The sequence below is a fragment of the Haliotis asinina genome, chromosome 11, assembly GCF_037392515.1.
Source record: "Haliotis asinina isolate JCU_RB_2024 chromosome 11, JCU_Hal_asi_v2, whole genome shotgun sequence".
Classification (NCBI taxonomy): Eukaryota; Metazoa; Mollusca; class Gastropoda; order Lepetellida; family Haliotidae; genus Haliotis; species Haliotis asinina.
Window position 1 is genome coordinate 49,308,061 of NC_090290.1, and position 72,089 is coordinate 49,380,149.

General features: G+C 39.1%; 1 protein-coding gene across 2 annotated transcripts; it reads left to right on the forward strand.

Moving 5' to 3' along the window:
* Positions 1-3,208: 3,208 nt before the first annotated feature.
* Positions 3,209-30,667, forward strand: LOC137255965 (sodium- and chloride-dependent glycine transporter 2-like). 2 transcript variants are annotated; one of them, XM_067793584.1, is made up of 14 exons: positions 3,209-3,260; positions 14,821-14,937; positions 17,272-17,403; positions 18,310-18,592; positions 19,508-19,640; positions 19,839-19,973; positions 22,459-22,562; positions 22,958-23,082; positions 23,754-23,866; positions 24,157-24,285; positions 25,347-25,446; positions 25,962-26,062; positions 27,403-27,573; positions 29,390-30,667. In XM_067793584.1, exons 1-14 carry the CDS (start codon positions 3,212-3,214, stop codon positions 29,585-29,587), a joined length of 1,890 nt encoding a protein of 629 aa, XP_067649685.1. In that variant the 5' UTR covers positions 3,209-3,211; the 3' UTR covers positions 29,588-30,667. The 2 variants fall into 2 exon arrangements, with proteins under 2 accessions (XP_067649685.1, XP_067649686.1); XM_067793585.1 differs by lacking the exon at positions 3,209-3,260 and adding an exon at positions 14,016-14,072.
* The last annotated feature ends 41,422 nt before the right edge of the window (positions 30,668-72,089 follow it).

Here is a 72,089-nt window from a genome sequence, read left to right on the forward strand (position 1 = left end):
TGACATTAAAATGAAAAGAATATTTGACTAATCAAGATATGTTTCTTTGCAGTAACATTGATAGTCTTTCCAATAACAAAATAGCTGTTACAGAAAAGACTTATATTGTAAAAGTATAAATTGTAAAAGCAAATTCAGAAGATAATTAATAACTAGTCCCTTTTCCATGTCAGACAATATTCTTGTGTTGTAATTATGGTTCCAAATGCAGAGAGAAACACTTATTTTTGGAAATTGTTGGTTTATTTTGTTAATTGATGTTAATTTAGAGACACCGATGCAAAATACTCGCTAATGTTTACCTTTTCAACATTTCAACATTTTGTCTTGAACTTAACACCACATGTTTATCACTCTGAACCAGAAGTTGTTAATGAGTATGATAGGGAGTTCCACGTTCACAGGATGAGAGAGCATTAATTATTTCATGTTTTTTGGGAACTGTTACAGGAAAGACATTTTTCTTGCATACATGAGAAAAAGGGGTGTTTTTCGCTTCAAAATTCAGCTTGAAAATCACAAACATCTACCAGGAATGTGAAAAAGGCCTATTCTTTTCAACTATTCCAGAAACAATATCTTCTTAAATGAAATTTAGTGCACAGCAGACACCTGATGTTAGGGTTTTGCACCCTGATACATGAAAGAATGCACATCTCTTGTTACAAAAAGGAATAAAATAAAAGTATTTGGTCCTTTTGTTTGTAATAAAAAATTCCCAAACTAGATTAGATATTGCCAGTGACGGAGGTGTCAGATTTTTAATACATTGATAAAATTTGACGTTTACAGTGAAGGTTTAATCCTGATACGTCAAAAAGCTGCATCGTTTGAGAATGACTCAGCTACGTCGTTTCCTCAAACCTATTTCGCCCTAAAACCGGAACATTCATTACTCACCATTAGTTGTCCAAGGGCTTATAGGTTATTATATTTTACAGGGCGCAGTTGTTACCAATGCATCTGACAGGTTGATAGGGAAATCATTCAAAGGGTTAATATTTATGCATTTAATATTTCTTAAATTTGATTCGTACCATGCAGTTGCAACAATGTAATTACTGGATTGAACTGAACACAAATGCACATGCTACGTTTCGTGACGTCATCAGAGGCTTCATTATGGGCACGTGCAACACTTCTGCTCATGTGCTTCTCGAAAACCTTTGTGGAAGACATAAATTTTAAAACCTGATGTCGGTTTATTTGTTTGAGAGATTAATCAGTTTCAGTGTTATTGTTTTGTTGTTGGCAATTCCGCATTCGCAACGCCATGGCCAAAGCCTGACATTCCTACAAGAAAATATATATAACCACAGATCTTATTATGTACTCTGTGCCTTGCTCTTCTCGCCGCTCTTGGTATAATATCTGTTACTGATAGTGAATTTGTGACAATGTTGTTTGCTGATGATGAAGCATGTACAATTATCTATAATCTATGTACTAAGTGCATGCCATGTGCAAAATGAATGCCCTAACGATTACATTACGCTTCATGAGGCTGTGAAAACGGTTCTAGTTTTAATGTCACTTAAACATGCACGAAAGCACAACGATGGCAACTCCCATCAGAAAATTATTGACAACCATGTGTAAATTTGGTTAAACTATGATCTGCATACAACAATGTACACATTTGCATATGAGACGTGCGCATGTTGGCAGTGACTTTGATTCCCGAAGGAGTGAAAGGACTAGCTGCTAGAAGCAAGCACAGAGAAAGGTGAGTAGCTATGTGTTATGTTGTGTCTGTATAGACATATTTGCTTCAGTTGACGATAATTTGATATGTAGCAATATTATTTCTTGTGTTAAAATGTTCCGAGTGTAATACGTTTTACATGAGGACGTTTGTTACTAGAGGAAGCACTATCAAAGAAGAGTGCTAAATGAATACTTTGCTGTACAAACTATTATCTGTACGGATCTTCTCTGGGTGTGGGTGTGGGGGTTGGGGGCAGCTATCCCCTGTCCCCCTTGTCTACCTACAGTCCTGGATGGGACAACATAGTGCTATATTTGAAAATTACACGAGACTTAAATGTAAGTTTAAGTTTGCTTGAAATTATATGTAACGAATCACAAGTTGAGAGATCACGTGGCAGCGAGTTTCCCCTAACAACAAAGGGTGGGTGACAGCTATTGCATCTTGGGTGGACACGTGATCCCTCTATTATATTTCAACCAATCACATCTTTGTACGTGATCCGTTGCAAATCCGATGATAACATAATATTTGTAAAATCATTTAACCGTTTCATTGTTGTTTGATAAAGGTTTCAACGTGAACGGTCTTAAAAGAAGACATTTCAAAAGGTTGTAAAACTGCCTTCGGATCTGCACTAGGTGAATCCGCTTGTAAAGATGACAGTTTTGAAATTTGGAATTTCTCATGAAAATGTTACATTATATTCTATGCCACCCATTTTAAGCTGATAACGTGATATGACAATGCGTAGAATTTACAGACTTGCTGACAAACGTGTATCTGTTTTTATGATGACGTCATTGGTTACGATTGTAACCAGCAGCGGAAATAGCTGCAACAGCTAATATTTACCAGACATCTGTGATCACGAACAGCTTTGGCGTGCACATGTGAGTATGCTTACACCTTATGCATTTGCCAAATTTTATGTTATTTTCAAATGATCCGGGAGAGTTAGGGGTACAATGTGTGAAGCCCATTTCTGGTGTCTCCCGCCGTGATGTTTCTGGATATTGCTAAAAGCGGCTTAAAACTATACTCAATCACTCGTATGATCCGGGTTAGAACTGGACTTCAGCAACCCATAATAATAAAAATGTTGGGTTTTACACCACTTTCAGACAAATTCCAGAAAGTGGCCTTGCACATTGCATCCATGTGGGGAATCGAAGTCAGGTCTTCGACATGACGAGCGAACTCTTTGATCCACTGCGCCACCCACAGATCCATATTGAATGTGTATCATCACGCTATTTATTGGTACAAATTTGTAAATGGGTGAATTTTAGAATACAGTTGTTAATTATATCACATGCCTTTGTTGTTTGTTGGTTTCACGCCGAATTTGTTTGCTCATTAATTTCTGTATAGCATTTAGTTTCAGCATGGAAAGCAGTTTGTAGCAATGTTTCTTTATGGAATAACCCGAGTCACATTATTTATGCGCATTCTGCAATATGCATCCCCATTTGTAAGCGAATGTAAGTAATTGTGTTTGTTATGCCTTACAGTGTGTGTCATCAGTATAGTGACGAGCAAGCAGAGAGAGGTGAGTTTGTGTTTCCTATTGTGGTGCATACATATGTATGTACTTGTCATTGTCCTCCAGGGGTGGTGGGGTGAAAGCGTTCGCTCATCACGCCGAAGACCCAGGCTCAATATCCCACATGGGTACAGTGTGTGAAGTCCATTAATCATGTCCCTCGCCGTGATATTCTCGGAATATTGCTAAAAGCGGTGTAAAACTAAACTCATTCACTCTGATCCTTATGTTTGTTCCTGTCAGTTTGATAACCATAAGCAGACGAGGAATAATTTCTAAGTAGCAAATACTTTGGCTGAAAAAGATAATTAGGGGCACCAATCGAGGCTCATTCCAATTGTTAATTAAAAATAAAATATGGTTGGTATTTGATATGCCTTTGTGGGCCGCACAGGTCTTTGCCAAACGATGAATACTTCTGGAATGATGTAAATGTGCATTGTTTAGTGTTGTACCGTGTTTTAATGCCAAACCGAAACTAACATTCATGATTTGCGGTGTGTTGGTTTTAATCACTGTTTAACTGTTTGACGGGATTGTATCGAAATCTGTATGAGTTGACACGAGACATCGTGACCGCCCTCTATATTATGCAGAGATAATTTTTCTGTTAGTATATATATACAGTAGTGTAATGGGGACCCGTGAAGATCCGGATTAGAATTGGTCTTAAGCAACCCATGTTTTGTCGTAAGAGGCGACTAATGGGATCAGGCGGTCAGGATCGCTGACTTGCTAAACAAATATCGTCGTAACACAGTTGCGTAGATCGATGCTCATGCTGTTGATCCCTGGATTGTCTGGTCCAGACTGGATTATGTACGGACCACTGTAATGGTGGAGAGAAATGTTAAGTATTCATTCGACTTCATGTATAATGATTAGGAAGCGCTCATAAAAATCTTCATCGTTACTTTCCCCGTCAGTAGTGTCACCTTGGTGTATTTATGATAGTCCTGAAAAAGGGGTTTAGAACATGGGGTTTATTTGTAACTGTAAAGGAAATTCATGCATTTCAAACCTGATCACCGTGGTCTGTGGCAATTCAGTTTTAGAAGGGCAATTTTCAAGTTACCATTATGTTGTTAGTTCTTCAGTTATAACTTGACAAAACCCATAAACTTCTATAATATTCAGATGTGTGCCAATGATGATATAGACACACTAAACTGTCTATCTTACTTATGCCACGTGGTTCGAACAGTATGCGTGAACGCATAAGGGAGGTAACTGCAATAGGCTTTTGCGCACATTTACTCATTTACTATGGAGGTGCTGGGTACCAAATTCAGGATGTGGAGGGTATAATCGCATAGCAGTAAAAATATGAAAAACGGTGATTTCGTCACATAATGGATATCAGCACAGTTAATAATATCAATGATAGTAATAGTCCGCTTACATGTCATAGTACCTGCTCATGGCGCTACATGCATCACTGTCCCCTATCATAGGATACTATCGTATTTTATGATACTTTTTCAACTCCATGGGGATCATACAGCCAAGCTGCCTGTTAGGCGCAGTGAAGTAACTACCAGCACATCCTCACCGGTACCTATATTAAAGCTGGGTGAACGGAGACAATGTGGATCTTAGCATCTTGTCCTCGAATATTACGCAGATGTGCTGGGAACCCGAACCTAGGTGCCTCCAGCGGAGTCGAACCCTTCGGTGTAGAGAAGATGTCTTCTCTACGTAAACTCAAATTTATATTACCGGGCTGTGTATTGAATAGAATTTATACAATGTACATAAGACCCCATTCCGAATATGCGTGTGAAGTATGTGCTCAATACCGAGCACATAGATTAGAACAACTGCAATTAGAAGCGGCAAGAATTGTAACAGGTTTACCCAAATATACTCATCATGAACATCTGTATTATGAAACTGGTTGGGAATCTTTAGCAGAGCGTAGGAGAAAGCGAAAACTTTGTCTTTTTCACAAAATACATCATAATATGGCACCATCGTACCTTAATGATCTTGTTCCTGGGAAGGTAGCGTCTAAACGTAACTATAATCTCCGTAACTCTGACGATATCTCGCTTCCCTTCTCCCGATTAAAGTTTTTGTATAATTCGTATTTTCCATCGACAATTAGAATGTGGAATGAATTTTCAGTTGAAGTGAGAAGAAGCGTGTCCCTGAATTCATTTATATCAAATATTTACACAGCTCCCAAATACTTTGATTTTGGACCGAGAATCACTAATATCACCTTTACAAAACTACGTTACATGTGTAGTCAACTGAATTACGATCTGTTCCGTGCTGGTATAATAGATAATCCAAAATGTTCTTCTGGATATGTTTGTGAAAATTCTTATCATTACCTATTGGACTGTTAACTATATACAGAGATCTACCATGATGGCTAATTTACGCAGTATTACCAATGTTACTAGTATGTTTGGTTTGCTACGTGGCAGAAGGTGGTCTAAGTTGTATAACTTGTACCCAATCCTTTTCTCATGAATATAACATGTTTAAAACAAAACAACCCTTCGTCGTGATAGGCATAATATTTAAGTGTATATATACCAGCCATTATTAATGCTCAACTAAACACCCTTTATATTCAAAGGAATTTTAGGGCATGATTTTGTATGACACATCAAACTGAACATTAAAGCTGGTTTGTAACCCTTATTTTCATTGGTCTTTAAGACCTTGTAGAGCAACCAATGAAACAGGCCAATGGAAATTTGTCATTGCAAGAACCACGGGAATGTTTTCAAGGTTCGAGTAGGTTTACCTAACGGTACATTGGTGATGTAGAGGATGTAGGTTTTCCTTGTATTTGGATGAAACTCGATGTGAGAATTGATCGGAGTCAACTTGCGGTTGAATGCCATACAAAAACAATAAATTTGGTGTAACTTGAGAAAGAATTACCATGTTGAAGGTAAGTAACAAAGTAAATATACTACATCAGTTGAGATAGAGTCAATATTTCAGATTCACAAACTTAAGGATATAGACACCAGCATCAAGACTAGCACTGCATCATTTGTTATTTCTCTGCATATATTAGCATCTGATATATATATTCACCACTGTTTTGCCTTTTTAGTCCGATGAAATCTATTACGGTGTGTAATAGAACCTGATCGCTCTCTGGTCTTGACGTTTTATACACAGACGATCGACTCGGTCTTCTATTATTCCAACTCCTTTCAACGTGCAAATATATTATCCAATCAGAGACTCACTCTACTAATCGGTGCGGGGCTGTTGCCTTAGATTTATTTACTTCCAGGCATATGTCCTGACTTCATACGAGAGTGGCTGGTAAAATTATTGAAAGCTTTTAATGGAAATAAAAAGACAGGTTAGTGATCTTTACAAAGGTCAACAGGGTAAAAATCTTGCAGTTTTGTTTGGTCCGTTTGCCCGTTGTCCGAACCCTAGCCGAGGCGAGCCGGGCCGCAATTTTGTTTCGATTTACTGTCACACCTTCCCACTTGTTATGTATATAGGTTATACTTATAAATGCAACAGAGTCGAGCGCCTGTGGTTTTGTATTTGTTTCTCTTTGTTCTGATTAAATAAAAAAATGCAAAGTATTGTTTTCATATCTCGCTGCAGAAATCCCCAAATCTTCAATCTACATTAACCTTATTCATGTGATCAGCATACCCACTTGAACCTAGTGTTGTTTAAATGTATCGCTGATGGTGTCTCATATACTACTCTATCGGAACCTTATTGAAAGTCCCACTTAAGACACAGTTTCATTTCATTTAACGTTAAACTTTTCCTGTCAGTAATCATGGCAGAGTGTTTTCCTTTTGTTTGTTGTCTTAGGTCGCACTCATATTCCATGTACAGTTCCCATCAAAAGGTTAGACACACCAGTGTATATATATCTGCTTACTTCATGCAAATGGTCTAAACAATATTTCGTGAAAAGTTCCACACTGTTAAGGTGCTGTCTGCATATGAATATGAATCAGTGAAAATTGGTGAAATCTTAACCAAAATCTACACCAAAACGCATCGGCTCACGTACACGATATTTGCACATGCTCCTTAGCAAGTGGATGCATGATCCCCGTGCAATTCATCTGTATTCACCAGTTGGTTCTCTCAAGTTTGTGGAGAATCAATCTTCGATGTAACCATATACATTGCATATAGTGAGTATTTTGAGTGAGTCTAAACTGTTGAAGGGATGTATATTCGACGGAGATTCGACGGAGAAATAATTGAGAATCGAGACCAGAGAATCAAGTGATCAACAGCAAGAGCATCGTAAGATAAAGCAATCCTGTAATTAATAGTATGAACACCTGGTTTGGGTATGACGACAACCAATCAACCACCTAGACGCGATGGACTCATTAAGCACGCTGATGAGTATGAACACTGTTCAGGGTAGATGTCAAGCAATCACCTTCGGTGACCTTGGAGCTGACGTGTCATGGTGACAGGGTTGTTTATTTAACCCATCGCATGTCTCAAACGTGTCTGGGTTTTGAATTGCATGAAACCCTCATTTTATAAACATTATAAAGTAGCTGTATTCAGCTGAAAACTCCATTAAGCATAATTTACTTCAAACGACGTCAGTCATAAACTAGATTTTCATTTAAATGCAGTTATTAAAATGACATGAACACCTGGCAGATTTCTAATCATATATTAGAGTCCGGAGGTTAGGAGTTTAAGCACGTGTCGTGTGATTGTGACCCAATTTTATATATTCTATTATCACCACTACAAGACCATGGTTTATTTTAAACGTAGCTGAGTCATTCTCGAAAGCTGCAGCTATTTGGTGTACAAAAAACAACGTAATTCAGATACAAAATAATCAGTCTCTGTTTTCACAAATGGCAAGCTACATTGTTAAGGTTCACATATCAATAATATTTGAGACTTAATTATTTTCAATATTGTTATGAAGACTAATTAAACTAAGTAGGTCGAAATCACAATGTCTTTCTTGTAACAACAGTAATATTTGTATTTTCCTTAAAGATACATTGATACTTAAAGAATATTTTGATATTTCTGATTGATTTCTGCCAATGTCTTACTCTTTAGACCATAAACCATTTACTTTCTAGTCCTGTTATACGAAAGACAGTATCGTTATGCCAAAGACACTTTATGTTATTGGAAAGAAAATATATCAAATAAATTTGAAAAACTATGTGATTGTAACAAAAATCTTTGATCTATCTTTAATGACAGAAAGGGTTCTTTGCCTGATACCCTCAGAAGTATAGTAAGTGTTACATGTTGTATCCTTATGTCCAAATAAGGTGACTGACAATGACTCTGTTACAGAGAAGACAATTCAGTCTTATATTTGAATTAGGACAAGCATGCGCCAGTGGCATTGATGATAAGCTAGGTTCATATCAATCAATTTCCAAAGTATTGAAGTGTTTAATATATAGTCTATATTTTAGAACTTTGCCGATTTGTTATAATAAAGGCATGTCAGCGTTACTGGAAAGACATTTCAGAAGAAGCTGATGGAAGACAAAGAAGAATTTATTTCTGATTTAAATGCAATGATAGACATTGCGCTTTAAATACACAACAATTAAAGTTGCAGTTACCATTTTGAAATTTGTTTCGTTTAGGATCTCAGAAAAAAATAACCAGAAGTGACAGTAAAAGTCAAATTTATCAAACTGTCAAACAGGTGTACAACTAACAAAAGTATCCAAGTTGGGATTACCATCCTCAAACTGTCAAACAGGTTTACAACTAACAAAAGTATCCAAGTTGGGATTACCATCCTCAAACTATCAAATAGGATTACAACTAACGTAAGAATCCAACTTTGGATCATCTGCCTCAAACTGTTAAACAGGCTTGCTACTAACAAAAGTATCAAAGTTTTGATCATCTTCCTCAAGTTGTCAAAGTAAAAAATAAATGAAAAATTTAATCTCTGTATTTGTCATACCCATCTTGCCAGTTCTGAAAAAGATACATAAACGACTGCTTCATGTTTCACAGATGTTTTGTATTAGATTATCATCCATTAACTTTATCTAGGAAACTAGATGTTGAACACTTTGGGGGTTTTGCAGACTGATTATTACGCTGTCATTTTTAGTTTCGTCAGTCGCATGCTGTCTTTCAAATAACAGTCTTTGAAATGGACATAAGCATTCAAAATTCAAGAACAGATTTCTTTGTTAAACATAAGATAATTTCATCTCATATATTAATGCTCATCCGAATCAATCAGGAAAGAAAAACAGATAAATAATTTGTATTAAACTGTCTTTGCAGTAACAACATAAGTCCTTTAAGTAACAGCTATTGTTGAAATATATGACACATACAAATTGTTAAGGAAATATCAGTTGTTACTTCAAATGTAAACTCAATGGTTCTAATATGAGCGCATAGCAAATCTAGATGAACAAAGACCTACCAGATATATTGGGTATTTTTACATTTGTATTGAATTGTCTTTGCAGTTACATAATTTGTCTTTCCAATAACACCCTTTTACAAAAATAGTATAGCTGCATTCAGAAGAGAAAGTGTAAAACATGTTTCAGTTTCAGCATATATATACCTAAGATCTTTATCACAATTCAATTGTTAATGATACTGACATTAAAATGAAAAGAATATTTGACTAATCAAGATATGTTTCTTTGCAGTAACATTGATAGTCTTTCCAATAACAAAATAGCTGTTACAGAAAAGACTTATATTGTAAAAGTATAAATTGTAAAAGCAAATTCAGAAGATAATTAATAACTAGTCCCTTTTCCATGTCAGACAATATTCTTGTGTTGTAATTATGGTTCCAAATGCAGAGAGAAACACTTATTTTTGGAAATTGTTGGTTTATTTTGTTAATTGATGTTAATTTAGAGACACCGATGCAAAATACTCGCTAATGTTTACCTTTTCAACATTTCAACATTTTGTCTTGAACTTAACACCACATGTTTATCACTCTGAACCAGAAGTTGTTAATGAGTATGATAGGGAGTTCCACGTTCACAGGATGAGAGAGCATTAATTATTTCATGTTTTTTTGGAACTGTTACAGGAAAGACATTTTTCTTGCATACATGAGAAAAAGGGGTGTTTTTCGCTTCAAAATTCAGCTTGAAAATCACAAACATCTACCAGGAATGGGAAAAAGGCCTATTCTTTTCAACTATTCCAGAAACAATATCTTCTTAAATGAAATTTAGTGCACAGCAGACACCTGATGTTAGGGTTTTGCACCCTGATACATGAAAGAATGCACATCTCTTGTTACAAAAAGGAATAAAATAAAAGTATTTGGTCCTTTTGTTTGTAATAAAAAATTCCCAAACTAGATTAGATATTGCCAGTGACGGATGTGTCAGATTTTTAATACATTGATAAAATTTGACGTTTACAGTGAAGGTTTAATCCTGATACGTCAAAAAGCTGCATCGTTTGAGAATGACTCAGCTACGTCGTTTCCTCAAACATATTTCGCCCTAAAACCGGAACATTCATTACTCACCATTAGTTGTCCAAGGGCTTATAGGTTATTATATTTTACAGGGCGCAGTTGTTACCAATGCATCTGACAGGTTGATAGGGAAATCATTCAAAGGGTTAATATTTATGCATTTAATATTTCTTAAATTTGATTCGTACCATGCAGTTGCAACAATGTAATTACTGGATTGAACTGAACACAAATGCACATGCTACGTTTCGTGACGTCATCAGAGGCTTCATTATGGGCACGTGCAACACTTCTGCTCATGTGCTTCTCGAAAACCTTTGTGGAAGACATAAATTTTAAAACCTGATGTCGGTTTATTTGTTTGAGAGATTAATCAGTTTCAGTGTTATTGTTTTGTTGTTGGCAATTCCGCATTCGCAACGCCATGGCCAAAGCCTGACATTCCTACAAGAAAATATATATAACCACAGATCTTATTATGTACTCTGTGCCTTGCTCTTCTCGCCGCTCTTGGTATAATATCTGTTACTGATAGTGAATTTGTGACAATGTTGTTTGCTGATGATGAAGCATGTACAATTATCTATAATCTATGTACTAAGTGCATGCCATGTGCAAAATGAATGCCCTAACGATTACATTACGCTTCATGAGGCTGTGAAAACGGTTCTAGTTTTAATGTCACTTAAACATGCACGAAAGCACAACGATGGCAACTCCCATCAGAAAATTATTGACAACCATGTGTAAATTTGGTTAAACTATGATCTGCATACAACAATGTACACATTTGCATATGAGACGTGCGCATGTTGGTAGTGACTTTGATTCCCGAAGGAGTGAAAGGACTAGCTGCTAGAAGCAAGCACAGAGAAAGGTGAGTAGCTATGTGTTATGTTGTGTCTGTATAGACATATTTGCTTCAGTTGACGATAATTTGATATGTAGCAATATTATTTCTTGTGTTAAAATGTTCCGAGTGTAATACGTTTTACATGAGGACGTTTGTTACTAGAGGAAGCACTATCAAAGAAGAGTGCTAAATGAATACTTTGCTGTACAAACTATTATCTGTACGGATCTTCTCTGGGTGTGGGTGTGGGGGTTGGGGGCAGCTATCCCCTGTCCCCCTTGTCTACCTACAGTCCTGGATGGGACAACATAGTGCTATATTTGAAAATTACACGAGACTTAAATGTAAGTTTAAGTTTGCTTGAAATTATATGTAACGAATCACAAGTTGAGAGATCACGTGGCAGCGAGTTTCCCCTAACAACAAAGGGTGGGTGACAGCTATTGCATCTTGGGTGGACACGTGATCCCTCTATTATATTTCAACCAATCACATCTTTGTACGTGATCACGTGAGACGTTGAAAGTGCTCAACCAGGGTTTCAATCCAGCAAGTAGGAGACAACTACAGAGTTTCAAAAAAGGTTTTGATGTCAGAGCATAATTTGTGCATACACAAAATCTCCTGGAAATAAACATATAATAAACACAAATAAACATATATATTACGTATACAGTCTATCTCTGTAATCAGTCATTTTGTGTAATGACTAAATGAATCATATCGTGAAGAGACTGTGAACACTTGGCAATACGTGTAATGACTGAAAAGTCCCTTTATTACATGAAATGACTAAAACTAATGGTCAGGCATTACACGAAATGACTACAACTAATGGTGAGGCATTACATGAAATGACTAAATCTAATGGTCAAGCATCACGTTAAATGACTAAAAATAATGGTCAGGCATTACGTGAAATGACTAAAACTAATGGTGAGGCATTACATGAAATGACTAAAACTAATGGTGAGGCATTACATGAAATGACTAAAACTAATGGTCAGACATTGCGTGAAATGACTAAATCTAATGGTCAAGCATCACGTTAAATGACTAAAAATAATGGTCAGGCATTACGTGAAATGACTAAAACTAATGGTGAGGCATTACGTGAAATGACTAAAACTAATGGTGAGGCATTACATGAAATGACTAAAACTAATGGTCAGGCATTACGTGAAATGACTAAAACTAATGGTCAGGCATTACATGAAATGACTAAAAATAATGGTCAGGCATTACGTGAAATGACTAAAACTAATGGTGAGGCATTACATGAAATGACTAAAACTAATGGTCAGGCATTACGTGAAATGACTAAAACTAATGGTCAGGCATTACGTGAAATGACTAAAAATAATGGTCAGGCATTACGTGAAATGACTAAAACTAATGGTCAGGCATTACGTGAAATGACTAAAAATAATGGTCAGGCATTACATGAAATGACTAAAACTAATGGTCAGGCATTACGTGAAATGACTAAAACTAATGGTGAGGCATTACGTGAAATGACTAAAAATAATGGTCAGGCATTACGTGAAATGACTAAAACTAATGGTCAGGCATTACGTGAAATGACTAAAACTAATGGTCAGGCATTACATGAAATGACTAAAAATAATGGTCAGGCATTACGTGAAATGACTAAAACTAATGGTCAGGCATTACGTGAAATGACTAAAAATAATGGTCAGGCATTACGTGAAATGACTAAAAGTAATGGTCAGGCATTACGCAAAATGACTAAAACTAATGGTGAGGCATTACATGAAATGACTAAAAATAATGGTCAGGCATCACATGAAATTACTTAAATGCAGTGAAGACTAAAATAAGACTAAATATTCATTCACGCTGAGATAAAAATGTTTTACAAGATGCACATCAAGATAAAGATAACTGTCATTGATCCTTAGGCTTTGATCTTCTCAGATTCCTGGCTTGCTTCCCGGAGACCAATGATTGAAACAACGATTAGAGATTTGTTCATCACAGCTGCTCTCGATGTCGATCTCTATATTGCATTTACAGACCGCGACTGTTAACACGAATATCGTTGAGTGCGGCATTAAACAACAAAGCAAAAACAGTTCAACTCTGAATCGGTTTTTTACTTATATGACTTATGTTTGTATTGTACATGTAATTCACGTGACCATCAACAAGAAGCAGATAACATCTTGTGCAAATAGTGACGGAACCAAATATATCACCATCTACGGCTTCCTTGGCCAAACTTACCAAGGACACCTTCGCCACAGATAATAAAGATAAGACAAAATAATTGTAAAGACAGCTTTTACCTCAGAGAATAACAGCGATTGTTACGTGATACTCATCCTCGATAACGTCTGGATGCATCTACATCTCGGGCAAATGATTTTATTACCTCCCTTAGCTGACTCCACATTCTGACAGTATCCAATCAGCTACGCCGCCGTTACAACTTGCCAGTGTCGACAAAGACAGCGGTCGCAGCCGCGAAGGTTTGTTCGCAGTGCGACTCATGAAAAGTCAGGTAAGGGAGGTAACAAAATGATCAGGCCGAACCGTAGTTGCATCCAGGGTATAGTGGAGATTTATCGTAATGTATACCCACCCTGGAGATTATAGAGGATGTGTGATACTGTGTTAATTATTTGTTGGCGACTGACTCGCCCTTGCATGCGGTTGTGACGGATGCCACCCATGGGGAGGAATGTACTCACATTTTCTCGAACGGATGGTCAATGAACTAAGCTTTTGTTGTTTTGTCGCTTTAATTTAAAAGCGTTAATTGATTTCTTGGCTTGTCCTTGCATCTGTGTGTGAGTGAGTTTAGTTTTACACCGCACTCAGCAATATCCAAGCTTATGTGCTGGCCGTCTGCAATAATCGAGTCTGGACCGGAGAACCAGTGATCAACAGCATAAGCATCCATCTAGGCAATTGGAATATGATGACATGTGTCATCAGCGAGCACCTGACCGGCTGATCCCGTTAGTCGTCTCTTGAGGTAGGAGGACACCAGAAATGAGTTTCACACATTGTGGGGAATCGAACGTCGGCGGCTTGATGAGCGAACGGGTTTACCCCTAACTTACCCCTAACACACAGTACTTAGAGTGTGGATCTGCTGAACTAAGCCATACACCTCGGGACAATACAACCTTAGAGTGACCAGCGATCACTTTAACCACTGAGCTACCTCACCGTCCCTTTAATATAGAGGCATGCACTGGATGAACGTCCGCGTGGAATGTTTCCATCTACTCTTCTTATTCCAGCTATGGCACACGAACGCTGGCGTCATCACCTCGATTACCTCATCACCATACTCGGATCAAGCATCGCCTCCGGTGTTTTCATCAAGTTTCCGTATTTCTGCATGCGTAATGGAGGAGGTAAATAGGTTTGATAATTTGTGTTGCAATTAAGTTCGTCTGTGAGTACTCTCAAGTTCTGTTTGACAGTGTTTATATGTGGGTGATTGAGTTAGTGAGGTATTTGGAATGTGTGCCGCCTTTAACCCAGAAATGTACCCATGAAGGGATTCGAACACGGGACTCTGGCGTGACGAGTATTTATATACGAAAAACAGGAAATGGTTATTCTGTACAAATTTAACACTGGTCTCATAGGGCGTTTTGGACCTTCAGTTTGTTGCGCTTCGGTGCTGTTTTCTACCTTGAAATGTAGATTATGCTTACACGCATGGAACTGAATTAAGCTCCCCTTATATTTGCATCATTGTGATGAAGATACGCCAGTGATGCCATTTAAGAGATAAACCTGCTGTTTCAAAATCAGAGACATGATTTACCGAAATGAAACATTTAGCCGCATTTAGTCAATTTAGTAAAGCATGCCTCTGGTTTTCAATCGACCTGCGGCCTTCCTCGACCTGCGGAAGACACTGGAGGTGGTTGGTGCCGTTCGTAAACGTGACAGCATGAAAGAGTCTGTCCAAAGGAAACGACTACACTATATTTAAACCTTTATTAGTCTTGAGATCATTTCGGTCATTTCACGTAATGCCTGACCATTGGTTTTAGTCATTTCATGTAATAACTGGAATTTTCAGTCATTACACGTATTGCCAAGTGTTCACAGTCTCTTCACGAAATCATTCATCTAGTCATGGACATGTTTATTCAATGAAATAACGTCATAACTTTGAGCTCAGATTTCATAATCCCAACTCCACACCGCTGAAACCAGCCTATTGTCGTTTGTGCCCCCTGACCACACTATGATGGAATCGTCTTACCTACATATTTTTCTTGGATGTACAGTCTGTAGTTGTTGACAGTTACGCTTACAGTTTGAAACGGCGGACGACCCATTGATTATGCGTAAGTTTCAAATTTGAAGTGACAGTGGAAAATGCTTGACTGACTGTCGAATCTGAATACTGCAGACTCGAACAATAGATCCTTTTCTCATCGACCCACGACCTTTAACTCATCAAACACTGTTGATTTTTATGATCGGCGAGTGTCGATCGTGCTTTCACGTACTTGCCTCCACCTTGGCATGCGCCGAGATAGTGACAGAGCTGCTTTGTGAAAGCTTGTGTACATGCGACTAACTTGGGATTCCTTCCAATATTGTTTTCATTATTTGGGACTCAGTTGTGGCCGACCGTTTTATAAAATGTACGAAATTAGCAGTGACACTCTTGCAGGGAAGATAGCAGAGAGCAGAGCTCCGTGGTTCACTTTTTTTACCATTGACATAAATTTGGTGTTTCACCATACCGTTATCTTGTGATTTTCCCATTCTAACGGAAACAAATATAACATTTTCCAGGTAAATGAGTTATTACTAACGTTTTGCTACACATTGTGTATAAATCGAGGTGTAATTGTACGAGGCATTCTGATTTATATGTTAGATATTGTTTTCTTGGCAGTGTTGTAATTGAGTTTGAATGTTTTATAAAAGAAGGTAATATGATAGTGTAGTTCCCTGATAATTGTGGAGGAGATATGATATGATTGTATTGTTCGAGTTTTAATAAATGTTTTATCAGCATTTCCATGTTGTGTCTATAGTCATATTGGTGGTCAGGCTGACGTAGCGCGGCAGTGTTGTATGTACGTGCGCAGCGGCAGTGTTGTATGTACGTGCACAGCGGCAGTGTTGTATGTACGTGCCCAGTAAGGTGCCACGAAATCAGAGGCATTTTCAATGCCCCTTTGTAGAAAAGTCCAAAGTCTGCCTCAAAATACATCGAGTTGTTTTTACAAACCTCCATCATTGTGTTCAAAAGGAATGCGCGATTAAGCGGCCTTAAATGAGATGAGCGTCAGTCTAGAATTGATACCGTCTGATTTTCTTGAACAACCAATCAGAATCTAGTATTTCTATGATTCAAGGTACATGTACAGTCTAAGTAAACTTAGTCTCACTGTTATTCGTTACACTCCACCATTCAGTCTCAGTAGTGCAGTGTAACGAAAAGTACTGAGGCTAAGTTTACTTAGACTGGGTACATTTACCATGTTTAGTAGCACATCTGCGATAAGGAAAAGCGATGTTTCAGTTTTTGTCAAAACACAGCTCAGATGCATGTAAAGCATGTGTGATACAAGATGGATTTTGATTCTTTATTTTGACCAATCAGAATTAAGATTTTTCATTGTCATGGTAGAGGAGGTCGTTCTTGAATAAACAATTACAGAATATGTTCGTTCATGATCTAACTGTATGGTTATTATATGATTAATATTCAGGAGCTTATATAATTGTCTTCACCATCTTCACCATGCTTGCTGCCATTCCGTGTGTATTCCTGGAAATGGTCATTGGACAGTTCTCCCAAGGAGGTCTCATCAAAGTCTGGAACCTTTGCCCTCCATTCAGAGGTGAGTGAGTGACTTGGATTTTACGCTTCCTTCACACGTTGTACCCATGTGGGGAATCGAAGTCAAGCTTGGCTTGACGAGGGAACGCTTTAGTCGCTATGCTGTCTCTCCCGCTAATTCTGGGTGGCTGGTATTTGAATTTCTACTGTCTTGTATAGCCTGTAATAGATTCTGGACACATATAGTGATGAGATCCATTCAGTACCACATGGAAAACTGCTTTAGTTGCATCAGTTACCACCCATGAGTGAGTGGGTTTAGTTTTACGCCGCACCCAGCAAGTCAGCGACCCTGACCACCCGATCCCACTGGTCCCCTCTTACGACAAGCATGGGTTGATAAGGACCAATTCTAAACTAGATCTTCACCGGCTACACAGACATGACCCATAACAAGGCCGAATGCGAGTTTCTGGCACTCGTACAGGCTATTTCCAGGGGTCTGTTTTGCACCCGTACAGACTGGTCACAGGGATCTCTCTGTATGGTCACTAGGTGGTCTCTCTGGCACCCGTACAGTCTGGTCACATCGGTATCTCTGGCACCCGTTACAGTATCGTCACAGGGATCTCTCTGGCACCAAAAAGGAACGAATTCCCAGTTTCCATTAATAATCACAGACAAATGCCATGACATATGCCAGTCAAAAGAACTTTAGAAAAGAAATTGTATCTGACTATGCATTCAGTTAATGTTTCTATACTGCAATGACACATGATATTCAAAGGAAGTTACAGAACAACCAAACTTCTCCTCTGAATATACATATGTCTTGTTTTCATATATAGAGACATGAAAACAGCCTGCTAGAACTCACGATTTTCATATATCACTATTGCCGATTTTGGATATTTTAATTTGCTCTGGCATAGTGTATTTTAAATGAATTCCTGTTTTACTTTGCAAGGTATTGGAATTGGCATATCGATATCGACCTGGCTCTATAACTGTTACTACAACGTGATCTTCTCCTGGTTCCTCTTCTACATGTTCAAGTCGTTCTCCTCCATCCTTCCCTGGTCAAACTGTGACAACTCCTGGAACACACCAGCGTGTATATCTGGCGAAACCGTCGCCAGTCTGACGTATCCTAACACCACTAACATCAACGAAGACTCTATGAGTGGAGGTGCTGTGAACTTTACTAACACCAGTGTTCCTGGAATGACGGCGGCAGAAGAGTTCTGGAGGTTAGTCTACAATCGACCTTGACCTTGCAAAAATATTAGAATTTTGATTATAGAAATAAAGTTGTGCGGATCAGTTAGAATTAAAGTTACGCCAAACAAACAAACAAACAAACAAACAAAAACAACAAAAAACAAACATAAATACAAAAAATACCATATATTATGGATGTCGGCCGCCTCTTGGAATATTTTTTGTTTCAGCAGCTTTGTTCATTATTAAGGTATGATTGTTTATTTGTGGGTTACTTAACGCCACATTTATTAGTTTGTTATTTACCGTCGCACTCAACAATATTTCTGCCGTACGGCAACGGTCTGTTTATAATTGAATCTGGACCAGACTATCCGATGCTCAGCTGTATGAGCACAGATCTACGCAAATAGGATATGATGACATTTGTCAGCCAATTCAACGAGCATGACCACTGATCTCGTCAGTCGCCTATTACGAGAAGCATGTGTTACTGAAGGTAAAACCCGACCTGGATCTTCACGGGTCTCAGGTGTGTGGCGCCGGCATGTAAATAGCTTATTATGGACCAGCTATTCCAGTGATTGCTGTTGTGGAGAACCGTCAACGCCGTCAGGTTTGACTGTTGGCATCGGTATCACTAATAGGTGTTAATACATGACACAGATTCACTGTATTGGTTGACACGTGACAGTTCGTAGTTCGATGCTCATGCATTTGATCAATGTAGTATTGTCTCAATTACTTACAGACCACCGTCAATATGACTGGAGTGCATATGTTTAACAAACAACCCATGGCAAACTGTCATTGTTCTGATATTTGATGAATGTTAAGTTTCAGTTTTGTTTTTAATGAAACTGTTCGGGACTTCCATTATGTTGTGCCACATTCCCATTTAAATTTGAGACTTATTTAATGATGTATTCGTTCCGCACTTTCAGATTCCACGTTTTGGAAATCACCGACGGTCTGGATTACCTCGGTACTATAAGATGGCCTCTTGCGGGATGTCTTGCCTGTACCTACGTCTTCGTGTACCTGTGCGTGTTTAAGGGGATTAAAGTGTCGGGAAAGGTATAGAAAACTCACAAACATTGACTATATACTGAAGTGAAGAACTTTTAATCCTTGTGAACACTTAACCAATGTCTGAAATGAAGAAATTTTAATCCTTGTGAACACTTAACCATCGAACAATGTCTGAAGTGAAGAAATTTTAATCCTTGTGAACCATCGAACAATGTCCATTTACTGATGTCATGGTTTGTTTAGATCGTTTACGTCACTGTGGGCATCCCATACATCCTGGTGACTGTCTTCCTCGTCCGGGGATGTCTACTTCCGGGTGCAATGGACGGGATTTACTTTTACATCTACCCACAATTCCAAAAACTTCAAGACCCTAGTGTACGGACATTACCTTTATCGATATATAAACATCAGCAGACACGATTTATTTTTGACATTTATTATTTATTTATTGCCTTCTAAAATGATTCATTGGAATGTTTTGCCGATATTCATATTATTTGTAAACATAATTTTTTGTCTCTTTTCCATTTGTTTAAAGACACACAAGAATGTGTACCAATATCGCATTTGAGTAACCCGTTAAGTACACGTCCATTGTTAGTTACCTTTGTTACATATATTAATATGTAGAAGCTTGGATATTTCACAAGAATTTGTACTTGTAACGAACAGCAACATATAAATGCATGTCTGGCACATTTTATTGTACCACATATATGAAGGGAGGCTCGTGTTTTTTAAAAGAATCTGTACCTGAAACGAACAGTAAGAGCACTTAAGTGCGTGTCCATTAAATGTTTCTTTTGCCACAGCTATGATATGGAAAGAGGCTCGTAGATTTTCATACGAATTTATATCTGTAACAAACAACAAAAACACTTAACCCCATGATGCCGAGTTGTTTTTCAGGCGCACATTTTCATGAGGTTTGAAAAGCGAATGTTGTGCGAGAATTGCGAAAATTGCCTAGAAATCTAGAATTTTTAATTTGCTATCCGTTGGTGTAAATATAACTGCGACTACCTCAGGGGTTTGGGAAACAGACACTGCTAAATGTTGTCCAAAAATTGTGTATACTTTAAAAAAAAACAGTAATTGTCTCCGTTTTTTATCGTGCACCGATAAATACACTCTGCTACGATTTTTTAAATTTGTCATCTCTCCGAATTGTGTGAGCGAAGAAAATACAGCCTGGTGTATGAACGACGTCGTTTCACTTTCACTATTATGACGTATTTTTTAATTTGCATATTGTTGAGATATTTTTTCATGAAACTAATTATATTTAGCCTTTTTCAACCTCATGCCATACGTGCACATAGGGTATGCGTTTATTCTTTTGAAAGTTTTTTTTATTGTTTAAATAATATCTACATAGGAAATTGAAACATTTAGTGTGCTATACCACATTTTAAGCCTTTTACTACACAAGTGTTAGATGATCACACGTAGCCATAACTGCAACATGTGCTTTAGTTCCTGTGATGTACAATATTCAATACGTTGTGACTGGTATTGCAGTTTCATATGAACAGCTTAATAAACAGCGATTCAATTCATCCTTATAAGTAAAACTGATGAAATTAATTAAAATGATTTATACATGTTATGAAATGTATAGGCACACATATTTAAAGGAAATGTCTTGTTCACTGAATTTGTGTGTGTCATTTTAGAGACAAAACAATAATGAATATTGATCGACCCGGTGCGGGTTTGTCCGAAACATTTCGTGATTCAAAATCTTACCTCACACATAAATGTTGTTGTTTGATTGGCTAAGCGCTGTTTTATCATTTTCAATGTACCCCACTTACAAGCTAGGTACGTAGCAATGTCTTTTTCCGACGTCAACTAAAATGTCTTATTGTTCTCAGTAATTTCAATATATTTGAAGACGTGGCTGTTACACCGTTAATAATGAATAATGCAATATAAGTCCAAATACACCTACACAAACGAGGAGAATATAGAAATCTAAGAACAAACATATTTATGGTTAGGGCCATTCAAGTCGCTATTGCCTGTTTCTCTTGTAGTACATTGACATCTTTTCTTAAAAATTGTGAAACTACCAACACGTATCCGCTTACACTGGGGAACTTCGTATGGGAATAGGTTTGTTCACCTTGAACAAAACATAACGACAATATAGTGTCCGTATCCACAACGAATTCTTCATATTGTACATTTCTAACTTCGTAGCGGTAAGGAGATTTAGGGCCGCGGGAGCGCAATGTCGCACAACGTTCAAATTTGAAACCTTATGAAAAAGTACTCCTGAAAAAACTCGGCATCCAGTGGGTTAAGTGCATGTATCTTACATTTTTCTTTAACCACATAAATTGATGAAAGGGTTTCTATACGAATTGCTTCTGTAACGAACAGTAAGAATATTTAAGTGCGTATCTATTCCTTTTTGCCACAGATGTGATATAGATAGAGGCTTGCACATGTAGTTCTTCTTAATAATTTATACCTGAAACAGACACCAGGACACATTAGGTACATGGCCATTAGAGTTGTTTTTTACACCACATATATTGAAAGAGACTTTCATGAGACTTTCGTTTTTCATGAGAATTTGTACCTGTAACACTCAGTAGTAAGCAGTAAGAACACTCAAGTTTTTTTCGTTTTTCGTTTTTTTGCCACAGATGTGATATGGATTAGATATCTCATAGTTCTTCAGAAGAAAGTGTACCAGGCATTGGGGACACGTTAGGTACATTCCCATTACATGTTTTCTTTTGCCACATTTATTGACATAAGCTGTTCAGGTTGTAGTGTTTTTCAAGAATTTGTACCTGTAATGAACAACACTTAAGTACATGGCTATTGCATGTTTCTTTTGCCTCAGATATGGATCGAGGCTTGTAGTTTCTCACTGTTCTCGATGGGCGTTGCCATGGGATATATCATTACGTTGTCTGGCCACAACAAATCTAACAACAACTGTTTCAGGTAAGCATTTAAAAGCCCTGTGACTCATCCTAATTCCTCACAATGTTGAGAATTTCTAACAACTCATTTGACCAAAGGTCCAAGCAGTTTACAGCTTACTAAATGGTCATGATGTCTATTCTGGCCAGTCGGTTCGACCCAAAAGAAGTACATTAATTCATGGTTGAAAGATGAAATCGATGGATTGCAAAATTCCTTTGGTTTCGAAACCCAGATGAATGTTTACTGAACTGTCAGCTCTTTGCCCGTTATGTATTTTGACAATATTAACCATTGGGTAATAGAGTCACAGATAACTGTATAACAATGTTATACATGTCACATAATCACACAGTGACTCATGATTATGCCTTTCTGTAACCAACGCAATAATATGACATATTTTCTTCTAACAGGGACGCCATCGTCGTATGTTTTGTGGATTTGCTTTCTACAATTTTCGTCGGCTTTTCCTTCTTTTCAATCGTAGGCCACGTTGCCTTCAAAAGTGGAGTAACCGTCGAAGAGTTCGAATCATCCGGTTTGTATGAACGTCAGATGTTTCATCAGTACAAGTACGTATGTCACGTAATTGTGAAAATGGTATTTGAAGAGTTTTAATTGTGCATGCGTACGTTGGATCATATTTGTCGTCAGAAGTGACATTCGGGATAGTCAGATTGGGATAGTCAGACTCGCCGACTTGGTTGACTTTTGTCATTGTATCCCAACTGCGCAGATCGGCGTTTATGCTCTTGTTCGCTGGAACGTCTGGAAAATTATGTACAGACCACCTCCATATAGCTGGAATATTGATGTCTGCTGGACTAGCCTAGTGGTGTTCTCTCGTCACGCCAAAGATCCAGGTTCAATTCCGCTCATGGGTGCGATGTGTGAACCGAATATCTGGTCTCCTTTGCCATGATTTTGCTCGAATATTGCTAAAACTGCAAAATCATAATTACTCACTCGTTCACTCTATTCCTTTTGCCCTGCACCGATGATACGCACATGAACCTCGATATTGAAAACACCTTGGGCAAATTACTGTTCGTTGTCCCAAATAATCCCGAGTGAGCCTAGCTATCCCCCTTAGAGATTCAGAGCTCAGAGCTCACTGCTCAGCAAGTTTATTATTTCGTTGGTATTCCAAAAACTAAAACTGATTTCACCACAAAACTTAATAATTAATCTTTTCTGTTCTATATCTAGGGTTCAACCTTGGATTTATCGTTTTTCCCGAAATCCTGACTTATCTCCCCTTGCCGCAGCTGTGGTCTGTACTGACCTTTGTGATGCTAATGGCACTAGAAATTGACTCAATGGTACCAATCATAATCTCAAGCTATAATTTATTAATTTCCAAACATACAAAATACAAATATTCACAGTTCCATTTTAAGGAATGACGTCTTGTATCTGAGATTTCTTTCTTGGATGTGTAAATACTAATGCTGTACAGCCATTATTGATTGACGTCTATGCTATTCACAGTTCCATTTTAAGCAATGGTTTCGTGCATCTAACATTTCTTTCTTGGATGTAAATGATGACACTGTTCACCTAAGCATGTCCAATGTGGTTAGTTTCGATTGAATGACGATATTGTTTCTAGGTGCCTACAGTGGATATATTGGTGGAAGCATTTGGGGATATTTTCCCCATAGTAGCCAGGAGACGTCGGCTAGTTATTGCTGGGATTCTGTTGAGCAATTTCAGCATAGGCATCATACTCGTTACACAGGTAGAGTCAGCATGTGACACATATGTATTGATAGAGTACTATCATAAGTGTAAACCCACTTAAGCACTCACTATATATATGTTACATACGGAAGATGAATTTCACCACTAACTTTGAGGAACCAATTACAAAGTTAACCTTATGTAGCTGACTTGAAAGTATGTGAAAATATCGTGCGTATGATCAGCTGTTTTGGTGTAAAGTTTTGTTAAGGATTTGCCAATTTTCAGTGAGTTTCATCATTTATTGTGCTCATAGTATTTTCCGAAGTAAGTAAGAGGCGTCATTTACACCAGTGAGTCTAAACTGTTGGTGGGTAGTGTATACATATATGTGTATGTATAACACGATATATAACACGACACCTTTGCTTAATGATGTTGATAGAAGCGACAAAACCCTTTCCACATTCATTAGAAATGTAAGCTGAAAGCAAAGTCCATTTACAAGTGGATCTATATCATGAACATACACATATTTCGATAGTATTATGGCTGCCACTTTAGCATTATATATAATGATATGTGCATTTCTATTGCTACATAGGGAATTATTTTTATAAGCTTTAACTAACCCCATGCTTATTGTAAAGGGCTACAAAACAGTATTGGCTAGACAAGCTCGTTGATGTGGTTCACAGATGTCTCAACTGCGTAGAACGATGCTCTTGACTGCCGCCATGAAGCTGGAGTATTGCTGAGTGCGGCGTTAAGCAGCATTTACTCTCTTTAACATCCACAAATGATAGTGAGGCGACACACCGAATGCTCATAGAACATTTAGACCCGTGAAGGTCTACCCGGGGTAGAATAGGTCTTCAGCAACCCATGCTTGCCATAAAAGGCGACTATGCTTGTCGTAAGAGGCGACTAACGGGATCGGGTGGTCAGGCTCACTGACTTGGTTGACACATGTCATCGGTTCCCAATCGATGCTCATGTTGTTGGTCACTGGATTGTCTGGTCCAGACTCGATTATTTACAGACCGCCGCCATATAGCTGGAATATTGCCGAGTGCGGCGTAAAACTAAACTCACTCATCCATTCATTATTTCATTCAGGGTGGCATCTACGTCTTAACGCTGCTAGACTGGTATGCATATTTCCCCTCTCTTGCTCTGTACGCCACGTTGGAGTGCGTTGTGGTGGGCTGGTATTACGGTAAGTCAGTTGTTCAAATTCTTTGCAGTTAATTCGATTATTTCCTCTTTATTTCAGTAAAGTTCCCAAAACTCCCCCCCCTTTTTTTCATTGTTTTCTCGATATTTTAATTGTTTTTACATAAATCTAAAAATACGATCTGTCAATATCGAGTATATTCCTGAAATTTGAATGTTTTCCGGAACTTCGAGTTCAGAAAAATTAAAGAACTTTAACTGCTTAAAATAATTGTAAGGCTCAGTCAAATTTGTTGTAAGTCATTGTCCTTTCTGTGGAGTGTTTGGTTTAGATTTAGTCCCTAGTAGCTAATAGTCGTAGTGCAAAACGGTATAGACGACTAGGTGTGCAGAGTCGTTGACCACGACGTCGGTTTATCTTGCAGGGGCTTGGTTATGCACAGAGCGCCTTGTTAAACAAACAAACACCTTCAAGGAAACAAACCTTTTGTCGGGTAATACAGGATTTATGCCAGAATGTTACTTTGTGTCAGTGTTTTCTCTCTCGTTTGAATGCAGGCACACAGAGACTTGAAGGCAACATCGAGGTCATGTGGGGGAAAAGTGCTCCAAGGTTCATTATGATTGCGATCCGATTCATCTGCCCAGTGTCACTGATGGTGAGCTTAAAGTACAGAGCCGTGAAAATGCTACTTAACAGGACATCATTCTTTAACTGAAACGTGAAGGGTGTGAGTGAGTTTAGTGTTACCCCGCACTCACCAATATTCTAACTATAAGCCGGTTGTTTGTAATTGAGTCTAGACAAGACAATCCGGTGAGACTGACCACCAGATCCCGCAAGTCGCCTCTTATGACAAGCATGGGTTATAGAAGGTCAATTCTACTCCGGCTCTTCATGGGGCAACCCTTGAAGATCCGGGTTAGAATTGGTCTTCATGCTTGTCGAAACTAACGGCGACTAACCGGATTAGGTGGCCAGACTCGCTGATTCGGTTTAATATATAGAACAACATAACATCCAACGCAGTATCACCAACAGCTTGTTTACTTGTCTAATCACCTTTAAACAACTATAGGCATTTTCTTCAGCTGATTTGACAATATAACATAATAAATAACCTTCCATCGGAAATGCTCGAGTTTTAAATCAACAAACATATTTTTGATTGAGGTGTCTGGTAAACGAATAGGCTGACACTTGAGCTTGTTGTCCCCCGCCGCAACGCGGAACGGGGTACTATGGATTCAGCAGCGTCCATCCGTCAGTCCGTCCCATTTCTTGTTAACGCGATGCCTTGTGAACTGTTGTACCCAGTATCTACAAATTTGGTGACAGCCTACTTTAGGGGCTTATGCAGACACCAGTTGATTTGGGTGACATTGACCTTATCTCCAAGGTCACCACGACACTTTGACCATATTTTAAACTTTTGTTAACACGATATATCTTGAACTGTAGTACCCAATGTCTACAAATTTAGTGTCAGTCTACATTGACGGATTGCTAAGTCACTGCGAAACTGATCACTTTTCCCACTTTATCAATACGATATCTCATGGGCTATAAATTTGTTGACAGCCTTCACTGGGGGACACCCCTTAAATTTGGTGACATTGACCTCAAATCACCACGCAACTTTGACCACTTTTCAGGCTTATGTTAATGTGATATCTCATGGACTGTACTCGATGTCTTGACATTTGGTGACAGCCATTTGAAAATCATGCAGAACCAGTCATGTCAGCCATCTTGTATGTGGCAAACCACCCCACCCCACCCCCAAAAGTAGTAAATATTTGATAAATGTTTCATTCTTCCATAACGGCGCGAGACATTGCCATATTTTTGACAAACACTTGTTGTATTAGGTACCAATCACTCTGGTTGTTGTTGACGATGTCGTGATCAAACAATGCTTGACATATCAAAAACAGTCAACGCCCTGTAAGACGCATGTTCAACCACAAGTTGTTAGTGGTCTTTCCATTCCTACAGGTCGTCTTCTGCTATTCTCTGTATTCGTACCGGCCTCCTAAGTACGGAGACTACATCTTCCCTGCTTGGGCCACTGGTCTTGGATGGGCGATATCAAGCGCATCAATCCTTCCATTCCCTGTGGTGTTTTTGTGGACAGTGTACCGGACTCCAGGAACTTCACTAAAAGAGGTCAGCTCAAGCACCGGTTCTCAGAATCATTAAACCGATACTTTAATTCAAAACACACAAACACATGTTTGCGTATTTTGCTCAGTAAAAATCACATTTACTCAATTAATTAAACATCTGGAAGTGCTAGCAAAAATGATAATGCGTCGAGGCGTCCGAACTCTACAACTCTACAACAGCGTTAGCGAATGATAAGCAATGCTTCTATTTACATATGCTATTACAGCCTAAGCAATTGTCCAGGGTTTACTACAGTAGCCCTGTCTCTTCAACGAGTGTTTAAAAATTGCTTCCATCTGTTGTCAATAGTAGAGTTATTAAAAACGTACCGTAACTTCTTTTCAGAAGCATTTATGTTTATTACTTAAAAGTGCTAATTACCCAAAATGGTAAAAAACCTGTGTAAAACTACTCATTTCTTTAAACTAGTGGAAGTATATAAGATGCTTGTTACTCCCCCAAAAGTGGCATTACTCATGCATAAACAGACATGGGAGTAAATACCCAAGTGCTTGTAAAACTATCGGAGTTCAGTATCCGATTTCTCAAAACAAACTTAAGTCTGAGTTTTGACTTAAGTTCACGTTTTTGCTCAAATTTGAGAAAACGCAGGAACATGCATTTTCCAGACAGGACGGAAATCGGTACCAAACTCAGACTTAGTACACAATTTGAGTTTTGTGGACAGATTTCTTTAGTGGTTTGAATGTTTTATTTTAAAAAAATGCAGTTTCAGTTGTCAAACTCAGTTTGAGATTTGAGTTAAAACTTAAGTTTGTTTCGAAAATTCGGGGCCTGGTCATATAAATATGATGAAAACATGTTTGTCCATTACCTACGCGTTTCTGTCGAAGTCTAGTCGTGTCGATTTGGTAGACTGAAATATAAATATTTTGTAAACACATATTCTGTAGAATGAAATTAACCGTCTATTTAAAAAAAAAAATAATGAGCTTTTAGCTATCTCTTTAATTATATTGTCGTAGTCCGATATCCTCAAAAACTAGATTTTTAGTTCTTTTGGTGTGTGTGTATGTTTTCATTATTTTGTCGTTTTATGTTTTCTGACGAATGATTGAAATTGCAGTTTGAAAATGTACATTTGTGCTAGCAAGCAAACAAAATAGCTCCAACAGACAATCGAGAGTTAGGGAAATCGGTGCCGTGTGAAAATATAAATGGGAACCTCAGCTTCATATTTCAGAAACTGGTTTCATCCATTTCTAGGGGTGGTGGGGTCGCCTAGAGGTTAAAGCGTTCGCTCGTCATATCGATGACCCGGGTTCGATTCCCCATATGAGTACAATGTGGTGTCCCCCTCCGTGATATTGCTGGAATATTGCTAAAGGCGGCTTATTTAACTAGGCTCAGTCACCTATTTCATTTTTGAAGTTTGCATATTCCTGTTTTCATAGATGATATGCATCTTGATCCCCAACTCTCGTTGTAAACGATCCTGTTAGTGACCTTAAGGTCAAGCATGGGGATGCCGAAGACCTTTCTAACCCGATTCTTCAAGAAATTATAACAAAACAACAAAACCACCAACAAAACATAGCTATGGGCTTTGCCCAGCCGTTTTAGGACACGAGGCCTAAATATTTTAACGGTTCCAAACATTCACCAGTTGTGACTTCACTATAAACTTGAACCCGGGTTCTACTCCACACATGGGTGCAAACTGTGAAGCCATTTCCTTCATATTATTGCTAGAATGCTGGAACATGGGACCTAAAACTAAACTCACTCTCTCAGTCATTGCAAATTTGACTTGCGTTTACGATAACTACATGCATATCCTTCTATATACTTTCAGAGACTGGGTAAGTCATTGAAGCCAAACAGGCATTGGCACCTTCAGTCTGCAGAGGATACCCCTCGTGACGTACCGCTGGAGAGCGTCACAGCGTTCCATGACGAGAAGGATGACGAAGACGATGATGACAGGGTACAAAAAGATCCAAAGAGAGCACTTTTGTCCGTAGATGCTCAGAATGCTGAGAATGAAAGTTGAAGACATTTACCATTTGTCAGCTTTAACTATGCAGACATGCAAACGGGCTGAATATTAAACATTCGATCTCATGATGAACGATGAAAATATGTGAAAATGTTGTCAGTTGTTTTGTATATTTTTACCGTTCACGAATGTATCGTTGTTTGATCATTGCTGAAACAACGGTGGAACCAAATACTGCGATACCCCTCTGCCATTCCCGTAGCTCTGGTGATCTAAGTGTATCTCCCCCTGCTAAATGCGACCAATCAAATGTCGAGATTAGGAAAGAGACAATTAAAAAGAGAGATAACTCGCATTGCCTTAAATCCCAAGCCACCGATTCGCAGCCCGCTCGTATCCCTGTGTAGGGAGTAACATTTTCATGACCGTTACATACATGAGGTTATGAGGTTATGCGTCATCAGGGGCGGTGGGGTAGCCTAGTGGTTAAAGCGTTTGCTCGCCACGGAGAAGACCAGAGTACGATCCCGTCATGGGTACAGTGTGTGAAGTCCACTTCTGATGCCCCCTGCTGTAATATTGCTGGAATAGTGCCTAAAGCTTCAACACTACTGATTATGTCTCAAGAACAGTGTTTCTATCAACTGAACAACTTTTTCTGAATAACGAAGACTGAAGATCAACTCTAGACCTGTATGGAGGAGGTCAGCATATCCAGGGGGTGAGGTCAGGTCACCCATGTCACCCGACAAACCCTATGACGTGCGAGGGACAAGGTTACAATCATTCATACGGTACTCAAAGTATTGGCCTTATTAGCCTAAAGGTACTTTTCGTTTCTTGGAGATGCATCTCCACATAAACAGAAACACAACCGTTTAAAGCGTTTGTCTTTTCACCCTTTTGAAACATTTATCAGTTCTTAGACACTAACACAAACTTTTAAATAAGTATTTTTTTCGCAGTCTTGAAGCATATATATGTTCACAGAGAAATGTCTGTTTTGTGAATTTGTTTCACCCTCTTGCTATGGTTTTTTCGACGTATGTGCCGACCGTGTCCTTAATATGGTGACATGCTTTCTGAACAAAGGTGTGCAATAAATTCATGTAATAAAGTTACATAATCCTTGTCTTTAGAATTTTCAATTATGAATATATTTCATTTTCATTCCAAGCTGTATTAAAAACTGAAGGTGAACGCACTAAACATTATACGATCGTTTGATCAGACGTACGTGTTTGGACTGCGGTGCTATTTCAGATTTGTGTTCAGAATAAAGTTACCTTTATCTTTCATTTAAATACGTCTTTTACAATAATTCATGCGATAATCTTTACAACAGCTGATGCTCTAAAGTGTCCGAAAGCCTATGACAAGAGAAAATGCTATTATTGATTTCAAATTTGTTAAATATTATTTCCAACCAAATTTTCAAAATCCATGTCAAAATGATAATAAGTTACAGGAATGCGTCCAGTTCCGATCCTGACACAGCTTGTTTCTAATCCTTCTTTTGACCCAACCAAGGAGATTTAGCTTTATCAAGACACTTGATCAAGAATAGAAGCACAAACTGTTCTGACGTGAGGACAAGCAAAGACACGGGTATCTGTCAGTGCCGTCAGCACAACTCAACTAGTAAGTGTAACCTGCTGTCGCTCCTGTATCGAAGTACAGCTACAAAATATCTAACCAGAATTTCCGTGCAGATGAAAAAGAGATACGGAGAAATAGGATCTCCTTGGCCCAGCCAAAGATGGGTACATCCAAACACATCACGAGTGATGCATCTCTGTGTTGTGAGGCAGGAAACATCCATGGCAGTGCTAAAAAGATTTGTTTTTAAATGAAAATAAATATTGATTATAACGAACAACAATTAATGTTTTTAAAGCAAACAATTTAACATAAATAAAAGTTCATCTGAATACACGCCGGAATCCAAATGAGAAGACGACGTCCCAAAAGAAGAATCAAGGGACGAAAAAGTTTTCGCTTTACACCAAATCTGAAATTGATATGTTGCTGAATGCATTAATGGTTTAAAGAAGCTCCATTAGGATTTCCTCAGGGAAACCATATTTAAATGTTTCTCACATTATCGGAATTTTTGTCTCTATCTGCTCAAACGAATTAGTTTGGATACTGTTCTACAATATCCAAAAACTTCTATTTTTATAATTACAGACTACTGAGTATTAAGCTTGTATGATGGAAGTGACGATGGACGTGATTATTTAATATTGTTCTGTAAGTGTGTTTGCTGCCCTGCTGAATGATGAATTGCATATGTATGGACTCTGTACATTATGTACAATGACATATGCGTACATATGGGAGGGCCTTTCACTGTAAGGAGTTTGAAAAGCAGAGATAAGAGGGACTTAAAAACCCTGGTACCATGACATTGCACCAAAGTGTTACGTTCGTCGCCGTGGGACGTACTGAAATTTTCCAAAACGTGTTTGATAATTGAAAACAAATGTAATTCACATTGTTATTTCTTTCGGGGTGAACTACACAACGTCTACCTGTTTTTTTCCATCAGACGTTTTGAAGAAAGTAAAAGTAAAGATGTTTTGGCGTAGAATTTTGGGTTGACCTCACCCGCTGAAGGAATACATGATCGGAAGGGATGTTCATTTTTCTTTTAAACCCCGTATTCACATCTGTACAGATTTTGACCAAATCCTATAGTACATCTTCCAAGATTATCCTGTTATCATTTCAGACAAGCATTCGACATTACTGTGATGAATCCACGCTTACTCTGTTCACAACCTTGACCGTGCGAACTTGTCAGATATTTATAGCATGTCTGATAGGCCTTGTCAGCTTTTCAAAGCATTGTAAGACCTCCTTAACCCGAACTGTTCTCCCAGTGAATTGTCCAGGTAAAATGAAAGAGGCAAGCAGTCAGCTGATGAAGGAGCAAGCATACTCTCCGAAACATCAACAACGAAGTAGACATCCATAAATCTGGCTTTCCTTAAACAGTCAGCCACCGATCCGATGTGTTCCGCCCTACATTTACGGTGTTCCGATGACAGTTCTCGGCCCAGTAACGATTTTGTAACGTTTGTTGGATAAGCGAGTTCAGTTTTACGCCGCACTCAGCTGTATTCCAGCTACATTGCGGCGGTCTGTAAACAAACGAGTCTGGAACAGACAATCCAGTGATGACATCAACAACATGTGAATCGATCTGCGCATTTGTGAACCGATGACGTGTCAACTAGGTCAGAGAACCCCTTAGTCGCCTCTTACAAGCATAGTCGCCATTTATGACAAGTATGGGTTGCTAAAGGTCTATTCTACCCCGGATCTTCACGGGTCGCGTAGCGTTTGTAATTTAATGGTCAAATAAAATTTCCAGTTCATACTTTACTTTTGCCAAGAAAGTTACAATAGAACTCCAAATTTTGAAACTAACCAGACATGAGACAGGTATCGATCGCATGGTCAACTGCATTTCATTCATACTGACAATGTAATCACTGGATTATGTGGTCCTGATTCAATGTTTTGCATTAGGCCGTTTTACAGTGGCAATATCACAAAGGAGGACACCAGAAATGGACTTCTCGTATTGTACCCATGTAGGAAGTAGAACCGGCTTTTCGACGTGACGAGCGAACACTTTGACTACTTGGCTACTACCTCGTCCCAAGCTTCATTTAGACCGGACGGATACAAGGAGCTGTTATTTGTCTCTATGAACTGTTGCATTTTTTAGACGAAATTCGTGTAACGAACATCGGTTATCAGGAACATTTCGAGTTCGTTGTAACCACTGTTTACTGTATAACAGGAAAAACTGCGTTTTGGTGTGTGACGAGTAATTGTCGCATTGTGTCAGTCACAAGTCGCACATACATGGTCGTTGTCAGTCAGCTATAACCCCAGTGCCCTACTGCGAGTATATATGGCGCCAATCCTTTGCGTAAGCAGATGAGCTGTCACCTCGTTTATTTTCTTCGGTATTTTGATTGCTTTGAAGACGTAAAGAAATACGAAACCGATGTTTAATTACTGTGCTGAACGCATACATGAACCCAATAAAAATTAAAAGAAAATTTATAGCACCTCCTGTAAGTATAAATATCATCGACAATCAGTAGGAGTTCACAAGCTGGGAAGATCTCAAGTCGTGGCCAGAAAGTCATCACAAGAAACAGCATCATGAAATTCTCGCTCATGTTCGTCTTCCTGCTTGTCATCTTCTTATCATCTACAACTGCTCAAGGTAAGTCGTCATCAACAACTTCAGGTAATAATAATCATTTCAGAATATTTCGCAGAAATACCCCGTGACTGGTGGCAAACGTTTTTGGTAAAATCTTTCTGACGAAGGTTCTGCTAACGAATCTATGTCATTTTGTGACAGCGATTAAGTGTACACCGTGTGTACTATCGGCTTGATGCCTTTTGAATATCGGAATAAAGACTGATTGATTAGTTTAATTTACACATTTACACTGATCGATGTTCATGACTTCTATCACTGGATAGGTGGCTCCAAACTATTTGAAGACAACTGTCACATAGCAGAAATATTGATCAGTGCGTCATTAGGAGGAACGAATAATCATTAATATGATATTTGCTTATTTAAAACATCTGATTTATATAATATCAATCAGCCGGCTGTATTTACAGAATCGGTATGTCCTTATTCCAGGTATCAGTGGACTCGCGGCTCTGCTTGCTCTTGGAGGAGGTGGCGGTGGTGGCTTAGGGGGAACTGGCGGGCAGACCAGCGCGTTAGGAGGCCTCCTCGGCAATACACGTAAATAAACAATGATACACTGTCTATCAAAATGACAAACTCATTAAAATCCCGGCATTGAGTTCATCGTAATCGGTGGCTTCGGGTGGCGTGACTCGCTGACTTGGTTGACACGTGTCATCGTATCCCACTTGCGTAGATCGATGCTCATGCTGTTGATCGCTGGATTGTCTGGTCCAGAGTCAGTTATTTACAGACCACCGCCGTGTAGCTGTAATATTGCTGTATGTTGTGTTACAGTTGAAAAACATTGAAAACATGATGTTTACTTTTTCTCTCTGTTGACAGCCATCGGAAACCAGTTGTTACGGTGTCGGGTTCTAAACCGGATCTTTCCAATGGAAGCATAACATACAAGGCAACTGACGCATTGGACACATGACAGATGAAACTGATTTGTTTATTTTTTTAACACATTATGTACTGCATAAATAAACTTAGAACTTTAGTTCGGTTTTTCTTTTCATTCCGGTTGAAAAGAACACATCTTTTCTCTTTGAGACGAGCAAATATATATCTCCATTGCATGAAACACAGCACTACCAAAACGTGACTGTATTTTATCAATCACTGTAATCTCGGTGGCTCACACATTGCTGGGATCGTGAGGTTTTGGAGTTGCCAACGCATCATGTTCGTTATACTAACGGCCTGGAATCGTTCACTCGCAATACAACGCTGCAGTGAGCGAGGGAGCTTCAGGCGGCACTCAGCAAAATCCCAGCTATATGGCGTGGTTTGTAAATAATCCAATCTGGACTAGACAATCTAGTGATCAGCAGCATGAGCGGTTCACACTAAAAGTCACTTACTCAGATATATCTCATAGTATATCTCCACGCTACAGATGATTTCATTATAAATCGAGGTGGTGGGGTAGCCTGGTGGTTAAAGCGCTGGCTCGTCACACTGAAGGCCCGGGTTCGATTCCCCACATGGTACAATGTGTGGAGCCCATTTCTTGTGTGTCCCCGCCGTAATATTGCTGGAATATTGCTAAAAGCCGCGTAAAACCATACTCATTCACTCGGGGTTATCGTAAGACAGGCCCTGCTGAATCCTTTGACATGACCATGGTACACACCTCACGGTAAAATGAATGAGTGAGTATAGTTTTACGCCGACATTATCACTATTCCAGCAATGTTACGGCACGGGATGCCAGAAATGGACTTGACACATTGTAGTCGTGTCTGGAATCGAACCCATGCCTTGTGAGTGACGGGAAACGCTGAAACCACTAGGTTACCTCACCGCTCCTTCCACTGTCAAGAGTTCGGAGTTGGTCATATGCCTGGAATCGATATTTTCAGAAAAATATAACCTAACTGATCACTACATAAGCCGCTAATTAGACCAGGTGTTATCCAAACTACAGCAGTAGGTGTCTGGCTTGGGCTGCAACGATATGGCACCTTAGTTTCGATCATTGGTAAGCATAGTCACAATTTAGATTCGATATTTGAATACCTAATTCTGGCTCCCACTCAATCAGTTTTGAACGGTGAAATATGCCGAAACGTGATTGGTTTACGCCGGGATACTTATCCAGTGAGGCTTCTTGCTATTAGACATTGCCAAGTTGATGGATTTCACGCTAAAAGGGCGAATCTATTCATTTACTTCTATCAAAAATGATCAAATAGAGGTCGTTGTAGGTTTGGATCTTTTGTTTTGAACTGGAATAGCCTTCATCTACACAAAATTTGTGGCATTTGTGTCATTTGTGTCCTCGTGAGTGTGAGTTTAAGAATGAGTGAGTCAGTTTGGCGTAAGGTCTCGCTGACCACGTCACGACATGTCAGCATAATGCTGGTGGGAAACCCGAGGGGCGTTGGACAAAACGTCGACATGCAGGGTAAAACTGGACCGTAGCAGTCAATGCGGGAGGCTACTTAATGAAAGGTGTGGTCACGTGCTCTTTGGTCATAATTTCAGTTAATCACTCTATTGGCTACACCGGAATCGACTATCCATCCCGCATATTTTCCTTCTCTCATTCCCTCTTCTCTCTCTTTCTCTCTCCCCTCTCTCAATCTGTCACGCAGACGGACACAAACAGACAATTTTCATATTCATTTTTGTGGGTGTGCGCGCGCGCGCGCGCGCGCGTGCGTGCGTGCGTATGAGGTAGAGAAAGGGAAAGAGGGGAGAGAGATAGGGACGGCGGAGGGAAGCTATGCGGAGTGATATACTGAGGGAAAAGAGGTATCGCATGATAGCACAAATGTTCCCTTTTTTCAGGCTTCTTCACATACTATGCGATACAATGCTTCTGAAGAAATCTGGAAAACAAGAAAGGAACGGTTGTGATCCCTTATTTTTTCCCCTCAGTATATCATTCAGCATAACTTCTTTCCGCCGTCTCACTCGCCCCCCCTCTCTCTCTCCACTCTTTCTCTTTCTCTCCACCACCCAACACGCGCACGCACACGCACACACAACAACAACCCGCCATTTCAACGTTTCTTCATTTATTAGGTCGTGTCAGATGAAAGCTGGGAAAAGCACATTGCATGTCAATGCAGATACTACCCCAGAAAAATGATTGTGGTGCCACGAAACAAACCAAAGATACCGATCTGATTGTTCCAGAAGACATGCTTTGGGCCAGTGACGAGCTAAGGACAGGAATCTCAAGGACACCGACCGTTGGCTGGTGGTTCACAGTATGATTTACGGTTATTGCACATTTGCCATTTAGGAAGACAAGCACAATCTTGATTATACTTTTCTGACGTCGAGCTGTATTGCCGGCAATTTACTTTTCGACCTACAGATGTGAGTGGTTCAGTGAGTTAAGTTTTATACCACTTTCAGCAATATTCCAGCAATATTACGGCAAAGGACAACATAAATGACCTGCACACAACGTACCCATGTGGGGAATCGGGGTGACGTCTCGAGATGGCCATGACTGTCAACCTCCAGTGCCACAACTTTGGTTGTAGTGCACACTGATCCTTGGACTGGATTAATAATAAGAGTTGTATGATTCACAGGGAGTTGGGACTGATAATACGACGTAACCTTGAGACTGACATCCAGTGATCGAGGGAAAAAAGAAGACGCCTCTAAGCAGCCGAGCCAGATATCGGCGTTATGCAAATGTAAGGATAATAGTTCCGTTAGTGCATTATACGTACACATGTTAACATTAGTATATGAGACAGGTGGTGTACTGGACAAAGAAGAATAAACCAATGGAATAACCGAAAAGACAACCACACACCTTGTCCATTTAAGGGCACAATTGCCACGACAACCATGACAGACAGAGTTGTGGAACGTCAAAAGCTGCTGTCAAGAATCTTAATACAGATTCGAAATCATTAATACATTGTTCGTAGCAAATACAAAAATGATATTTTTTCACCAGTTTCACTGGAAGACAACTTCATTTCAAATGAAAGCAAGCACTGCCTGCGGCAAATACAGGTGCCATATTATTTCTAGTATTCGTTATGTTTGATTTAGACATGATCTCTACACAAGGAGTGAGATCCTATTTGGTAGAAGGTGTAACATCTATAACACCATTGGGGTCATAGCCAGACAATGTTTTCGTTTAAAATATCAACTTTCCAGCAATGAGATGCAAGCACCGCCTGCAAGAGATTATGATGACGATGTTGATCACAAACACATTTAAAAGATTATGTTTATGTTTGTTTTTGTATGTTAATTTGATTTGAATTAAACCTGCTCTATTTACATAAAGTAAGACAGATTTGCACGCTCAGGCAGCTGAGAGTGCACGTTTGGTTCATGTGGGTTCAATGGCAGACACTGTATACTTGTGAAAAACACATATTCTACTTGTCCTCCATTTTGTTCGTCTGGGTACAACGTTCGATGTCTTTGAAAGTTGAACTCTTCACACAACAAAAAAACCCCTATAAAACAACATTCTCTTTGTCACATAAATATGTGCTACGGAAAAGCGATCATCACGTTGTCAGTGTGACCTTGGCATACACCCTTGGGCGTTCGTCCAAAAAACTCCACTGTCACTGTGACCTTGCGATACACTGTGAAGGGTCATCAGCATAAAAAACTTCCAAAAGACTGGTAGGGAAGCTCTATAAATATGAAGGAAAGCTGCTTCTTGCATCAACCCATCCTGACTTTCACACAGAACGGTTGTGTTACCAACTCTCTTGCTTCAACCATGAATTCTTCAGTTTTGATTGTGGTCCTTGTCGCCGTCTTTGTGGCAACAGCCTCAGCTCAAGGTAAATATAGATTAGTATCTTAAGTTGTATTGTTGATAACTGATGTAAATACAAAATGAGTTCTGCAATTTGAAAACTGAATTTCTTTCTCTCTTTTCACTGAGTAAAGATATTCTTTAATGATAACCTTCTTTTCTCAACCACTACAATTTCATTTATATGCTGCCCACGCTAATACCAATAGTGATGTTTGTTTTCTGCCATGTTGAAAAGTATTATATCTATTCAAATTTGAGATTTTTTATAGAGTTGTCAATTTATTCGTTTCATTCATTTATTCATTTCCTAAGTTAATCTTAGTTTCTTTGTTTCCTTGTTCTACGTAAAAGAGTGTTAACGAAAGGAAGATTTAATCACCCTCACTCACCGAAAAAATACATATCTGTAATGTTCACGAGCCCTCGAGTATGGATGCAACGTATATTTTAATCTCGCTCACACTCACTTCAAACGTCCCGTTGTGAACACTTGTTTATTTTAGACTGTTACAACCATGCACGGTTGCTGTGATGCATGTGGACTTCAAAGCAATGATAAACCATATCCATAATTATTACCCATAACACCTTCGAGTGATTTGATTGGCTAATGCGTGAGCTTTGACATTACTGGTATCCATAAATATAAACCACTACTCTGTGGTGAAAATACGGATTCTCGTACTATCAGGATTCAAACTCACACTTTGCTAGCCAGGTACCTAACCAACAACACACAAAATCAGTCTTTACTAGAAGCGTCCAACACCTAAAACCGACGTTGTTTATAATTTCCAGTATGTACTTAGCATGCTTGCAGTGATGCATGTGGACTTCAGAGCAAAGATAAACCATATTACTTATCAGTACATTAATACGCCTTCTGTTACAGGACTTGCACAACTCCTGGCCCTGAGTGGAGGTTTGGGTGGCACAGGCAGCACAGGCACTACAGGTGGCACTGGCGGACTGTTTGGCAGCAGTTCAGGTAATCATAAGGGTTCTTTATGAAAACATTGTAATGATTCCCAAAGACAAGGGGAACAAAAGTGCTTGCAAGTGGAATGTCCTCTGCATAGCACATTAACAAAAGCATCAATGTGTCTAAAGCACGCATGCTAGTTACAACTCGCAGGATACTCTTTGCTTGTTTATTTTTTAATACAGCAACATTTCGAAAGAACATCTGATGAATACTTCTAAATACAGCAAAATAAAGTAATGCAGGATAGAATGGTATTAATCCATGTGATGTACTTATATTGAAAACAGAGGTTTAACACCCATCCTCTATATTCATATGCTGATCAGAAAACATAAGGGATCGCTTGAAAGTACAAATGTTCTTTACTTGTTTCTCAGGTTTCTTCGCAAGCTTTGTATCGCATAACGTATGAAGAAACATGGGAAAAATATAGAGGAACACTTGTGCTTTCATGTGATCCCTTATTGCTTTCCCTCAGTATATACTGAGGAATTTAAAAAATCCTCTCCGGGGGCATTAATGTACCATCGATAGCAGATGCTATGTCAAGTCTCGTTTGTTAAAGTAGGAGAGAAAAACAGTCGAACTGTAGCATGAAATGGTTCGTGACATGGAGCAGCTGAAAAACATGTTGTACATCGTATTCATTAATTGGGTTTATCATACTATGTTTCTTTATCCACATCAGTGCAAAGATTTCGGTATAGCGGTGTTATATTTTTTTCGAGCAGTATAGTTAGTTTCATGTATACAATCTAGATACACATAAACCAATTTCTTTATGCATGGGTGAGGTGTTCGGTTTGTTTTCTTTCAATAAGCTGTCAGTATACGATTGTTCTCAAATTATGCTGTTTAACTTATCGCCATCCTCTTGCATCTGACAGGACTCAGCCAGCAGCTGTATCAATGCCGAATCCTGACCCGATTGCTCCACATAGAACTGTGAAGCTGTTCCTGGAGGTCCTGGAAATGATTAAATGGCACTGAATCAACACGGGCTGCCGAAATGGCAAGACTGCATGAAATATTTATAAATAAACAAAGTATTCGTTCGCACCTGCTGTGTTTACCGTCATCATTGCATTACATGGGTCCTGAGCAGGTTATGCCTTCCTAGCAGGGAGATTAATTTACCAGGAAAGGCTAAAATGGTCATGTCCTCATGCAAATTATGCGCATGAGAAGACAACACGCATCCTGTTCTTTGTGACAGATCTTGACAATACAAACACATTCTGACGAGTTGTTTGATTTGAGAAAACATATACATTACTGATAGTGCGATATAAATGTTACTGGAAACAGATAGCTTTGGTGACTGATGTGTATGTTTCGTGAGGCTCCCCTTATCTTCTAAAGGTGTGTAAGGACATATGTGTGATATCACGCACACACACATACACACATACACAAACGTCAAATGGATGCAAAAGAAATGTACTAACTGGCAAAAGAAACGATACTAAGTGGAAATCACTGAAACCTAGAATCATGATGGACATGTCAAGGTCCGAGTCCGGCCAGATGAGGACAGTCACAAGACCACGATGACCTGGCCCTGACCTGAATGTCATCTACACCTTTAATGGGCATTCTAGAAGTTGGTGAGTCAAGAATGAAAGACACAGCTTTATGGATTACAACTTCTTGTTTATTACGTTGGGCGACGTTTCGATGTAGATTCTTACATCGTTTTCAAGCTAAATGTGAATACAACCAAATAATGAGAAGCTTATACACATGATATGTTGTGACAAACAGTGGATTAACATTAACAGCAGTATGTGATAGAGCAAACAAGTGGTACATAATTGGAGGAGGCCAGTAGAGAGGTAAAACAACAATGAGCACTAGTGATGAAGCCAATGAGTGGGATGAGTAGTAACAACAGACACAATTATTAGATAGTCTACGATTTGATCACTTCTTCATAGACCAATGGTATGTAGTATCCTTGGTCTCTATTGATCAAAGGTTTGTGGCGGCGGATTTGGATGGCTTCTAACAGTTTCCTTTTTGTGAAGTCCTGGTTTGGTTGACAGGACTTCGAATTCGTCGAACTTGATGCGATGAGTGGGTAATTTTTGTTGTTGGTCTGGGAGGACCGATTTGCTGTCTGCCTTGGCTGTAGAGGATTTGTGTTGTTTTATGCGGGTGTCAACAGGGCTGGAAGTTTCACTTATATATGAATCGCCACATTCACAGTTGATCTTGTAAATCAATCCTTTTGGGGGATGGATGCTGGAGGGTAGGTTACAGCCATTGGCTTGGAGGATGGTCCTGGGGGTTGGTGAGCCAGAGAAGATGGTGTCGATGCCTGCTTGGTGTTTAAGGAGTCTGCTAATTTGATGGGAGGTCTTGCCAATGTAATAAAGGGTAATTCTAATGGGGGCGGTTTCTTGCTTGGTCAGTTTGGGATTGCCCTGGAGCGTGGTGGAGATGGCCCCCTTGACTAGGTTAGATGGATACTGGTCTACTCGACTTGTTTACTCTATCACATCCGCTGTTTGCCACAACATACCGTGTATATAAGCTTCTCATTATTTGGTTGTATTCACATTTAGCTTGAAAACGATGTAAGAATCTACATTGAAACGTCGCTCAAGGTAATAAACAAGAAGTTGTAATCCATAAAGCTGTATGTTTCATTTTATGTCATCTACAGTGAAAGTCCAGCACGTCCGTGGTGACATCTAGTTTCAAGTCTTGACTGAATCTTAGTCTAGAGTATTTTCTCTTGTTGACTTTTCCGATAATTGTCATGATTGAATTAGAAAAGCAAACTACAAAATAATTACACAAATAAAATAGACTGTTAGATGTGATAAATGTGTTATTGTGAACTTCAGTGAGGGTATCTCGACAGAATTGTGTGAGATTTAAATTCGCGAAAATGAGGTTTAGAGTTATGCAAGAGTTGTCTCCCCTAGACTGCCGTCTGTCGTTTCTTGTTTGTAAGGTAAATATAGGTAGGTAGATATGGTTTTAGGGCGACCTTGGGCCTTAAACGGCCTATATGCGCCCAACACTAAACAAACTGTTATATTTTTGTTCAGTAAAATTACGTCCTACTAACCGTTTCAACGAGGAAGTCTAACACAGCTCTTTGTATGCAAACAACACATTAAATTAACCAAGTATTATGTTGACTGTACAAGTATCTTTGGTTTTGTTCAGGAAAGTTTCTTAAAGAGCCTTACGTGGTTTTTCATGAGGTGGACATTCAGTGAGGTAGTGCTGAACTGTTTGTGGGCAGTGTAAGTTACAGCCTTCACACAGAGGAGATAGGTCTTAACCTAAAATACTTCTATATGCCATTAATCCACAATGTCCTCGCCTCAGGCGAGTTAGAACAACTTCATCTCGGCGACAACGTCGACAAATTTTAAAATGTTTGTAGAATACATACGTTTACCTGTAGTTTCATTGTCGCATTTAGTTATTGACGATGAAATGACAACCCGGTAATCTCTTGGAATGGGCATAATTGATTGGCAATCTGACTGTGGTCTGTTGCAAGCCATCTTGTTTGTGAATATGCTTTTTGAGTTACCCCTTGTTTGTACGGGACGCTTTACATAACTATACATGTCGACGCTAGAACACTCATGCAGTTTGTGAGATTATCCACCCACCTCCCAGTTACTGGTTATTGGTTTGTGGCAGATGAACAATATTTGGCAATTGTGCTTACACATTCTACGTTTGTCTATATGCAATGTTTTGTAGGAGAGGGAAATAATATATTTCTCAATGTAAGCAAATGCATTATGGTACTATCATAATTGTGTTATGCAAAATGCAATAATCTTCAGCCCAAGGTTATTAAATGAACTTCAACTTATGTTATTGTTGCTGTTTCCTTGAAGTAATTAGTTTAAATCATGATGGCATGTAAACTGATGAGCAAAAGAAAGTACACATGTGTAGTTATTGCCGCAATCCGAATTTTTCGTTCTAAAAAACAAAAATGAAGAACACTGATTGTACGCAACCATAATGTTTCATTTGCCGAAATACAACCAAAAACATCTGTACGTGTTTTGCGCGATTGGTTTGTGAAAATGGTCATTATTGTCCTATGCACTAGCAGCAATATTCGTACAGGGGGCATCAAATCTGTTTGTCGTGAAGACTGAACAATCACTTGCTAAAAACTCTCACGAGAAAATGCCAAATTTGGCGTCGCGGCAGCGAGAACGGGCTCCAGGAATGTCACAAATGGGTGCTTCCAAAAAGTTTTGTGGTCATCAGCTGCCACATTATCGGGTCATCGCGTGACAAGACGACTTTGTGCTACTGGCATATGGGCCCACCGATAAAACATGTGCACTGCAGTCTGCTTCAATAGACAGTTTCCATTTCGTTAAAAGGTTCCGTTGCTTATTTTGGAAGAAACAGAACTTGTGTTCTTTCTTTAGCTCGTGAGTTTAGTTTGACCTTCATGATAAATGGGTAACATGTAAGCATGTCTCGAAGCTATACGTGGAACGTGCGTGTTTTGACCAACATGGAATCTCCGTAAATAAAGACACAGGTATTGTACCTTGGATGTGTTACCTTAAACAGGACTTATTCTATTCCCGATACTGATTATCACATGGGACCCTTGGCAGGTTCACGATAGAGGTTAGACTCGTACAAATTTGATCAAACAGACTAACATCTTTACGTGCATTGGCAGTCTGGCACAGACAGAATCCTCCCTCTAGTAACCAACACTGCTTCCTCTTATCCAAAATTTATTAAACACTTTATTTGGTACAGTTTTGGTCAAACTAAGACGAGGACGGGTTGATTTCCAAGGTTTGCTCAATTGTTTACGATATCTTGTTTGTATTACCTGTGAAACACAGTGGAACTTAGATTTAAATGCCACACACTTAACAACAAAAACACTGGTGAAAGTTTGATTTTGTTTTACACAAACATTTTCACTCTTGAAACACTGAGCAGTTTGAAATTTTGGGATGAAAGTCGAACTGTAAATCACTTCACGTGATAAACAATAGACCCAGAAACACAAAGAACTTCTTGGGGTGACTTAAAAGAGTCGTTGAACACTGAAATAGGGTGTAGGGTCAATTAGAGGCAGTCAAATTACTTGCACAGGTGGAACTGTGCAAAACAATTCCTCTCTTTGACGAAGCATGCATACCCCATGCATTTACAATATGGTAGGTACGGATAGTTCCGGTTCTTGCATCGTCCACGCTGTGCAGCCGATTCAGGAAGGTGAGACATTTTGTCCAAACGGACCACTGCAGGTAAAAGACCACATCTTATTCTGCGTGAAGGTGGAAGGCTGAAGTCAGTAGGTCGTCCCGGACACTAAACTGCCAGCTACACGTTCTTGAAATGTACATAGTACACGTGATGATGGGCACCAAGCAGTTTGCAGTGTCTGTGGTAGTGAAGCCATGTATTAACCGATGCACTGTGGAAGGTATGAAACCAGATATACATGTACCATCTCCTTCATTTGATACCGGTTTGTATGGAATTGCAAGGGAATCAGGTCTATCCCACCCATGAATGTGCTGTATTCCTGTACTATCTTAGGACAGGTGACCAAAATGTTCTTCTTCTCTTTCTGGTTGAAGCACTTCACTTCCCTCACTGGGTCCTTCCCAACATACGACGAGACCAGATCGACAGTGCGATTGTCATACCACCTCAACACAACCACACCGGTGTTGAACTCCACTTTAACGCCCATACTGCCACGACTTTCTTTCTTCAGAATTTCTTCTCTACTTTCAGCTGACACCTTTCAGCCTGTTCATCCTCACTGTCCCAGCGCAAGGATTCCTCCCTTGTTGAGCTTCTTCACAACCTTTCTGTTCTTCTTCGGGGTGACATCAAGCTCATTTTCAGACTCACTTCCAGATGTTGGAACATACTCATCCTGTTTGAGTTATGGATCTCACGTTTACCAAACTTGTCTTATCCAAACTTAAATTGGAAATTTATGCACGTCTCTAGATGTTATTGGTTAATGGTATTTTTTTCTCATGAGGTAAGAAATCATATTTAAAGTGTTTTGGGAATATGTATGAGATTCCTTCGCCTGCCAATATTTGACATGCGTGTGCGTGTGCGTGTGCGTGTGCGTGTGCGTGTGCGTGAGTGCTTAAATAAAAACATTGTTTCTTACTTTATAACATATAACTAAAAACGTCTATAGCACAGATACTTTGGAAGTCAACATAAAATAATCCTTTGTTAAGCAGACGAAGCGAGTCTTGCAAAATATATGTCAGAGTCACGAAAGTCACAAATCTATATTCTCGGTAAACTATATGGTGAATTATACGTTTCTATATTCTATCTACAAAACCGGGCATAGGTGAATGTGCTCATTTTGTCCAGGCAAATCATGGCTCAAAGAACTTGAAGCTCCTACCTTGTCAAAACCTTTACCTATCTTAGAGAACAGAATGTTAAAACAAATTTGCCTGGAACTTAATGCCCCTATTTTGTCACGACACACACGGTATAACGACACGGCCAGTATAGCATTTCCTGCTAAACTGGTCGACCTGCATGAGAGACATATCCTGTTCAGGACCATGCAAACATGTAATGCAATAATGAAGAGTAAACAGCGGGTATTAACAAATACTTTGTTTATTGGTAAACATTTGATTTTGTGCAATTTCAGCAACCCGTGTAAAATCGGCGTCATTTTAGCCTTTCCAGAACGTCCAGGAACAGCTTCACAGTTCTATCTGGAGCAGTCGGGTCAGGATTTGGCATTGATACAGTTGCTGGCTGAGTCCTGTCAAATGCAAGACGATGCTGATCAGTTAAACAGCATAATTTGAGAACAATCGTATATTGGCAGCTTCTGGAAAAGGAAAAACACGAAGCATATGTCTGAGCACAAGATAAAGTACATAATTACAGCACCCACATTGCTGGAGTATTGCTGAACTCATTCATCACCTCACCCATATGGACTAAATCATCCGTGTTGTGTGTGTAAATACATGTATAGGTAGAAAATTTGCTAACGGCAGTGTCGAAGACACCAAACGTACTGGATTGCTGTTGGAGCTAAATTACAAGCAAATATTGGAAAAGACCTTCTGTGGCACCTTTCTTGGGAATAGTCATTGGTATCCTAATATGCTTAACAATAGCATATTATGCTTAACAATAGCATCAATAACAGGTGCTTGCGAATTGGTTCACGCGCCATGCTTCAGCAGATGGGTGTATACTGAGCTACAAAAGAAACACACTTTTGTGTCTTCTATTTAAAAAGTTGCGTTTCTTTTGCTGTACAGTGTATCATTACGATGTAAAATTATTCTCTGTAATAGGTAGATTCGTCAGTTATTTTCAATGCATATTAATAGAGCTTGTATGTGAAGAAACTAACCATCCAACTAGAAATAAATACAGCACTGACATATGGACATCTTTGCTAATTTTATCAATCATATCCTGTATTTAGTGACATGAAGGACATGAAGTAGCACACAAATATTGAAATTGAAAAGTAGAATTCGATGTGTAACACTTTTCACAGCAGGCCTATGTTATCAGCTATTTGATACTATTGCGATTGCTCAGTCAAATCCTTTGACCAACGACACCTGACCTAACATCTGCTATGTTTGACATAGATATTTCTCGAAATGTGATTATTTCAGTGTTCTTGATATATGGAAGTAAAGGGTTAATGAGAATCTAAATAATCTAACAACATGAATATGAATAGATATTAGAGATAACCAGGTAATTCTTTACTGCATTACTGTTATTTAAAGGTAATCATCAAACGCTCGCGTCAGTTGCTGTTTTATATAAGAAAACAGCTAGAAATATCATGCGATTTATACACATGGTTTGTTTGGTTTTAATATCATGTTTAACATGGCACGTACATTAGATTTAATTTCTTTGCAAACAGATTTATTGTTTTCATAAAGAACCCTATTAATTACCTGAACTGCTGCCAAAGAGTCCGCTTGTGCCACCTGTAGTACCAGTACTACCTGTGCTACCCAAACCTCCACTCAGGGCCAGGAGTTGTGCAAGTCCTGTAACAGATACGAGATTTCAATGTACTGGGTGAGTGGTATGGTTTGATATTGCTTTGAAATTCACATACATCACAGCGTGCATACTAAGTATTGGACAAAAGCGATGTAAGTTAGAGACTTTGTGCTTCTCTGATTATGATTGAGTATGTGTGCTGCTGGTTAGGTGCCTGGTCTTACCGAATAGGCTTAATCTCAAACTGTTTCACACGTTAGATGAACACGGTTCATGTGAGGCAAGGGGTCAGGGTCGATATGAGCATAGACAATGAAGGAACTAAACGACACATCGGAAATCAATACATATGGTGTACGATGAGCCACTGTGATTAAATGCTACTTTCATAAAAAACTCATGCACAATAAAAAAGACAATTATGAGATAAGAGTTATTTAACGAATACATTCATAACTCAGTAAAACAATTTGAATATATAAACGTCGACATTGTACCAAATCAAGCTTGTCAGTGTAATGAACTTTTACAGATATGACGTTGATCTTGAAAGCATTGACGTGTACAACCCTGGTATACCTTGGTGTCATGATAAAATACATGTCAAACGTTTCACTGACATCTGCCCCTCCTTTTATCTAAACTGAAGATCGTTCTATAAATGCTGAGAGCGGTGGGGTAGCCTAGCGGTTAAAGTGTTGGCTCGTCAAACCGAAATCACGGTTCGATTCTCAGCATACGTACACTGTTTGAAGGACATTTTTTAGTGTCTACCGTGAAATTGCTGGGAAATTGCTAAACAGCGTAAAATGCTAAAACTAAACCTACACAGTATAAATATTAACCTAATTGATCTGATGTTGCAGTAGTATTTGTATCACTGTGAAATTGTAAAGTCTGCATTTAGTTCAGTTATTAACAATACAACTTGAAATATTAATGTATAATTACCTTGAGCTGACGCTGTTGCGACAAAGACGACGACAAGGACCACAATCAAAACTGAAGAATTCATGGTTGCAGTAAGAGGGTTGGCAACACAACCGTTCTGTATGAAAGTCAGCATGGACTGATGCAAGAAGCAGCTTTCCTTCATATTTATAGAGGCTCCACCACAGTATCCAGTCGTTTTGGATAGTTTATGCTGATGACTCTCACAGTGTATCACAAGGTCACAACGACAAAGCCTTCAGTGGTAATCTCTTTGCGATGACACCTGACTTCCAGACAAAGAGAAAATACGATGATCGCGCCTAAAGTGTGAAGGGTTCATATCCCCTAGACGTGAGACGTTGTCCTTAGGCGACGCCATCATTAAGGATAAGTAGATCATTTGTATCTCATAGTGCCGAACGTTGAACTCGTATGACCAAAGAGGACATATTCAGTTGGAATAGCATGTAGCGAGTCTTCCTTACTTTGGCTGAAAGTATGTTTATGTTGAGCATGTTTAAATCCAATAAATCATTCCAAAAAACAATAATACTCCACTTCAAGGAATATAAGTTCACATGAGTGAACAATAAGGTTATCGTATTTCCCTGCATCTCATTTTATATTTAGAATGAAAACTTTGCTTTACACTCTGTTGCAACTGAAAACAATCATCGACACATGCAATCGCGCGGTCCAAATCTCATTCCCGTATCAAGCATGTAGCCTCCTAACAACCATTTTTTGCTGGGTTTATTTTTCTCACCATCAAAGATGAATGAATAATTACTTTTGTCCAACAACATCCTGACTGTACAGATGGTTTGTTTGAATGTACAGTCATGTATATTATTTGTAGCGAACCACCTAGGTGTGTGAGGATGACGTTCTTGAAAGCCATTTAGACATTGGACGATCGTGAACACATGACACGTTTGATTGATAATAACTTTCTATTTTTCTATTACTGCCCATTCTTTATAACAACGTTTCAGAGCTAATTCGTGCCCCTTCGTCAGATTCATACACCCGAAACACGTAAGGAGTTAAAATACTATCTAGAATTACATCGCTACAAATCTTCTGTCTTCATTTCTATCTAATACCTTATATATACTCATTGCATGACGGACAATATATTTTCACACCAATGCGTGTAAGTTTTCTAGGTTCTTCAGCTTGAACACACAAACAAGAACGCAAGCAAGAACAATGACAACCATGGCGGATGAAGGGGACAAGAGTTACATGATTTAACTTGAAGATATCAAAATGTTGAAGGCGGGAGAGGTTTGTTTGGCGTTTATGGGAAACACTGAAAAGAGGCTCTCTCTGGTATGTCCCACTGACCACTGAAGGAAGTTCGATTCGAGTAAAACTTCATAACGTTCCTTTCCATTGTAACAGTATTTGTGTAAATGCGTGAGGCACTGTTTACACAGTCTTAATGTGCTTTGCCGTGCTTGTTTTTTTTGTCTATGTAAGCATTACACACATTACAGACATCGTTTTGCCTCCAAACTAGCTGTACTCTTTTTATGACACATACTTAGTCAAATATGCATGTTACATTTTGCCTGTCTGCCTTGTACATGCAAGGAGAAAATGAATTTAAACTCATGCAAACGAACTGCTGTGCGAGGGTCAATAAAAGTTTGTTTGAATTAAGAAATTCTTATAAACGTTTTATTAGCCACACCAATATCAGTCTAACCATTGACGCGGACATTTTCCACAAAACTCGAACCTGAACTCAACGAGAAATACCCTGCCAACTAACACCTTCTTCAAGCAAGATGTCACCACGAACGGGCTGTACTCTTACAATAGATGACACACAGGTCAGGGCTACAGGTCAGGGCTGGGTCGTCGTGGTCTTGCCAGTGTCCTCAACTGACCGGACAGAGGCCTTGATATGCCCATCATTATGAAGGTGCGTCCCACACGGTCACGGGATTCGGAGAGCTATTGCTGAGTCATTCTTAATCTTTGCCCTCCAATGCTAGGCTGCCCTGGCGATTTACTAGTAGGCATGTTCATTGAAAATGTCAATGTCATTGGATTTGTGGAGGTTAGACAACTCTCTCTCTTTATTTCTCTCACACGTACACGCACGCACACACACACACACACACACACACACACACACACACACACACACACACACACACACACACACACACACACACACACACACGCACGCACACATTTCATTTTGACTTTGTCATTCATTGGAATTATGTTGTTGTAACATCAATGGCATCATTTGTGTCATGGCCAGAATTGTTTCTGTATTATATTTGAAATTAATAAAAACCTTTACCCAAAGAGTCATCGACTGTGCGAATCAAAACTGTTTTTCTGAATTCTGTTTTTATTCATTCGTTAAAACTGTATATAATCATGAGTTGCATATTAAGAACCGAAAATGCAGAAGGTCTTAACTCCTATTTGGAGCAAGTTTTAATCGTATAATTAGAAGATGAGACACGTGCATTTTAACAATGTCCATTATATAATAAACCCGGTACAGAATTAACTATCCCTTTACAATGTAACATGCCACAGGATAATTTTAACATTTCCTGAATTCAGTTGATACAAATACATTGATTACATGAAGTAAATACCTCTATATTACAAGTTGGACCCATCTTTTACAATTATAACGTATTTAAGCATGTCTTTCTATATGTATTTTTGGCCATCAAAACAATGTAGATAATGATGAAACAGATTATGTGTCCTGCAATGCATGTTTTACCTGCAAAGAATACGATGAAGTTAATTACAAAAAAATATATGCTGATTTAAACTATAGTATGTTATATCTTCTATTCGCACAGAGTAAGACATATTCTGTACAAGTAATAGCAAAGGAAAGTGTCCTCTTGGTTCATGTGGGTTCAACGACAAGCACAACAAGCTTACAAGATACATCCTTAATGGTTGGGCAACCTAAGGACAACGTTTGATGTTTCGTTGATCGTTTCACACAACAAACGCCAATCGTCTCATAAATATGGAAAGATATTCATATTGATAGTCATATTGACGTTGACATATAGCGCCAAGGCCGTTCAACCGCACTTTGTCACTGTGACCTTGTGATACCCACTGACGACCATCAGCGTAAAGAAAGGATTGTTTGGGTGGTAGAACCTCTATAAATATGAAGGAAAGTTGCTTCTTGCATCAACCCATTCTGACGTTCACACAGAACGGTTGTGTTACCAACTCTCTTACTTCAACCATGAATTCTTCTCTTTTGATTGTGGTCCTTGTCTCTGTGTTTGTCGCAACAGCGTCAGCTCAAGGTAATTATATATCAGTATTTCAGTCTGTATTGTCATTCAGTCACTCTCTCACCCGACCACTCACTCACTCACTCACTCACCCGACCACTCACGCACTCACTCCATATTCGTTTAGGTATAGATTAATGTATAGACGTGTGATGGCACAATGGTGTTTGGTCCTTCAACTGCAATGTCTCTGTTCCCATCTCCGATCATGACCCTTTGCCTGACATGAACCCTCGTGTTGTCTTCATCTAACATGTGAAACAATTTGAGATTAAACTTATTCGGCAAGACCAGGCACCAAACCAACATCACACATACTCAATCATAATCGGAGGAGCACAAAGTCTCTAACTTGCATCGCCTTTGTCCAATACTTAGCATGCACGCTGTAATGTATGCGAATTTCAAAGCAATATCAAACCATACCACTCACCCAGTACGTTAACTCTCGCATCTGTTACAGGACTTGCACAACTCCTGGCCCTGAGTGGAGGTTTGGGTAGCACAGGTACTACAGGTGGCACAAGCGGACTCTTTGGCAGCAGTTCAGGTAATTATTAGGGTTTGCTAATTAAGACAATAAATCTGCTTGCAAAGAAAGGAAATCCCATGTACATGCGAGTCAATGCTAAACATGACATTTTACCCAAACCAACAATGTGTGTAAACATCCGTTTTTATGGTACAAATCATATCATATTGTTCGCTGTTTTCTTTTATAAACCAGCAACTAAGGTGGGCGTTTGAAGATTACCTGTAAACAGCAATTAAGTGATGCACTAAAGAATTACTTTGCTACCTATCATATCGTTTCATATTGATGTTGATAATAGTAGATTCCCATTACTTCTTTACTTCCATATATCGAAACCACTGAAGTGTTACCAACTGCATTTCGAGAAATGTCTAACATATGGCAGATGTTATGTCAGGTCTTGTTGGTCAATGAATTAGACAGAGCTACTGAAATAGAATCAAATAGCTAATGACACGAAACAGCTGTACACAGTGTTAAACATCGAAGTCTACGATTCAATTTCAAAACTAGTATTTGTTTGCCACTTCATATCCTTCTAAATTTGCTGAATAAAGGATGACTTATGAAAAAAGAAAAAATCCACCTGTCGGTGCTATATTTATTTCTAGCTGTACGGTTAGTTTCTTCACATACAACAAGCTCTATTAATATGCGTTCAAAAAACAACAGACGTAACTACTTATTACAGAGAATACTTTTACATCGTTATAATATACTTAACAACAAAAGAAACGCAAGTTTTTAAATAGAGGACATATACATGGACACTATTAATATGCATTGAAAACAACTGGCGGATCGGTGCTGTAATGAATGCGGTTTTTTTTGCCGCCCTAAGCAATTTGTCATCTATATGGCGGATGATGTAATGAACAAATGTAGTGTATTGTCGCTGGTGTGTCGCGTCCAAATACGCTTCACGTTTTTAAACAAACTGTCACTCTACGGTAGTTTTCAAATTATGCTGTTAAACTGATCGTCATTCGCTTGCATTTGACAGGACTCAGCCAGCAGCTGTATCAATGCCGAATCCTGGCCCGATTGCTCCACATAGAACTGTGAAGAAGTTCCTGGAGGTCCTGGAAATGATTAAATGACACTGACTTAACACGGGCTGCCGAAATGGCAAGACTGGAGACATATTTATAAATAAACAAAGTATTCGTTAGCACCTGCTGTGTTTACCGTCAATATTGCATTACATGGGTCCTGAGCAGGTTATGCCTTCCTAACAGGGAGATTAATTTATCAGGAAAAGCTAAACTGGTGATGTCCTCATGCAAGTTATGCGCCTTACGCCATGTTTGCTTAAGGAAACAACACAAATTCTGTTCTGTTCTGCTCCTTGGCAGATCTTGACAGTGCAAACACATTCTGACAAGGGGTTTGATTTGACAAAGCATGTGACAAATGTGTGATATCACACACACGCACGCACGCACGCACGCACGCGTGAAATGGAGGCAAAAGTAATGTACTAACCGGCAAAAGAAACGATACCAAGCCGAAATCACTGATACCTAGTATCATGATGGACATGTCAAGGTCCGAGTCCGGCCAGATGAGGACAGTCACAAGACCACGATGACCTGGCCCTGACCTGAATGTCATCTACAGTGAAAGTCCAGCACGTCTGTGGTGACATCCTGTTTCAAGGTCTTAGTCGACAGAGTATATTCTCTTGTTGACTTTTCCGATAACTGTCATGATTGAATTAGAACAGCAAACTAGAAAATAATTACACAAATAAAATAGAGTGTTACTTCTGATAAATGTGTTATTGTGAAATTCAGTGAGGGTATCTCGACAGAATTGTGTGAGTTTTAAATTTGTTTAGAGTTATGCAAGAGTTGTCTCCCCTAGACTGCCGTCTGTCGTTTCTTGTTTGTAAGGTAGGTAGGTAGGTAGGTAGGTAGGTAGGTAGATGTGGTTTCAGGGCGACCTTGGGCCTTAAACGGCCTATATGCGCCCAACACTAAACAAACTATTATATTTTTGTTCAGTAAAATTACGTCTTACTAACCGTTTCAACGAGGAAGTCTAACACAGCTCTGTGTATGCAAACAATACATTAAATTATCACCAAGTATTACGTTGTTCAGGAAAGTTTCTTTCAGTGAGGTAGTGATGAACTGTTTGTGGGCAGTGTAATTTACAGCCTTCACACAGAGGAGATAGGTCTTTATCTAAAATACTTCTATGTGCCATTAATCCACAATGTCCTCGCCTGAGGCGAATTAAAACAACTTCATCTCGGCGACAACGTCGACGAATTTTAAAATGTTTGTTTACTACAGGACAAGAACAGTACACACGTTTACCTGTAGTTTCATTGTCGCGCTTATTTTGCCAAGAGGCAGTTGTTGACGATGAAATGACAACCCAGCAATCTCTTGGAATGGGCATAATTGATTGGCAATCTGACTGTGGTCTGTTGCAAGCCATCTTGTTTGTGAATATGCTTTTTGAGTTACCCTTGTTTTGTACGGAACGCTTTACATAGCTATTCATGTCGACGCTGGAACACTCTCGCAGTTCGTGAAATTATACAAACACACACACGCACACACACGCACACACACGCACACATACGCACACACACACACACACACACACACACACACACACACACACACACACACCACACACCCAGCCCCAGTTATTGGTTATTGGTTTGTGGCAGATGAGATCTGCCAATTGTGCTTACATATTCTACGTTTGTCTATGTGCAATGTTTTGTAGGAAAGGGAAATAATTTAATGCTTTTTGAGTTACCCCTTGTTAGTACGGGACGCTTTACATAGCTATTCATGTCGACGCTAGAACACTCACGCAGTTTGTGAAATTATCCACCCACCTCCCAGTTATTGGTTATTGCTTTGTGGCAGATGAGCAATATTTGGCAATTGTGCTTACACATTCTAGGTTTGTCTCGTACGAGAGGGAAATCATATATTTCTCGATGTAAGGCAATGCATTATGATACTATCATAATTGTGTTATGCAAAATGCAATTTATCTTCAGCCCAAGGTTAATAAACTTCAAGTTATGTCACTGTTGCTGTTTCCTTGTATTAATTAGTTTAAATCATAATGACATGTAAACTGATGAGCAAAAGAAAGTACACAAGTATAATTATTGCCGCAATCCGAATTTTTCGTTCTACAAAAAATGAAGAACACTGATTGTACGCAACCATAATGTTTCATTTGCCGAAATACAACCAAAACATTTGTAGGTGTTTTGCGCGATTGGTTTGTGAAAATTGTCATTATTGTCCTATGCACCAGCGGCAATATTCGTACAGGGGTATCAAACCTGTTTGTCGTGAAGACTGAACAATGACTTGCTAAAACTCCCCCGAGAAAATGCCATAATTGGCGTCGCGAGAACGGGCCCAGGGAATGCCACAAATGGGTGCTTCCAAAAGCCATATTACAATGTTATTGGTCATCAGCTGCCACATTATCGGGTCATCGCGTGAGCCGATCACAGTGACAAGACGACTTTGTGTTGCTGGCATATGGGTCCACTGATCGCTGCGTTGAATGGCCTTGACCTTCCAGCATAGTAGGAACCTTCTGTGACTTAAAAGAGTCGTTGAACACTGAAATAGGGTGTTTGGGTCTATTAGAGGCAGTCAAAGTACTTGCACAGGTGGAACTGTGCAAAACAGTTCCTCTCTTTGACGAAGCATGCATACCCCATGCATTTACAATATGTTAGGTACGGACAGTTCCAGTTCTTGCATCGTCCACGCTGTGCGGCCGATTCAGGAAGGTGAGACACTTGGTCCAAACGGACCTCTGCAGGTAAAAGACCACATCTTATTCTGCGTGAAGGTGGAAGGCTGGCGTCAGTAGCTCGAGGACGACCTACTGGCTGTTTCCCGGACACTAAACTGCCAGCTACACGTCATTGAAATGTACATAGCTTCATGTGATAATGGGCATCAAGCAGTTTGCAGTGACTGCGGTAGTGAAGCCATGTATTAACCGATGCAATGTGGAAGGTATGAAACCAGATATACACGTACCATCTCCTTCATTTGATACCGGTTTATACGGAGATGTCAGGGATCCAACAGATCTATCTCACCCATGAATGTTCTGTATTCCTGTACTATCCTGGGACAGGTGACCATGATGTCCTTCTCTTTCTGGTTGAAGCACTTCACATCCCGCACTGGGTCCTTCCCAACATACGACGAGACCAGATCGACTGTGCGATTGTCATACCACCTCAACGCAATCACACCTGTGTTGAACTCCACTTTAGCGCCCATACTGCCAAGACTTTCTTCAGAGTCCTCTCTAGTTTCAGCTGACACCTTTCAGCCTGTTCATCTTCATTGTCCCAGCGTAGAGGATACCTCCCTTGTTGAACTTCTTCACAATCTTTCTGTTCTTCTTCGGGGTGACATCAAGCTCATCTTCACACTCACTTTCAGATGTTAAAGCATACTCATCCTGTTTGAGTTATGGATCTCACGTTTACCAAAATATTTTATTCAATCTTAAATTGGAATTACAGTTAGGCCGCGTTAATCCGAACACGTCTGTTTGTCATCAAAAAACGTCTCCAGATGTTATTGGTTAATGGTATTTTTCTCATGAGGTAAGAAATCATATTTAAACAGTTTTCTTCATAGATATGACATTCGTTCGCTTGCCAGTATTTTACATATGCGTGTGCGTGTGCGTGTGCGTGTGCGTGTGTGCTTAAATAAAAACATTGTTTCTTACTTTATAACCTACAATTAAAATGTCTATAGCACAGATACTTTGGAAGTCAATATAAAATAATCCTTTATTAAGCAGAGGAAGAGAGCCTTGCAAAGTATATGTCAGAGTCACGAAACTCACAAATCTGTAGTCTCCGTAAACGTTATGCTAAATTATACGTTTCTATATTTTGTCTACAAAACCTGGTAAAGGTGAACCGAATGTGCTCAATTTGTCAAGGCAAATCATGGTTCAAAGAACTTGAAGCTCCTACCTTGTAAAAACCATACCTATCTTAGAGAACAGAATGTTAAAACAAACGTGCCTGGAACTTAATGCCCGTATTTTGTCACAACAAACACGGTATAACGACATGGTCAGTGTAGAATTTCCTGCTAAACTGGTCGACCTGTATGGAAGGAATATCCTGTTCAGGACCATGCAAACACGTAATGCAATAATGAAGAGTAAACAGGAGGTATTAACGAATACTTTGTTTATTGGCGAACTTTTGATTTTGTGCAATTTCGGTAACCCGTGTTATATCAGTGTCATTTTAGCATTTCCAGAACGTCCAGGTACAGCTTCACAGTTCTATCTGGAGCAGTCGGGTCAGGATTTGGCATTGATACAGCTGCTGGCTGAGTCCTGTCAAGTGCAAGATGATGACGATCAGTTAAACAGCATAATTTGAGAACAATCGTATACTGACAGCTTATTGAAAGAAAACACACGAAGCATATATCTGGGCACCACACAAAGTACATAATTACAGCACCCACATTGCTTGGGTATTGCTGAACTCATTCATCACAGCTTCCATATGGACTAAATCATCCATGTTGTGTGTGTAAATATAGGTAGAAAATTTGCTAACGGCAGTGTCGAAGACACCAAACGTACTGGATTGTTGTTGGAGCTAAATTAAAAGCAAATATTTGAAAAGCCTTTTGCGGCACCTTTCTTGGGAACAGCCATTGGTATCCTAATGTGCTTAACAATAGCATCTTATGCTTAACAATAACAGGTGCTTGCGAATTGGTTCATGTGCCATGCCTCAGCAGATGGGTGTATACTGAGCAACAAAAGAAACACACTTTTGTGCAAATAATATCTCTGAAGTAACCGTTCGTATTTCTGTCTTCTATTTAAAAAGCTGCGTTTCTTTTGCTGTTCAGTATCTTATTACGATGTAAAATTATTCTCTGTAATAGGTAGATTCGTCAGTTATTTTCAATGCATATTAATAGAGCTTGTTGTATGTGAAGAAACTAACCATCCAACTAGATGTTCGATGTTCGATGTTTAACACTTTTCACAGCAGGCCTATGTTATCAGCTATTTGATACTATTGCGATTGCTCAGTCAAAACCTTTGACCAACGACACATGACCTAACATCTGCTATGTTTGACACAGACATTTCTCGAAATGTGATTATTTCAGTGTTCTTGATATATGGAAGTAAAGTTATCTAACAACATGAATGTGAATAGATATTAGAGATAACCAGGTAATTCTTTACTGCATTACTGTTGTTTAATGGTAATCATCAAACGCTCGCCTTAGTTGCTGTTTTATATAAGAACACAGCTAGGAATATCATGCGATTAATGCACATGGTTTGTTTGGCTTTAATGTCAAGCTTAGCATGGCACGTACATTAGATTTAATTTCTTTGCAAACAGATTTATTGTTTTCATAAAGAACCCTATTAATTACCTGAACTGCTGCCAAAGAGTCCGCTTGTGCCACCTGTAGTACCTGTACTACCCAAACCTCCACTCAGGGCCAACAGTTGTGTAAGTCCTGTAACAGATGCGAGAGTTAATGTACTGGGTGAGTGGTATGGTTTGATATTGCTTTGAAATTCCCATACATCGCTGCGTGCATGCTAAGTGTTGGATAAAGGCGATGTAAGTTAGCGGCTTTGTGCTTCTCTGATTATGATTGAGTATGTGTGCTGCTGGTTAGGTGCCTGGCCTTACCGAATAGGCTTAATCTCAAACGGTTTTATTGTTTCACACGTTAGATGAAGACAATACGAGGTTTCATGTCAGACAAAGGGTCATGATCGGAGATATGAGGATAGACATTGCAGCTGGAGGACCTAATACAACTTTAACATAGCACAAACCTACGTTAAACAGGAACTAAACGAATGTGAGTGAGTGAGTTGAAAATTAACGTCGTATAGGCAGTATTTTAGCCACACCGGGCATCAATACAGACATATAATGTACGATGAGTCACTGTGATTAAATGTTACTTTCATAAAAAAAAGTCGTGCACAATGAAAAAGACAATTATGAGCTAAGTGTTATTTAACGAATACATTCATAACTCAGTAATACAATTTGAATAAATAAATGTCGACATTGTACCAAACCAAGTTTGTCAGTGTAATGAACGTTTACAGACATGACGTTGATCTTGAAAGCATTGACGTGTACAACCCTGGTATACATTGGTGTCATAATAAAATACATGTCAAACGTTTCACTGACATCTGCCCCTCCCTTTTGTCTAAACTGAAGATCGTTCTATAAATGCTGAGAGCGGTGGGGTAGCCTAGTGGTTAAAGTGTTGGCTCGTCATACCGAAATCACGGTTCGATTGTCCGTATAGGTTCAATGTTTGAAGGACATTTCTGGTGTCTACTGTGAAATTGCAGGAAAATTGCTAAGAGAGCGTAAACGAAAACCTACGCAGTACAAAATATTAACCTAACTGATGCTGCAGTAGCATCTGTATGGTTGTGAAACTGTAAAGTTTCCTTGTCTTCAAAGGTTGAGAAAAAGTTAACGCATCATTATACATGCCCAGTCAAAAGAGAGAAAGATTTCAGATTTCATACTGCAAAAGTCATTCTGTGTTTAGTTATTAGTAATGGAACTTGAAGTACTAATATATAATTACCTTGAGCTGACGCTGTTGCGACAAACATGGCGACAAGGACCAGAATCAAAACTGAAGAATTCATCGTTGAAGCAAGAGAGTTGGCAACACAACCGTTGTGTATGAAAGTCAGGATGGATTGATGCAAGAAGCAGCTTTCCTTCATATTTATAGAGGTTCCACCACAGTATCCAGTCCTTTGGGATAGTTTATGCTGATGACACTCACAGTGTATCACAAGGTCACAACGACAAAGCCTTCAGTGGTAATCTCTTTGCGATGACACCTGACTTCTAGACAAAGAGAAAAATGCGATGATCGCGCCTAAAGTGTGAAGGGTTCATCTTCCCTAGACGTGAGACGTTGTCCTTAGGCGACGCCATCATTAAGGATAAGTAGATCTTTTGTATCTCATAGTGCCGCACGTTGAACTTGTATGACCAAAGAGGACATATTCAGTTGGTATAGCATGTAGCGAGTCTTCCTTACTTTGGCTGAAAGTATGTTTATGCTGAGCATGTTTAAATCAAATAAATCATTCCAAAGAGCAATAATACTTCACTTCAAGGGATATAAGTTTAATACATGAGTGAACCATAAGGTTGTCGTATTTCTCTGCATGTCATTTTACATTTAGTACGAAAACTTTGCTTTACACTCTGTTGCAACTGAAAACAATCATCGACACATGCAATCGCGCGGTTCAAATCTCAGTTGATTCATTCCCGTATCAAGCATGTAGCCTCCTAACAACCATTTTTTTTGTTATATTTTTCTCACTATCAAAGATGAATGAATAATTACTTTTGTCCAGCAACATCCTGACTGTACAGATGGTTTGTTTGAAAGTACATGTATATTATTTGTAGCGAACCACCTGTGTGTGTGAGAATGAAGTTCTTGAAAGCCATTTAGACATTGGACGATCGTGAACTCATGACACGTTTTATTGATAACAACTTTCTATTTTCCTATTACTGTCCATTCTTTATAACAACGTTTCAGAGCTAATTCGTGCCCCTTCGTCAGATTCATACACCCTATATATGTAAAATACTACCTAGAATTACATTGCTACAAATCTTCTATCTTTATTTCTATCTAATACCTTATATATACTCATTGCATGACGGACAATATATTTTCACACCAATGCATGTAGGAGTTTTAATTTCTGAAGCTTGAACGCACAAACAAGAACGCAAACAAGAACAATGACAACCATGGCGGATGAGGGGGATAAGAGTTACATGATTTAAGATGAAGGTATCAAAATGTTGAAGGCGGGAGAGGTTTGTTTGGCATTTATGGGAAACACTGAAAAGAGGCTCTCTCTGGTATGTCCCACTGACCATTGAAGGAAGTTCAATTCGTTTCATAACGTTCCTTTCCATTGTAACAGTATTTGTGTAAATGTGTGAGGCACTGTGTACACAGTCTTAATGTGCTTTGTCGTGCTTGTTTGGGTTTTTTTTGTTTTTTTGTCTATGTAAGCATTACACACATTACAGACATTGTTTTGACTCCAAACTAACTGTACTCTTTTTATGACACATACTTATTCAAAGATGGATGTTATATTTTGCCTGTCTGCCTTGTACATGCAAGGAGAAAATGAATTTAAACTTATAAAAACGAACTGCTGTGCGAGGGTCAATAAATGTTTGTTTGAATTAAGAAATTCTTATAAACGTTTTATTAGCCACACAAATATCAGTCTAACCATTGACGCGGACATTTTCCACAAAACTCGAACCTGAACTCAACGAGAAATACCCTGCCAACTAAAACCTTCTTCAAACAAGATGTCACCACGAACGGGTTGTACTCTTACAAAAGATGACACACAGGTCAGGGCTGGGTCGTTGTGGTCTTGCCAGTGTCCTTAGCTGACCGAACACACACCTTGACATGTCCGTCATTAGGACGGTAGGCCCAACACGGGATTCGGAGAGGCATTACTGAGTCATTCTTAATCCGTGATGCTTCCTTTGCCCTCCCATGCTAGGCTGCACTGGTGATTTACTACCAGGCATGTACATGGAAAATGTCAATGTTTGCAAGAAAATTAATTCTTCCCTTTCCCTTTCTCGCGACATTGTACAACATAGACTAGTGGTTAAGCATTCGCTGGTCGCGCCGAAGACCCGGGTTTGATTGTCTAGATGTGTATTATGCCTTAAAGCTGTATATAATCAAGAGTTGCATATTAATGCTGCGAGGAATCAAAAATAAAGAATGTCATACCTGCAGCTTGGTTCAAATTTTAATCGTTTAAGTAGAAGATGAGACACATGCATTTTAACAATGTCCATTATATAATAAACCCTGTACAGAATTAACTATCCCTTTACAATGTAACATATCTAAGGATAATTTTAACATTTACTGAATTCAGATGATACAAATACATTGATTACATGAAGTAAATACCTCAGTAAATACAAGTTGGACCCATATACTACAATTGTAACGTGCTTATGCATGTCTTTCTGTAGGTATTTGTGTGTGTAATAGATCATTAATTTGGTCATGAAAACAATGAAGATGATGATGAAACAGATTAAATGCCCTGCAATGAGATGCATGTTTTGCCTGCAGAGAATACGATAATGGTCACAAACATATATATGCTGATTTAAACTATACTGTGTTATATGTTCTATTCGCACAGAGTAAGACAAGTAAGAGCAAAGGAAAGTGTCCTCTTGGTTCATGTGGGTTCAACGCCACAAGCACCACAAACTTGCAAGATACATCCTTAATGGTTGAGTCACCTAAGGACAACGTTTGATGTTTCGTTGATCTTTTCACACAACAAACGCCAATAAAACAGCATTTTTTTCGTCTCATAAATATGTACAGAGATTGACGTTGTCATAGTGACGCTGATATCTACCGCCAAGGCCGTTCAACCGCACTTTGTCACTGTGACCTTGTGGTACCCACTGACGACCATCAGCGTAAAGAAAGGATTGTTTGGGTGGTAGAACCTCTATAAATATGAAGGAAAGCTGCTTCTTGCATCAACCCATCCTGACGTTCACACAGAACGGTTGTGTTACCAACTCTCTTACTTCAACCATGAATTCTTCAGTTTTGATTGTGGTCCTTGTCTCCGTGTTTGTCGCAACAGCGTCAGCTCAAGGTAAATATATATTGGCGTTTCAGTCTGTATTGCCACTCAGTCAATCTCTCAACCGATCACTCACTCACTCAGTCACCCGACCATTAACATGTGAAACAATCTGAGATTAAACTTCTTCGGTAAGGCCAGACACATAACCAACAGCACACATACAGCATCTCCAACTTACATCGCCTTTGTCCAATACTTAGCATGCACGCAGCGATGTATGTGAATTTCAAAGCAATATCAAACCATACCACTCACCCAGTGCATTTAACACATTTGCATCTGTCACAGGACTTGCACAACTCCTGGCCCTGAGTGGAGGTTTGGGTAGTACAGGTACAACAGGTGGCACAAGCGGACTCTTTGGCAGCAGTTCAGGTAATTTTTCTTGGGTTCTTTACGAAAACAATAAATCTGTTTGCAAAGAAAGGAAATCTAATGTCGAAGTTCCATGCTAAAGATGACATTTTAGCCAAACCAACAATGTGTGTAAACATCCGTTATTTATGGTACAAGTCACATGGTATGCTTCGCTGCTTTCTTTTATAAAACAGCAAATGAGATGAGCGTTTGATGATTACCTCTAAACAGCAATTAAGTGATGCAGTAAAGAACTACCTTGCTATCTCTAATATCGTTTCATATTGATGTTGATATTAGTTGATTCCCATCAATTCTTTACTTCCATATATCGAAACCACTGAAGTGTTACCAACTGCATTTCGAGAAATGTCTAACATATAGCAGGTGTTTTGTCAAGCCTTGTTGATCAATGAATTAGACAGACCTGCAGAAATAGAATCAAATAGCTAATGACACGAAACAGTTGTACACAGTGTTAAACATCCAAGTCTACGATCCAATTTGAATATTTGTTTGACACTTCATATCCTTCCAAATTTGCTGAATAAAGGATGACTTATGAAAATAGAAAAAAAATCCACTTGTCGGTGCTATATTTACTTTTAGTTGCACGGTTAGTTTCTTCACATACAACAAGCTCTATTAATATGCGTTCAAAACATCTGACGGAACTGCTTATTACAGAGAATATTTTTACATCCTTATAATATACTTAAAAACAAAAGAAACGCAAGTTTTTAAATAGAGGACATGTACATGAACACTGTTAATATGCATTGAAAACAACTGGCAGATCGGTGCTGTAATGAATGCGTTTATTTTTTTGCCGCTCTAAGCAATATTCCATCTATGTGGCGGGTGATGTAATGAACAAATGTAGTTTATTGTTGCGGGTGTGTCGCGTCCAAATACGCTTCACGTTTTTAAACAAGCTGTCACTATACGGTAGTTTTCAAATTATGCTGTTAAACTGATCGTCATCTTCTTGCATTTGACAGGACTCAGCCAGCAGCTGTATCAATGCCGAATCCTGACCCGGCTGCTCCACATAGAACTGTGAAGCTGTTCCTCGAGGCTCTGGAAATGATTAAATGACACTGATTTAACACGGGCTGCCGAAATGGCAAGATTGCATGAAATATTTACAAATAAACAAAGTATTCGTTAGCACCTGCTGTGTTTACCGTCATTATTGCATTACATGATTCCTGAGCAGGTTATGCCTTTCTAACAGGGAGATTTTGATTGGAAATCTGATTGTGGTATGTTGCAAGCCATCTTGTTGGCTTTTTGAGTTACCCCTTGTTTGTACGGAACGCTTTACATAGCTATTCATGGTGATGTCCTCATGCAAGTTATGCGCCTTACGCCATGTTTGTTTCAGGAGGCAACACGAATTCTGTTCTTTGTGACAGATCTTGACAATACAAACACATCCTGACGAGTTGTTTGATTTGAGAAAACATATACATAACTGATAGTGCGATATAAATGTTACTGGAAACTGATAGCTTTGGTGACTGATGTGTATGTTTCGTGAGGCTCCCCTTATCTTCTAAAGGTGTGTAAGGACAAATGTGTGATATCACGCACACACACACACACACACACACACACACACACACACATACACAAACGTCAAATGGATGCAAAAGAAATGTACTAACTGGCAAAAGAAACGATACCAAGTCGAAATTTAGTATCATGATGGACATGTCAAGGTCCGTGTCCGGCCAGATGAGGACAGTCACAAGACCACGATGACCTGGCCCTGACCTGAATGTCATCTACAGTGAAAGTCAAGGTGTTTCAAGGTCTTAGTCGACAGAGTATTTTCTCTCGTTGACTTTTCCGATAATTGTCATGATTGAATTAGAACAGCAAACTAGAAAATAATTACACAAATAAAATAGAGTATTAGATGTGATAAATGTGTTATTGTGAAATTCAGTGAGGGTATCTCGACAGAATTGTGTGAGATTTAAATTTGCGAAAATGAGGTTTAGAGTTATGCAACAGTTGTCTCCCCTAAACTGCCGTCTGTCGTTTCTTGTTTGTAAGGTAGGTAGGTAGGTAGTTAGGTAGGTAGGTAGGTAGGTAGGTAGGTAGATAGATATGGTTTTAGGGCGACCTTGGGCCTTAAAAGGCCCAACACTAAACACACTATTATATTTTTGCTCAGTAAAATTACATCTTACTAACCGTTTCAACGAGGAAGTCTAACACAGCTCTTTGTATGCAAACTGTAAAAGTAGTTTTGATTTTGTTCGGGAAAGTTTCTTATAGAGCCTTACGTGGGTTTTCATGAGGTGGACATTCAGTGAGGTAGTGCTGAACTGTGTGTGGGCAGTGTAAGTTACAACCTTCACCCAGAGGAGATAGGTCTTTATCTAAAATACTTCTATATGCCATAAATCCACAATGTCCTCGCCTGAGGCGAGTTAAAACAACTTCATCTCCGTCATAACGTCCAAGAATTTTAAAATGTTTGTTTACTACAGTACATACGTTTACCTGTAGTTTCTTTGTCGCATTTATTTTGCCAAGAGGCAGTTGTTGACGATGAAATGACAACCCAGCAATCTCTTGGAATGGGCATAATTGATTGGAAATCTGACTGTGGTCTGTTTGTGAATATGCTTTTTGAGTTACCCCTTGTTCGTACGGGACGCTTTACATAGCTATTCATGTCGACGCTAGAACACTTACGCAGTTTGTGAAATTATCCACCCACCTCCCAGTTATTGGTTATTGCTTTGTGGCAGATTAGCAATATTTGGCAATTGTGCTTACACATTCTACGTTTGTCTCGTACGAGATGGAAATTATATATTCCTCGATGTAAGCCAAAGCATTATGGCACTATCATAATTGTGTTATGTGAAATGCAATTTATCTTCTGCCCAAGGTTTTTAAATAGACTTCAAGGTAAGTTACTGATTCTGTTTCCTTGTATTAATTAGTTTAAATCATGATGACATGTAAACTGATACACAGGTGTAGTTATAGCAATCCGTTTCGTTCTAAGAAGAAAATGATGAACACTGATTGTACGCAACCATAATGTCTCATATGCCGAAATGTAACCAAAAACATCTGTACGTGTTTTGTGCGATTGGCGTGCCAAACTTGTCATTATTGTCCTATGCACCAGCAGCAATATTCGTACAGGAGTATCAAACCTGTTTGTCGTGAAGACTGAACAATCACTTGCTAAACTTGCAAAATCTCTCACGAGAAAATGCCAAAATTGGCGTCGCGGCAGCGAGAACGGGCCCCAGGAATGTCACAAATGGGTGCTTCCAAAAAGTCATATTACAAGGTTTTGTGGTCATCAGCTGCCACATTATAGGGCCATCGCGTGAGCCGATCACAGTAACAAGACGACTTTGTGCTGATGGCATATGGGCCCACCGATAAAACATGTGTACTGCAGTCTGCTTCAATAGACAGTTTCCAATTCGTTACAAGGTTCCGCTGCTTATTTTGGAAGAAACACAACCTGTGTTCTTTCTTTAGCTCGTGAGTTTACTTTGACCTTTATGATAAATGGGTAATATGTGAGCATGTCACGAAGCTATACGTGGAACGTGTGTGGTTTGACCAACATGGAATCTCCGTAAATAAAGACAAAGGTATTGTACCTTGGATGTGTTACCTTAAACAGTACTTCTTCTATTCCCGATAGTGATTATCACTTGGGACCCTTGGCAGGTTCACGATAGAGGTTAGACTCGTACAAATTTGATCATACAAACTAACATCTTTACGTGCATTGACAGTTCTGGCACAGACTGAATCTTCCCTCTAGTAACCAACACTACTTCTAGGTATCCAAAATTTATTAAACACTTTATTTGGTACAGATTTGGTCAAACTAAGACGAGGACGTGTCGATTTCCAAGGTCTGCTCAATTGTTTACGATATTTTTTTTGTATCAGATGTGATACAATGTGTATTTGAGTTTTGAGCAAATGGTGTATCACTTGTAAAACATAGTGGAACTTGAAAAACTAAGCAGTTTGAAAAAGAAAACATCCAGCAAAGTTTTGGATGCAAGTCGAACTGTAAATCACTTCACGTGATAAAGAATAGACCCAGAAATACAAACAACTTCTTGAGGTGACTTAAAAGAGTAATAGAACACTGAAATAGGGTGTTTGGGTTAAATTACTTGCACAGGTGGAACTGTGCAAAACAATTCCTCTCTTTGACGAAGCATGCATACTCCTTGCATTTACAAAACAACATATGTGAGGTAAGGGCAGTTCCAGTTCTTGCATCGTCCACGCTGTGCAGCCGATTCAGGAAGGTGAGACACTTGGTCCAAACGGACCTCTACAGGTAAGGGACCAGGTCGTATTGTGCGTGAAGGTCGAGGACGACCTACTGGCTGTTTCCCGGACACCAAACTGCCAGCTACACGTCATTGAAATGTACATAGCTTCATGTGATGATGGGCACCAAGCAGTTTGCAGTGACTGCGGTAGTAAAGCCATGCATTAACCGATGCAATGTGGAAGGTATGAAACCAGACATACATGTACCATCTCCTTCATTTGATACCGGGTTTGTACAGAGATGTCAGGGAATGAGGTCTATCCCACCCATGAATGTATTGTATTCCTGTACTATACAGGTGACCATGAAGTTCTTCTTCTCTTTCCGGTTGAAGCACTTCACATCCCGCACTGGGTCCTTCCCGACATACGACGAGACCGGATCGACAGTGCGATTGTCATACCACCTCAACACAACCACACCTGTGTTGAACTCCACTTTAGCGCCCATACTGCCACGACTTTCTCTCTTCAGAATTTTTTCTCTACTTACAGCTGACACCTTTCAGCCTGTTCATCCTCACTGTACCAGCATAAAGGATTCCTCCCTTCTTCGGAGTGACATCAACCTCATCTTCAGACTCACTTCCAGATGTTGGAACATATTCATTCTGTTTGAGTTATGGATCTCACGTTTACCAAAATGTCTTATCCAACCTTAAATTGGAATTACACAGGTCTCCTGATGTTATTGGTTAATGGTATTTTTTTCTCATGAGGTAAGAAATCATATTTAAAGTTTTATGGGAATATGTATGACATTCGTTCGCTTGCCAATATTTTACATGCGTGTGCGTGTGCGTGTGCGTGTGCGTGTGCTTAAATAAAAACATTGTTTCTTACTTTATAATCTACAACTGAAAACGTCTATACCACAGATACTTTGGAAGTCAACATAAAATAATCCTTTGCTAAACAGAAGAAGCGAGCCTTGCAAAATATATGTCAGAGTCACGAAACTCACAAATCTATATTCTCGGTAAAATGTATGCTGAATTATAAGTTTCTATATTCTATCTACAAAACCTGGCATAGGTGAACCGAATGTGCTTATTTTGTCACGCCAAATCATGGTTCAAAGAACTTGAAGCTCCTACCTTGTCAAAACCATACCTATCTTAGAGAACAGAATGTTAAAACAAACGTGCCTGGAACTTAATGTACATATTTTGTCACAACAAACACGGTATGACGACACGGCCAGTGTAGCCGTTCCTGCTAAACTGGTCGACCTGTATGGAAGGCATGTCCTGTTCATGTAATGCAATAATGAAGAGTAAATAGCAGATATTAACGAATACCTTGTTTATTGGTAAACATTTGATTTTGTGCAATTTCGACAACCCGTGTTATATCAGTGTATTTTAAGCATTTCCAGAACGTCCAGGAACAGCTTCACAGTTCTATCTGGAGCAGTCGAGTCAGGATTCGGCATTGATACAGTTGCTGGCTGAGTCCTGTCAAATGCAAGAGAATGACGATCAGTTAAACAGCGTAATTTGAGAATAATCGTATATTGATATCTTATTGAAAGACAACACACGAAGCACATATCTGGGCACGACATAAACTACATAATTACAGCACTCACATTGCTGGAGTATTGCTGAACTCATTCATCAAAGCTCCCATATGGACTATGTCGTGTGTGTAAATATAGGTAGAAAATTTGCTAACAGCCGTGTCGAAGACACTGTATTGTTTTTAGGAGCTGACACACAAGCAAATGTTTGAAGAGCCTATTACTGCACCTTTCTTGGGAACAGTCATTGGTATCATAATATGCTTAACAATAGCATCTTCATTGAATATGTGCCTATGAAGCACTGTCATATAGTGACGATAACAGGTGCTTGCGAACTGGTTCATGTGCCATGCTTCAGCATATGGGTGTATACTGAATAGGAAAAGAAACACACTTTTTTTTACAAATAATATCTCTGAAAAGAAAGCGTTCGCGTTTCTGTCTTCTATTTAAAAAGTTGCGTTTCTTTTGTTGTTTAGTATATTATTACGATGTAAAATTGTTCCCTGTAATAGAAGCTTCGTCAGTTATCTTAAATGCATATTTATAGAGCTTGTTGTATGTGAAGAAACTAACCATCCAACTAGAAATACATACAGCTCCGACGTATGGAATCTTTGATACTTTTATAAATCATATCCGAATTTAGAAGAACATGAAGTAGCAAACAGATATTGAAATTCAAAGGTAGAATTCGATGTTTAACACTTTTCGCAGCTGGCCTGTGTCATCAGCTATTTGAAACTATTCTGATTGCTCAGTCCAATCCTTTGACCAACCAGACATGACCAAACATCTGCTATGTTAGACATAGACATTTCTCGAAATGCGACTATTTCAGTGTTCTTGATATATGGAAGTAAAGGGTTAATGAGAATCTACATTATTTATCAACATGAACATGAATAGATCTTAGAGATAACCAAGTAATTCTTTACTGCATTACTGTTATTTAAAGGTAATCATCAAACGCGCGCCTCAGTTGCTGTTTTATACAAGAAAAGAGCTAGGAATATCATGCGATATATACGCGTGGTTTGTTTTGCTTTAATGTCATGTTTAGCATGGCATGTGCATTAGATTTAATGTTTTCAAAAAGAATCCTAGTACTAGTAATTACCTGAACTGCTTCCAAAGAGTCCGTTTGTGCCACCTGTAGTACCGGTGCCACCTGTAGTACCTGTACTACCCAAACCTCCACTCAGGGCCAAGAGTTGTGCAAGTCCTGTAACAGATGCGAGTGTTCAATGTACTGGGTGAGTGGTATGGTTTGATATTGCTTTGAAATTCTCATACATCACAGCGTGCATGCTAAGTATTGGACAAAGGCGATGTAAGTTAGAGGCTTTGTCTTCCTCTGATTATGATTGAGTATGTGTACTGCTGGTTAGGTGCCTGGCCTTACCGAATGAGTTTAATCTCAAATTGTTTCACATGTTAGATGAACACAATACGAGGGCTCATGTCAGGCAAAGGGTCATGATCGGATATATGAGCATAGACATTGCAGCTGGAGGACCTAACACTTAATACAACTTTAACATAGCACAAGTCTACGCTAAACAGGAACTAAACGAATGTGAGTGAGTTGAAAATTAACGTCGTATAGGCAGTATTTTAGCCACATCGGGAATCAATACAGACATATAATGTACGATGAGTCACTGTGATTAAATGTTACTGTCATAAAAAAACTCATGCATAATGAAAAAGACAATTATGAGCTGAGTGTTATTTAACGAATACATTCATAACTCAGTAATACAATTTGAATAAATGAATGTCGACGTTGTACCAAAGCAAACTTGTCAGTGTAACACTATCTCCCTAAATGAACTTTTACAGATATGACTTTGATCTTGAACGCATTGACGTGTACAACCCTGGTACACCTTGGTGTCATGATAAAATACATGTCAAACGTTTCACTGACATCTGCCCCTCCCTTTTGTCTAAACTGAAGATCGTTCTATAAATGCTGAGAGCGGCGGTTTAACCTAGTAGTTGAAGTGTTGGCTCACGGTTCGATTCTCAGCATAGGTTCAATGTTTGAAGGGCATTTCTGGTGTCTACCCTGAAATAGCTGGAAAATTGCTGAGACAGCGTAAACTTAAACCTACACAGTATAAATATTAACCCAACGGATCTGATGTTGCATTAGTATCTGTATCACTGTGAAATTGTAAAGTTTCCTTCTCATCAAAGGTTGAGAAAAAGCTTAAGCATCAATATACATGCCCAGTCAAAAGAGAGAAAGATTTCAATTTTCATACTGCAAAAGTCATTCTGTGTTTAGTTACGTATTAATAATGCAACTTGAAGTACTAATGTATAATTACCTTGAGCTGACGCTGTTGCGACAAAGACGGCGACAAGGACCACAATCAAAACTGAAGAATTCATGGTTGAAGCAAGAGAGTTGGCAACACAACCGTTCTGTATGAAAGTCAGGATGGATTGATGCAAGAAGCAGCTTTCCTTCATATTTATAGAGGCTCCACCACAGTATCCAATCCTTTGGGATAGTTTATGCTGATGACACTCACAGTGTATCACAAGGTCACAACGACAAAACCTTCAGTGATAATCTCTTTGCGATGACACCTGACTTCTAGACAAAGAAGAAAATGCGATGATCGCGCCTAAAGTGTTCATCTTCCTTAGACGTGAGACGTTGTCCTTAGGCGACGCCATAATTAAGGATAAGTCGATCATTTGTATCTCATGGTGCCGAACGTTGAACTCGTATGAACAAAGAGGACAATTTCATTTAGCGAGTCTTCCTTACTTTGG

Excerpts from the sequence above, each read along its gene's own strand:
- LOC137255965 (XM_067793584.1), top strand. The coding sequence starts at position 3,212 with ATGCCTTACAGTGTGTGTCATCAGTATAGTGACGAGCAAGCAGAGAGA. Across the intron at positions 17,404-18,309 it reads CCTTTGCCCTCCATTCAGAG|GTATTGGAATTGGCATATCG; the intron begins GTGAGTGAGTGA and ends TTACTTTGCAAG. Across the intron at positions 25,447-25,961 it reads TGTGGTGGGCTGGTATTACG|GCACACAGAGACTTGAAGGC; the intron begins GTAAGTCAGTTG and ends GTTTGAATGCAG.